The sequence below is a fragment of the Alnus glutinosa genome, chromosome 5 (assembly GCF_958979055.1).
Source record: "Alnus glutinosa chromosome 5, dhAlnGlut1.1, whole genome shotgun sequence".
NCBI lineage: Eukaryota > Viridiplantae > Streptophyta > Magnoliopsida > Fagales > Betulaceae > Alnus > Alnus glutinosa.
The window spans coordinates 32403738-32465838 of NC_084890.1; the positions used below are offsets into that span (position 1 = coordinate 32403738).

Sequence of the window (62101 nt, forward strand, 5' to 3'; positions counted from 1 at the left end):
CTTCAATTTGCAATAATTGGTTAATTAACAAATGGAGTGTAACAATGTTCCAAAAAAAAAAAAATCAAAGTGAAAACCTAGTCATCAACTAGGCAACCAATTTATGTTCACAAAGATATGGAAGATATGTCTTTATATATTTGTGGTCGGGAAAAAAAAAATGTTAAATATACATGATTAAGTGTAAAAAAAAATTATGTCTTTGGAAAGAAGTTAAGATAACATAATTGACCGAAATCCATCAGTTTAAGTAATTAAAAGACTTCAAAATTATTTTCACTACTGCTATAAGGAGCGTTCGATCACATCTCTTGGTGTACAACAAATTTCGATTTTAGTAACGTGCAAATTTTGGTGGGTTACTAATATTAGTAACGTGCTAACAATTCGCACGTTACTAAAAACTTTAGTAATGTGCAAATTTTAGCATGTTACTAAATAGTAATGTGCTAAATTTTGCACGTTACTATTTAGTAACGTGCAAAATTTGCACGTTACTAAATTTGGTACATTACTAAAGTAGTAACCCTAAAATTTTCCACGTTACTATATTAGTAACGTGCAAAATTTAGCACATTACTATTTAGTAACGTGCTAAAATTTGCACATTACTAAATATTGTGTCAATATAATTTTTTTTAAAATAATAAAATTTTAAATAATTAGTAACCTAACTAATTTTGCACGTTACTAAATTTAGTAACACGCAAATTGTTTGCACGTTATTGAATTAGTAACGTTCAAATTCTTGCACATTACAAAAATAGTAACATGCAAAATTCTTGCACGTTACTAAGTTGGTATAAAAAAAATAATTTTAAAATTTAAATTATTAATGACGTGTCAAATTTAACACCTCGCTAAATAATAATGATCTATCATCATCTACCATCTATTGATTTATCATGATCGATCGGATAATTTATCATGATCGATCGGATGATTTACCATGATTGATTGGATAATTTATCGATCCTATTGATCTATCATGATCGATCGGATAATCTATCGATCCTATAGATGTATCATGATCAATTGGATGATCTATCGATCCTATTGATCTATCATGATCAATTTGATGATCTACCATGATTGATTGGATGATCTATTGATCCTATTGATCTATCATGATCGATCGGATGATCTATCGATCCTATTGATCTATCATGATTGATCGGATGATCTATCGCTTCTATTGATCTATCATGATCGATTGGATGATCTATCATGATGGATCAGATGATCTATCGATCATATTGATCTATGATGATCTATCAATCCTATTGATCTATCATGATCAATGGGATGATCTACCATGATTTATTGGATGATCTATCGATCCTATTTATCTATCATGATCAATCGGATGATCTACCATGATTGATTGGATGATCTATCGATCCTATTGATCTATCGTGATCAATTAGATGATTTATCATGGATCGATTGGATGATCTATCATGATTGATCAGATGATTTATCATGATCGATCGGATGATCTATCATGATTGATTGGATAATCTATCGATCCTATTGATCTATCATGATCAATCAGATGATCTATCGATCTTATTGATCTATCATGATCGATCGGATGATCTACCATGATTGATCGATCGGATGATCTATCGATCCTATTGACCTATCATGATCGATCTGATGATCTACCATGATTGATTAGATGATCTATTTATCCTATTGATCTATCATGATCGATCGGATGATCTATCGATCCTATTGATCTATCATGATTGATCGGATGATCTATCAATCCTATTGATCTATCATGATCGATCGAATGATCTATTGATCTTATAGATCTATCATGAATGATCGAATGATCTATTGATCGTGATAGAGTTTGATCAATCATACTTGACACAGTAAAGGTTCGATCGAACGTCCGATCGATCCTAATAAGTACTAGTCCGATCGATCATGATAGGATCATAAGATCGATAGAATATCTGATCGATCAAAGCGTATTGCTCTAATCTGATCTGTAAATCATGAGTAATGTGATACATGCGTGTTTTTATATATATATAGCTTTTTCTTTTCTTTTTTTAAGTAAACTATATTTTATAGTTAGTTATATACTAGCTATAAGATATATGTTATATAGTAAGTATTAATAATTAATTAATATGTTAGTTTAACAAACTATATAAGGCAAAAATGTATTTTTTCAATAAGACAAAAATATCTATAAATTCGAAAAAAAAAAATATATATATAAAGAAAAAAAGAAAAATAAAAAAAAATTCAACCCAAAAAAAAAAGACGTTTTTTGTTTTTTTTTTTAAAAAAAAAATAACCCAAAATTAACTTAAAATAAAAAAAAAACAAAAATTAAAAAAATTAAAAAATGAGAAAGAATTTGATTTAAAAGAACAAACGAAAAAATAATTAATAGTTATGAAAACAATATTTTTTGGAAAAAAGAAAACAAACGAAAATTAAAAAAGAAAACCTGTTTTTTTTTTTTATTAATTTTTTTTTTTAAAAAAAAAAGAAAAGAAAAGAAAAGAAAAGCAATTTTTCTTTTTTAAAAAAATATAAATGAAAATTATGAATAAATACCATTATATATATATATATATATATACACAAAAAAAGTTAATTAAAAAACAAAAAAGCTTGTGACTACTGAGCCTTTTGGGGGGAAGTATGGCGCGCGCGGGACACGAAAATTTTGTGTCCCGCACGCGCCTCACCCGAAAGTTTAATTATTTTTTTTTCTAAAATTTTAGTAACGTGTAAATTTTCCACGTTACTAAATAGTAATGTGGTGATGATTTCCACGTTACTAAAATTAAATTTTAGTAACGTGCAAATTTTCCACGTTACTAAATAATAATGTGGTGATGATTTCCACGTTACTAAAATTATTTTAGTAACTGAAAATCATGTGACTGAAATAAGGTTACTACGCTTTAGTAACGTGCAGAAGGGTTTTGCACGTTACTAAAATCTAAATTTTATCTAGTCATCTGCACGCGGGACACGAAACAATTCCAGCCTTTTTGGGTCTTTTAATTAAAACACCAATTCCAGCCATTTTTTTCTCCCCATGTGTTCCAAGCTTCCTTGCTTTCTCCCACAAGGTACTCTCTCACTTTCTCTCTCTCCCTCTCTCCCTCCCTTGGTTACGTCTTTTGGCTTCCTTCTCTTGTTTTGTCTGGCTTTGTTTTGTTTGCTAATTAAATAAATATTTAATATTTATCTGTTTTTTTCTTTTCTTTGTTTGGTTTATTTTTTTGTTTTTTATTTTTTTCAGTTATGAAGGTTGCATTGTATGAGCAGAATGAGAAACCTTCTTCTGCCCTTGAGTAAGTTCGTTTCTTATATATATATATATTTTTTTGAAGCAAATGTATTTTTTGATCTGATTTCAAATATATGTGCGTCACTTTGTATTTTGGGCATGAACTGGTGATAGAATATTCTTCTTCTATAGTTGTGCGTCACTTTCTTCTTCTGTTTTTTTTTTTTTTTTTTGGTTGCAGGTACATCGGAAGGAGCTGGCCGGCGTCACTTTCTCCTTTTTTTTTTTTTTTTTTTTTTTTTTGTGGTTTTCAGGTATACCGGAAGGAGCCAGCATCACTTTCTTCTTCGTTTTTTTTTTTTTTTTGGTTTTCAGTTACACCGGAAGGAGCTAGCCATCTCTGTTCGGTCTCTTTTTTTTTTTTCTTTTCTTTTTTTTTTTTTTTTTTTCCTTTTTTTTAGGAAGGACCCAGCCATCTGCGTCGTCTTTCTTCTTCTTCTCTTCTTTTTCTTTTTCTTTTTTTTTTTTCTTTTTTTTTTTTAAAATTTTTTATATATACTTTAGTAACGTGTTGACACTAATACAACATGTTACAAGTTAAATTATTTTTTTTTATTTTTTTTTATATTGGAACTTAGTAACGTGCATTATTTTATTTTATTTTTTTAAAATTTTTTTTACATGGATTTAGTAACGTGCAAAAGTGTTGCACGTTACTAAAATATTTTTTTAATTTTTTTTTTATATATCTTTAATAACGTGGAACACTTTTGCATGTTACTAAAATTAGTAACGTACAACAGTTTTGCACGTTACTAGACTTAGTAACGTTCAACGTAAATTATCACGTTACTATGTTTACTAGCGTCTAATTTGCACGTTACTATATATTTACTACCGTACATTTTCTTATGCGTTACTATTTAGTAATGTGATCTCTATTTGGACGTTACTAAAATTATTTTAGTAACTATGGGATTAGGAACGTGAAAATCACGCCACTAATTTCACGTTACTATAGTTTGCTAACGTGTAAAAGGCTTTTGCACGTTAGTAAACCTAGGTTACTAAAATTGAAAATTTTTGTAGTTACGTGTTTGATCTTTGAGGTGAACTTTTTTGTTTCTGATTTTGATCAAAATCCCACATCTGCAGTACTCTCTCATCTTTTATTTATCAGCCTCACTGAATTTTTTTTTTTTTTTTTTTTTTTTTAATTTTTTTTTTTTTTTTTTTTTTCCTTTGGTTGAGATACATCTCTGCCACCTCAAATCCCAAATGGGAACTTGACCTTATTTAGTTGACCCTTTTTCTTTTTCATCGCCAACCTAAGAACGTACATCATTATAGAATAGAAAAATATAAAAATTAACTATAATTAAAGTCAACATTTTAAGGACCTACCATCTCATCCAAACCCCCCTTGCACATCTAAAAACACTCGGAAACATTCACCGCATTTAGATCGGTTCAAGCTACGTTTACCAGTATACCTACCCAACAACATAAGAAATTAAAAAATAAAAAAATAAAAAATAAAAAAAGAAAAAAAAAAAGATAAAGACTTGTATTGGTTCAGCTAAATTTTCAATTAGTCAAAGACAATATTATCAAAGAGTTCTATCCAAAATTTGTATAAGTTCTTCTCTTGGCCATAAATTTTTGTTAGAGCAATAGAACAAAGAGAGAATGGTTATGGCGTTGAGGTTCTAGGTTAGTGGGTTAGTGGATTTTCCCAATCTCAATCCGTTTCGATGTGATTTTTTAAAACCTCTATTGAAACATTTGTTCAGGTTCTGGGTTTTTGGTGTTTTTTCTTTGGCTGAATTTGAGATGGGTTTGTCTCACTTTGGTTTTTTCTTTATTTATTTTTATTTTTTTATTAATTTTTTTTTTTGCAGGTGGCGTTTTTGAGTGTAAGCTCTAATTTTTTTGTTTGTTTGGGTGAAGGAAGAGAGCGATAAAGGAGGAGAGGGAGAGAGAGAAAAAAAATTATGATGTAAACAATGAATAAGCAAATTTCATGCCTCTTCTGTTGGATAAAATAAAATAAAATAAAATAAAATAAAAGAAGAAAAAAAAAAAAAAAAAAGGTTGAAAATATATAGTCAAATTTAACTAATATATAGAAGATTCGCCTACTCTGTTTGAAACCAAACAAAAAAATAAATAAATAAATAGCCCAACTGATTATATTCACAACACCATCAAACCCCACGGCCTACCCCACCAAAATTTCCGCCCAACCGTTCCATTCTGGCTAAAGATGGCAGCCACCCACGCATTGGGGTGACTTTGAAAGCAAGCCCAATTTACTTGTGTTGTGTGTGTTGATTAGTCAAAAGTAATCCAGATGTCCTAGACCGCAGGCTGCCGCTACACTTGTCGTACTGAGAATGAGAGGTATTAAAAAGAAATGGTCAAAAGGAAATAGCTTTCCAAGGAGAACTACTTTATTTGAACAACTAAAGTCTAAAGCATCATAAAAATATGAAGCTTCGAGGTCAAAGCTTCAAATTCCCCTAGCTTCAGCAATGTTTTTGTAAGCATAATTTTTTTTTTTTTTTTTTTTTTTTTTTGTTTTAACGTGACTTTTTTTTTTTTTTTTTTTGGATATTCTTTTCTTTTGCTTTGAAGATTAAATTTTTATGTGAATTTCCTGTTTTTAGTTTGTGGGTGTTCTTGTTTTAATTCGGTTTGGTTCAAAGGAGAAGATCTAGAATATCGGTGTTTGCGTTTATGAGAAGTAGTTGGAAGAAGGAAATATGAGTGACTTATATATAGGGTGTGTTTGGTAAACATTTTGATAGTACTTTTTTTTAAAACAGAATCAAAAGTAATTGGCAAGATATTAAGAAAAAAAGAGTTTTGAATTTTTTTTTATTTTTTATTTTTTAAGTAAAAGTGAAAAAGGTTGTAAAAAGTAATTGATGTAAAAAAAGAAAAAAAAAAGTTGTTATTCTTTTTTTCTCTTTCTAACTTTGTATTTCTCTTATATAGTTTTTGTGTACTTTAGTTGTGCTTTCACTTCTTAATGATATTTCGATTGTTTTTTTTTTTTTAACAAAAATAAAAATTAGTTCTTAGTGGGTGTCATATCATGCTTTGGGCATGACACTTAACCCAATTCTTTTCTAATTGTGACAATATCATTCACTAGGTGAAGATTAGAGAGGAAACCATAATAGAAACCGTTGTGATCCTTGTCATCAACGAGCTAGTTTAGTTGATCGTTCATGAATCAAAACTGCTAAAGGGTGTACACCAGGAAGTTGTGGACAATAGAGATGAACTGGATAGCATCCGGTGTTTCCTCAAAGATGCAGATAAAGGAGACCTCCAAGATGGTTTAATAACGTGAGTGAAACAAGTGCGAGAAGTAGCTTATCATTTGATGCAATACCTCTTTCAAGAATCTTGGCTGTGGACGGTTTTAAAAACTTTCAATTTCACCCTTCGAACTTCTAATTTAATGCAATATCCCCCATTTATTAGGGTTAGGCGTAAAATCAAACGGTAGAATGGGTAAAACGATCTTTTGCCATTTGGAGGTAGCCAAACCACCCCTAAGGGCCTTGGGGTGGTTCGTCCAATCTCATTGGCCCAAAAGGGGTGGCACGAGCCACCCCTGTTTTATTTTTTAGTTTACTTTTTTTTTCTTGATTTTTATTTTTATTTTTATTTTTAAAAAAAATTCTTTGTATTTTTTTTAATGAGGTACATGACACTTGTCATTTTTTGATTGGGTTGTTGTTAGTTTTTTTGATGTCAAATGGACGGAAGTACTATTTGGATATATGCCCATAAGCAAGGTACCATATGTGATCGAAAACAAAACTGAAATGGAAAAAAATGAAGCTGTTAAAACCAAGAGGGCAAAACGGTGTTTAATTTTAATTTTTAATTCAAAATTAAGCGTAAATTTGAAATTTTATAAAAGTTTTAGGTGCATAAAGGTTATTTCACCCATTTTGCCATCTGATTTAATGCCTAACCCAAACGGAGGGGGACATTACATTAAATTAGAAGTTCGATGGGTGAAATTGAGAGTTTTTAAACGGAGTGGGTCGTTTCGAAACGAATAGACTTTCATTGAGTTCAAATTGTATCTTGTCGCAATACACACTTATTAAGTAAAAAGGTCAAAAAAAATTCGAGGCCGCTACAGGAAAAAGGCCCAAAAATCATAATCACGTAATTGGGCGAGTAATATTATGAGGAGGACTCTTGTCCTGTTTGTGTCTTTTTAAATGTCACGTGGCTTTAAAGTTATAATTAAATCGAAATTTAATAATAATAAACTCAAATTTAATGATAATTTTAAAAGGCCCAAAAGTCTAAAAGTCATAGTCATCCCTATAACATTACTTTGCTTACGCAAACATGTCAAGATCCACGCCTAGCCTCCTTTACGCAAACATATCTTTTTGACTCTTTGGTTTATTGTGAGCAACTCGCTTACGCAAACATGTCAAGAGTAATTCCAACGTCCTGACTGCAGCAACAACAGAAACTCAATATATTTGTTATGTCTTTAACTTCTGCTCAGGAAAAAAAAAAAAAAAACTGAAACTGAAACTGAAGCTAATTTCTCCATCGCTTGGGCTACCACTCAAGTCAAAAACAGCAGCCATCACACCACCTGCAAGCTACCTTCCTCTGCCGACACTTTTGTCAAACTCTTCACCCACTAAATGCATCCATACCCAATGTAATTCAAGGTAAAAGCTTCAAATTCCCCTAGTTTCTGCAATCTTCTTTGTGAGCATAGATTTTATTTTATTATTTTATTTAGTTGGACGTGCCTCTTCTTTTTGGGAATTCTTTTCTTTTGCTTTAAAGATTGGATTTTTATGTGGGTTTTCTGTTTTTGGTTTTGTGGGTGTACTTGTTTACTCCTTAGAATTGGGATGCCTGTCAAAAAATACAGACCAAATGTTTATCTTATTCTTTCCACATGCGCATAGAGACACAGATATGTTGTTGAATCCTGCCTTCATCAATGTTAAGAGTAAGGGGTGGGATATCCAATTGTACATGTAGCTAATTAACTTGGCATGGAAATAAAAACAAAAACAAAAACAAAAAAAAAAAAAAAAACAAAAAATGAATAAACCAAGGAACTAGTTTCTTGATATTAGGAAATGATTTCTGCAACATAATTGGCAAAGATAAAGATTGTAACCATATGTTTTGGTTCTTTAAGGTTGCGAGTAGCGACTATCTATTGGACTCTTTTCTCGAACTCCTTTTGTAGCTTTGGGTCAAATCCAAATGAATACTTGTACTCAGAGAAATTTCAAAGTTCCAACCCATTCTCTAAAGCGTCATACGAATATGGAAGAAGAAAAGTGGTTGCCAACACTTTTGTCAAACTCTTCACCCACAAAATGCAGTCATACCCAATGTAATTCAAGGTAAAAGCTTCAAATTCCCCTAGTTTCTGCAATCTTCTTTGTGAGCATAGATTGGATTTTTATGTGGATTTTCTGTTTTTGGTTTTGTGGGTGTTCTTCTTTACTCCTTAGGATGTCTGTCAAAAAACAGAGAACAAATTTTGTGGGCTGTTCGCTGAAACATTGTCATGTAGTTTTTCTGCTGGGTTATCGGCATTTGTAGTTTACTGAAATTAAAACAGCATCGTGCATTTGGGAGTTCCTTTCAATTACAGTACTATATGGTAACAAGATGTCCAAAATAGTTTATAGGGGTTTGATGGACATGTATGAAATGTTGGGAAACATAGAACTTATCTTTAATTGTAAACAAATGAACATTATTCATTTGTCTGTATCTGTAAAGTCTAACCGATTGCAGAAGATAAATGAGATCAAGATACAATAAGAAGATGGAGAAATGTTGTTTCTAAAATAGATTTCTGCTTGATACATTTACGTTTACAAGAAAACCATATATAGACTTGTGAGGAAAGACACATCCCGTGAATCAAGTGTAGATAGGATTCAATACACGTGTGGATCTGTCTTTCCTTAACAGTATTTAGCGTAAGAAATTGAGGTACTTATGATCAAGCATTCAGAGTGGTCATTATTGGCGTGTGTACTTTTGTTAAGGGTGGTGAAGGATAGGGATGAATTCCACAGCTAATGGGAAGTTTGGAAGAATTTGGAGAAAATTCCAGCACTGTCGTGTCTTAGTTTAAGGGATGTCAAGTAAAGTTTACACTACAAGAAATTTGATCATTAGCGGCCACATTATTAGCGGCCAACGCATAGTGGCCGCTAATAGTCGCCGTTATTTGTAAACTATTAGCGGCCACCTAATTGTAGCTGCTAAAAATGGCCGCTAATAACTTGGCGGGGAGTTGCGAGAAATTCTGGGAAACTATTAGCGCCGCTAATAATAAAACTATTACCACTTTTTTGGCCGCTAATAGTTTCCCGGAATTTCCCGCAACTCCCCCCGCCAAGTTATTAGCGGCCACTTTTTTATATGGCCGCTAATAATATTTTTACTTTTTTTTTCGTTTTTTTTTTTTTTTTTTTTTTTTTTTTTTTATGTTTTCAAAATTTTCATTTTTTTTTCGTTTTTATTTTAAATATATATTTTTCATTCTTAATTTTTTTTTTTGTTTTTCTTTAATTTTTTTAATTTGTTTGTAAAAAATATTTTTTTAAAAAAAAAAAATTGGTTTTTAAAAATAATAAAAAGAAAAGTTAATTTTTGTTTTTTTTTTGTTTTGTTTTGTTTTGTTTTTTTTTTTTTTTTTTTTTTTTTTTTTTTTTTTCTGTTTTCAAAATTTCCAGTTTTTATTTTTTAAAAAAAAAATCATTTTCATTAGTAACCACTAATAATTTTTTTTTTTTTTTTTTTTTTTTTTTTTTTTTTTTTTATGTTTTCAAAATTTCCAGTTTTTATTTAAAAAAAAAAAATCATTTTCATTAGTAACCACTAATAATAAAACAATTAGCGGCCAAAAAAGTGGCCGCTAATAATTGATTATTAGCGGCCACTTTTTTATATGGCCGCTAATAATATTTTTACTTTTTTTGTTTTTTTGTTTTTTTTTATGTTTTCAAAATTTTCAGTTTTTATTTTTAAAAAAAAATCATTTTCATTAGCAACCACTAATAATAAAACTATTTGCGGCCAAAAAAGTGGCCGCTAATAATATTTTTACTTTTTTCCTTTTTTGTTTTTTTTTTTTTTTCAAAATTTCCAGTTTTTATTTAAAAAAAAAAAAAATCATTTTCATTAGTAACCACTAATAATAAAACAATTAGCGGCCAAAAAAGTGGCCGCTAATAATTGATTATTAGCGGCCACTTTTTTATATGGCCGCTAATAATATTTTTACTTTTTTTGTTTTTTTTTTTTTTTTTTATGTTTTCAAAATTTTCAGTTTTTATTTTTAAAAAAAAATCATTTTCATTAGCAACCACTAATAATAAAACTATTTGCGGCCAAAAAAGTGGCCGCTAATAATATTTTTACTTTTTTCCTTTTTTGTTTTTTTTTTTTTTTTAAAAATTTCCAGTTTTTATTTAAAAAAAAAAATCATTTTCATTAGTAACCACTAATAATAAAACAATTAGCGGCCAAAAAAGTGGCCGCTAATAATTGATTATTAGCGGCCACTTTTTTATATGGCCGCTAATAATATTTTTACTTTTTTTGTTTTTTTTTTTTTTTTTTATGTTTTCAAAATTTTCAGTTTTTATTTTTAAAAAAAAATCATTTTCATTAGCAACCACTAATAATAAAACTATTTGCGGCCAAAAAAGTGGCCGCTAATAATATTTTTAATTTTTTCCTTTTTTGTTTTTTTTTTTTTTTTCAAAATTTCCAGTTTTTATTTAAAAAAAAAAATCATTTTCATTAGTAACCACTAATAATAAAACTATTAGCGGCCAAAAAAGTGGCCGCTAATAATATTTTTACTTTTTTCTTTTTTTTTCGTTTTTTTTTTTTTTAATGTTTTCAAAATTTCCAGTTTTTTTTTTAAAATATATATATATATATATATATATATATTTCATTTTTATTTTTTTTTTGTTTTTCTTTAATTTTTTTAATTTATTTGTAAAAACTAAGTTTGTTTTTTGAGAATTTGGTTTTTTTTTAAAATAAATAAAAAAAAAGTTAAGTTTTGGTTTTTCATTCAACAAAAAAAAAAAAAAAAAAAAAAAAATCGTTCTTTTTTCTTTTTTTAAAAAAATTTAATAGAAAACAAGTTTTTTATTTTTATTTTTAAAAAAATTGTTTTCATAATTAATGCATTATGGTCAATCAGATGGTTTATCAATCATATTAATCGATCAAACCTTCATTGTGTGAAGTTTGATCAGTCAACCTCTATCATGATCGATCAAATGATCTATCGATCCTATTGGTCTATCAAGATCGATCGAATAATCAATCGATCATATTGATCGATCACGATCGATCGGATGATTTATTGGCCATATTTATTGATCAGGATCGATCGGATGATCTATTGGTCCTATCGATAAATCACGATCGATCGGATGATCGATCGCACGTTAGATCGAACCAATAAATGTGTCAAGTTTGATTGATCGGATGTTCCTGTCACAATAGATCGGACCGATGCACTAGGATGAATTAGATATTTGATCAAACCTTCACTTGTGTCAAGTTTGATCGATCATTTGATCTTATTATGATCGATTAGACATCCAATTGTAGGCGTTTTTGTAATGGGAGGAGGAAGAAAAAAATAAAAATAAATGAAAGAATTAGTGATGTTTTACATTTGACAGATATTATATTGATCCTATGACCCATCCTGTCATGATCGATTGGACTAGTACTTATTAGGATCAATCGCACGTTAGATCGAACATTCACTATGTCAAGTACGATTGATTGAACTCTATCACGATCACGATCAATCGGACTAATTAATGGACTATGATCGATCGGATGGTCTATCGATTATGTTGATCCATCACGATCGATCGGATGATCTATCGATCCTATTGATCTTTGTATTATTAGCGGCCACATATGTGGCCGCTAATAGTTTAGTATTAGCGGCGATTTTAGACTTAGTTAACAATTATTAGCGGCGGGTAAAATTACTTTTAGCGGCGAACTTGGTGGCCGCTATAAAACAATTATTAGCGACGAGCAAAAAAAGTGGCCGCTAATAGTCTTTAGCGTCGGACTATTAGCGGCCACTCTTTAGCGGCCAAAATAACATCATTAGCGGCCAAATTTGTTGGCCGCTAATGATCAAATTTTTTGTAGTGTTGGTTGTAGAAATGAGGTTTAGGCTGTATGAATTAGGGCATAATTGACGTCGTTGTGACATATTGATGTCTTTGTGGTATATTTGATGTATTCATAGCATAACAGTTATTACTCTATCATGTGACATTGGATAGGTTCATAGTCAAAATATTCTTTTGTGGGGAATTTGATTGGATCATAGCGTTCTGGAATTTGATATGTTATTTAGCTTAATCTTGCAATTCCTCTTGCGCTATTATCTATGCTGCTTACAAGGCATTAGGTCATTCTTTTATTTTTCATTTTTTTTAAAAAAATAAAAAATAAAATCAGAATTAGCTAAAGGTCCCTCGAATTGAGATCGATACTCAGTTAGCTTACTGTTGGAGTTTGTTTACAATTAGAGGTTTCAATAAATATGTCGTTGTATTAGTTATTTGTATTGTTGGAAGAAGAGACTTCGAATTTTAGTTTCTTAGTATATTGGACCCAGATTGTGATGCTGGAAGAATATATCTTAGAGACGAATTGTGATTTTTGATTTATTGTATTTAGCAATTATGAAGTACTTTAACAAAAAACAAAAAAAAAAATGTACTTTTTTAAAAAGTTTTGTTGGAATATTTATAGATCTCTAATTGATGTTTTTAAAGTAATTTGGCAATATAAATAATTGGTTCTTGGATAAAAAAGAATTGTAAGAAAATGTTACAATTAGGTTTAATATTAGTTCTTAGTATAAATAGTATTTGTTCTTCAATATTTTTTTACCTTTGAACAACTGTGTTTGCCTTTCCTAATTTGCTTAGTTTTCATGATTTTTTGTTCTCGTTTCTCCTTCTAGTTAAGTGATTCTCCTGTATAATTTATGTGTGTCTGAGTTGTGCTTTCGCTTTTTAATGATATAAAGATTACTTAGAAAACAAAATATATTAGTTCTTAGTAGGTGACATGTTCTCCTTTGGGCTTGGGCCATGACAATTAACCCAAATTCTTTTCTAAATGTGACAGTATCATTAACTAGGTCAAGATCAGACAGGAAACCATGACAGAAACCGTTGTGACCCTTGTCATCAACTAACTAGTTCAGTTGATCGTTCATGAATCAAAATTGCTACAGGGTGTCCACAACCAAGTTGTGGACATTCGAGATGAACTAGAGAGCATCCAGTGTTTTCTCCAAGATACAGATAAAGGAGGAGACCTCCAAGATGGTATCAAAACGTGGGTGAAACAAGTGAGAGAAGTAGCATATCATATAGAAGATGTAATAGATGAATACGTTCTTCACATGGCACAACGTCTTCATCAGCAAAGTTTTCTTGCTTTTCTCCATAAAATTGGTCGTTTATTGAAAAAAATAAAACCACATCATGACATAGCTACCAAGATTCAAGATATCAAAAAATCAGTCCGTGAAATCAAGGAACGAAGAGAAAGATATGGTTTTAGTTCCTCAGATCAAGGATCAAGTAGCAGAGCAACAAATGTTACATGGCATGACCCTCGAGTGGGTTCACTTTTCATTGAGGAAGATGAAGTTGTGGGTATTGAGTCTACGAGGGATGAACTCGTAAGTTGGTTGGTGGGGGGAGTATCTAAACGCTTTGTGATTTCAGTGGTAGGCATGGGTGGAATTGGTAAGACAACTCTTACTAAGAAAGTATATGAGAATGAATCAGTGAAGGGACATTTTGATTGCCGGGTTTGGATCACTGTGTCTCAGTCATACAATATATCGAAGATACTCATGTCCATGACAAAGCAAATCTACCAGGCAAGAGAAACTGCTCCGGGGCAAATAGACATGACAGACGAGATCACACTAATTAGCCAGTTGAGGAAATGTTTACAGCAAAAGAGGTATGTTGTGGTTTTTGATGATGTCTGGAAGACAGAGTTTTGGGAAATTGTGAAACATGCTTTACCATGCAATGACAAAGGTAGTAGGATTATCATCACAACACGCAGTGATCTCATTGGTGTTTCTTGTAAAGAATCTTTATATGATCAAGTGCACAAGCTACAACCTCTATCTCAAGACAAGGCTTGGGAATTGTTTTGCAGAAAGGCATTCCATACCGAGTTTCAGGGGGGTTGTCCGAGAGAGTTGGTGACACTGTCAATGGACATTGTCAGAAAATGTGAAGGCCTCCCACTTGCAATAGTTGCCATAGGTAGTCTTCTGTCAACAAAGGAGAAGGTGCCGTTAGAATGGAAAAAGTTGAACGATAGCCTCAGTTCCGAGCTAGAATGTAATCCCCACCTTACAAGTATCACTAACATTCTCTCTCTCAGTTATCATGATCTTCCGTGCTACCTAAAGTCATGCTACTTGTACTTCGGCATTTTTCCGGAGGACTACACAATCACTGGTTTTAGATTACTTAGTCTATGGGTAGTTGAGGGCTTTATAGAAGGAAAGAAGGGAAAACCATTGGAAGACGTAGCGGACGAATACTTAATGGAGCTCATCCATAGAAACTTGGTTCAAGTTTTATTTGGGGAGCTTGATTATGAGGTAGACAGAAAGTATAGAATCCATGATCTGCTGCATGAAATCATCCTATCGAAGGCTGAAGAGTTGAATTTCTGTCGAGTTTTGAAAGCAGGTAACACAACTTTCCGTGGGAAAAGTCGGTGCCTTTCAATCCACGATGCTACAGAAAATGTTTTTGAGACAAGTGAGTACTCTCGGGTTCGTTCTATTTTTCTCTTCAACACTAACAAAATTCCTAGGTCTTTCATAGTTAAATTGTTCAAAAAGTTCAAGCTTTTGAAAGTGTTGGATTTTGAAGATGCTCATATTGATTATCTTCCTCAAGAAGTCGGTAATTTATTCCACTTCAAGCACTTAAGTTTGAGGAGAACAAAAGTGAAGATACTTCCAAAGTCGGTGGGTAGGCTACTAAACCTACAGACAATAAATATCACTGAAACAGCAGTGCGTGAGCTACCAATTGAGATATTTAGGCTTTATAAGCTAAGACATATTTTGGCTCTTTCTTATGACATCGAAAATAAAAGTAGCTTTTATTTAGTGCGAGGAGTAAAAATGCATGAAGGGGTTGGATGTTTAAACGAGTTGCAGATGCTATCAATTATTGATGCAAATCATCTAGGGGTTGGTCTATTTGAAGAGCTCGAAAAGTTAAGTCAGTTGACGATGTTGGGCATTTCAAATATCACTGTAAAAAGTGGAAGGGCTTTGTGTACCTCCATACAAAATATGGCCCGCCTTAAAATTTTGTTTGTGGGCTCCACCAGTGAAGATGAGATTATAGACTTACAATCAATTTCTTCACCACCTCAATTTCTAGAGCATATCTCTCTATGGGGGCGATTGAAGAAGTTGCCCAACTGGATTCTAAAGCTACAGAATCTGGCCAAACTAATGTTATCTTTCTCATCATTGGAGGAAGATCCATTGTCGTGTCTCCAGGCTTTGCCGAATCTAGTTACCCTTTCCCTCTATCATGCTTATGAAGGGGAGCAACTGCATTTTGAGGAAGGCGGCTTTCTAAAACTCAAGAAACTCATACTCAGGGAGTTGAAAAAGTTGAAGATGGTGGAAATAGGCAGAGGATCATTGCCCGATCTTGAGCAACTAGAGATTGGGCCTTGCCCGCGGATGAAGAAGCTACCCTCTAGAATCCAGCACCTGGAAAACCTAAAGATTCTGGACTTTTATGAAATGCAGGGAGAATTTGTGCTACGTATGCAGCCAAATGGAGGTGAAGATTATTGGAAAGTCGAGAAGGTAAGTACTATCCGTCTCATGTATAGGATTAAAGGAGAACGATATCAAACATACAAGCTCGGTGACTCACAGTTGTTGGAGCGTTTGCAAAGGTGAGACTTGGAGGTTCAAACTGCCATTCAGTTTCAGTGATGGACAAGGTATGTGATCTCAGCCACAAGACATCCATGAAAAGTTTTTGACGTAAGCTATATGTAATGATAAAATTCTTTACTTTGTGGCTGACTAACTATGTTTTTCATTGTTAATAAAACTTTCATTGGCTGGTGAGTTCCAACCTTGGCTACAGTTTCAATTGTGTTTTTTTTTTTTTTTTTGTACTCTTGTCTATTTGATATTTTAATGTTTCATCACTAAAAATAGCTTGATACTAATCTATGTTACAACAGGGATCTAGCAGTTGTATTTTGACTTGGGCCAACACAAATGATCTTTTATAATTAAAAGCGTAATTTTTCGAGTTATTTTGTCCTCATATGTTAAAGTTTTGAGGGCTTTGAAAATAGGGCGTTATAATTCAGAGTTTATTAACTATCACAAACTATGACTTGTTTGCATGCCACAATATAACATTGGAGTATTTTCATACAAGAATAGTATTTATGATATATTTTCCCATAAATTGGAAATATTCAAGGCTTCTAAACTCGCACCTTCCACTATCTTATGAAATTTATACTTGAACGAGATTACCTCATACAACATTACACTATAATATAACTATATGGAGTAAAACATTAAAACTACACTTAAATGTTTTGAAGAGAGGCTTAAATACTTTGGTTAATTAGCATTATCAGTGGACAATGTTTAACCAGGTTGAGGAGCTTGAAATGCGTTCTAATGTATAACAGTTTACCTTCTTTTGTTTTCCAGGTCTTATTGGTGCTTTGATTTGACAACAAATCTTTAGTTCATGCATGGTAGCAGCAATTGATCATTGATATTGTGCAAGATGGTGGCGCGACCATCCCCCCTTTTTTTCTCTTTTTTTTTTTCTATTTTTTTTTTTTAAGTTAGTTTTAAGTTTGTTTGTTTTAGAATTTTTTATTTTATTTTATTAAAGGTATTTCCGTCATTGGAGAGATATTGACAATTTTTTTATAGTTTGGAAGTATTGTCTCAACTTTGAGGAGAATATTGTCAATTAATGCTCCGTTTGTCTGGTGGTGGTGGATTCCTACAACCGTGTAAGAATGAAGAGTTTGAATCCAGAAAACAATTTACGGTTTTGACCTAAAATTAAAGAGGCTTTTACGGTCAAACAAAAAATGATTTCTGTTGACCATTATTTTCGCCCCCACCAAACACCAAAAAATGCCGAAAACATTTTTTGAAAAATATTTTACACTGAAACAAACAGAGCATAAGATAAGATAATTAACCCTAATTGAATTATTTTTCTTAATCTTAATCTTATCACCAAGGGAGACTGTAGGCCCCAACAAGATCATAACACGTTGCTTTAGAAAACATATGGTTTGAGAATGATTTTGTTGTGTAATGGCTAACAAGGTGGGTTTTTCACGATGCACCTACTTTAACAATTAAAAGGGGAAAAATAAGAATAATGCTACTCTTCACACCTATTTATTATACTCATTTGATACGTACATGTTGACGTGACATGTATTAAATGGCTTTTCTTTTATTTTGTTTTTTTTTTTTTAGTATTTAACATGCGAAGCCACTTAAAACACGTTAAATCAACATATTGAATTATGAAATGGATGCGATAAATGTGTGAAAAAAGAAACAGACTTTCTCGTTTTCACAGTGCTTGAAGCCTACTGAGATCGAAGGGCTCTCAGAAAATTTGAAGTGGCCTCGATCTTATGAAATTGTTTAAGCAGGGCAATTTGGCTTCTTATGCCATTGCTTATGAAGACTGATTTTGCCCATCTTCATAATATAATGCTACTTTTCACATTTATTTTACATAAACTAAAGCGATATATGTGTTTTAAGTGATTTCTAAAGTTAGCCACTTCAAAATAAAAATAAAAAGAAAGTCACTTAAAACACGCAACTTCAACCGATACGAAATGGATATAAAAAGTAGCATTACTCATCTTCATAAGCTAGCAAGGAGAAGGAAAACACTAATGAAAATCACAACGCATTCTTGGTAATTGTCGGCCTTGGATGAGATTTTCAAAGCTGTGTGGTGTGATTGCTGGCACTGGATGCGCTGATCATGTACGTGTTTCTCGAGTTGTTCTTGAGACGACAAAGCATTTTATTGTTTGAGAAAATTACGACAGCAGATTGGGCCATTTAGGGATTGTAGATGTCATTCTATACTATTCAATTTGCAATAATTGGTTAATTAACAAATGGTGTGTAACAATGTTCTAAAAAAAAATAGAATGTTAAATATACATGCATGATTAAGTGTAAAAAAAATTTAGTCTTTGGAAAGATGTTAAGATAACATAATTGATGTGGTACTACATAATTTGAATGGTGTATGTAGGTTTTTCCATTATAAATTTACAACATAATTTATTGATCTCAATACGACGTGAAATAAGATAAGATTTATCCTACTAATAAATCCTATTAAGATAAGATAATTAACCCTATTGAAAATATAATTATCCCTAACTGAATTATTTTTCTTAATCTTATCACCATGATCATAACACGTTGCTTTAGAAAACATATGGTTTGAGGATGATTTTGTTGTGTTATGGCTAACAATGTGGGTTTTCCACGATGCACCTACTTGAAAAATTAGAAGGAAAAAATAAGAATAATGCTACTCTTTATACATATTTATTTGATATTGTCGACGTAACATGTTTTAAGTAGTTTTTTTTTTAAGTATTTAACATGGAAAGCCACTTAAAACACAATATATCAACATGTATGAAATGGATGTGATAAATGTGTGAAAAAAAAAAAAAAAATAGACTTTCTCGTTTTCATGGTGCTTGAAGCCTACTGAGATCGAAGGGCTCTCAAAAAATTTGAAGTGGCCTCGATCTTATGAAATTATTTATGTCATTGCTTATGAAGACTGATTTTGCCTATCTTCATAATATAATGTTACTTTTTACATTTGTTTCATACCAACTAAAGTAACGTATTTTAAGTGGTTTCTTAAGTCATTCACTTAAAAATAAAAATAAAGAAAAAACTCACTTAAAACACTCTAACTTCAACCCATATAAAATGAATGTAAAAAATAACATTAGTCATCTTCTTAAGCTAGCAAAGGACAAGGAAAACATTGATGAAAATCACAATTAACGCATTCTTGGTCATTAATTGTCGGCCTCGGATGAGATTTTGAAAGCTGTGCAGTGTGATTGCTGGCAGTGGATGCGCTGATAATGTGTTTCTCGAGTTGTTCTTGAGACGACAAATTAAAGCATTTTGTTGTTTGGGAAAATTACAACAACAAATTGGGCCATTTTTAGGGATCGATAGTAGGCGTCGCGTCATTCTATTCGATCTCTTCAATTTGCAATAATTGGTTAATGAACAAATGGAGTACAGTCACAAAGATAAGGAAGATATGTCTTTATGTATTTTGTGGTCGGAAAAAAGGAATGTTAAATATACATATATGATTAAGTGTAAAAAAAAATGAAGTCTTTGGAAAGATGTTAAGATAACATAATTGACCGAAATCCATCAGTTTAAGTAATTAAAAGACTTCAAAATTATCTTCGCTACTGCTACAAGGGTGATCGATGATCTCATCTCTTGGTGTGTTTGATCTTTGAGGTGACCATTAGCTTTTTTGTTTCTGATTTTGATCAAAATCCCACATCTGCAGTACTCTGATCTTATATTTTAGGGAAAAATACATATAACCCCCTCAAACTACCACATCATTGTCAATGTACCCCCCAAACTACCAATTGTGTCAATCTTCCCCCTTAAACTACCAGAAAATGTCAATGTCCCCCTAATGACAAAAATGCCCTTCATAAAATTATTAAAATAAAATAAAAACTAAAAAAAATTATTAAAAAAATATAAAATAACAAAAAATTATTCCAAAAAAAATTAAAAAAATTAAAACTGTTTTTTTTATTATTTTTAAATAATAATTTTCATTTTTTTTAAAAAAAATTGTTCTTTTTCGTTTTTTTAATTTAATAAAAACTTTTTTTTTTCATTTGTTTTATTTTTTAAAAAATAAATAAATAAATTTCAGTTATTATTATTTTTTTTCGTTTTTTTTTTCTTTAAAAAAAAAATGTTCTTTTTCGTTTTTTAATTTAATAAAAACTGGTTTTTTTTTCATTTGTTTTATTTTTTTTTAAATAAATAAATTTCAGTTATTTTTTGTTTTTTCGTTTTTTTTCTTTAAAAAAATTTGTTATTTTTCGTTTTTTAATTTAATAAAAACTGGCTTTTCTTTTTTGTTTTTTTCATTTGTTTTTTTTTTTTTAAAAAAAAATCAGTTATTTTTTGTTTACTTTTTTTAAAAATTAAAAAATTAGTTCTTTTTTTTAAATATTTTTTTTTTCGTTTTTTATTTAATTTTTTTTTTAATTTTTTTTAAAGTTTTTTAGTTTTATTTTTAATTTTTTTGAATTTATGAGGACATTTTTGTCTTATTCAAAAAAAATTAGGGTCATTTTTGTCTTTTTGTTGATCTTAGGGGGGACATTGACATTTTCTGGTAGTTTAAGGGGGGAGATTGACACAATTGATAGTTTAGGGGGTACATTGACAATTGAGTGGTAGTTTGAGGGGGTTATGTGTACTTTTCCCTATATTTTATTATCAGCCTCACTGAAGGTTTTTTTTTTTTTTTTTTCCTTTGGTTGAGATACATCTCTGCCACCTCAAATCCCGAATGGGAACTTGACCTTATTTAGTTGACCCTTTTTCTTTTTCATAGCCAACCTAAGAACGTTCATCATTATAGAATAGAAAAAATATAAAAAGTAACTATAAAGTCAACATTTTAAGGACCCTACCATCTCATCCAAACCCCCCTTGCACATCTAAAAACACTCGGAAACATTCACTGCATTTAGATTGGTTCAAACTATGTTTACCAGTATACCTACCCAACAACATAAAAAAAATAAAATAAAAAAAGAGCGATAAAGGGAGAAAAGGGGAGAGAAAAAAAAAAAATTATAATGTAAACAATAAATATGCTTATTTCATGCTTCTGTTGGATAAAAAAAAAAAAAAAAGTTGAAAATATATAGTCAAATTTAACTAATATATAGAAGATTCGCCTACTCTGTTTGAAACCAAACAAAAAATAAATAAATAAATATCTCAACGGATTATATTCATAACCCCATGGCCTACTCCACCAAAATTTCCGCCCAGCCGTTCCATTCTGACTGAAGATGGCAGCCACCCACGCATTGGATTGACTTTGAAAGCAGGCCCAATTTACTTGTGTTGTGTGTGCTGATTAGTCAAAAGTAATCCAGATGTCCTGGACCGCAGGCTTCCGCTGCACATGTCGTGCTGAGAGTGAGAGGTATTAAGAAATGGTCAAAAGAGATAACTTTCCAAGGAGAACTACTTTATTTGAACAACTAGAGTCTAAAGCATCATAAAAATATGAAGAAAAAAAAAACTAGTTGAATCACCCACAAAATGCAGCCATACCAAACATATTTCAAGGTCAAAGCTTCAAATTCCCCTAGCTTCAGCAATGTTCTTTGTGAGCATAATTTTGTTTTATTTTTTATTTTTATTTTTTGAACGTGACTTCTTTTTTGGTATTCTTTTATTTTCCTTTAAAGATTAAATTTTTATGTGGGTTTTCTGTTTTTAGTTTGTGGGTGTTCTTGTTTTAATTCAGTTTGGTTCGGAGGGGAAGATTTAGAATGTGGGTGTTTGCGTTTATGAGAAGTAGTTGGAAGAAAGAAATATGAGTGACTTATATATAGGGTGTGTTTAGTAAACATTTTGATAGTGAATTTTAAGTAAAAGTGAAAAAGGTTGTTAAAAAATAATTAATGTCATATAAAAAGTAAAAAAAAAAAAAAAAAAAAAATGTTCATGAAGGGGCACATTGCATCAAATTAGAAGTTCAACTGATAAAATTAAGAGTTTTTAAATGTAGAAGGTCATTTCGAAATGAGTAGAAATTCATGGAAGTTTTGTGATGTTTTCCCAAATTGTATCTTGTCGAAATACATACATACATAGTACAAAGATAAAAAAAAAAATTTCCATGGCCAGAAAAGGAATAGGCCCAAAAATTGGAACCACATAGTTGGGCGTGTAATACTATAAAAATGACTCTTACTCTGCTTATATCTCTTCAAATGTCATGTGACTTTAAAATTATAATTAAATAAAAATTTAATAATAATAAATTTAAATCTAATAATAATTTTAAATTACTCAAAAGACAAAAAGTCATAGTCCTCCCAATAACATTACTTTGCTTGCGCAAACGCGTCAAATCTACGCCTCCTTTATGACTCTTTTGATTTATTGTGAGCGACTCGCGTTATTTAGTGGACTCCTTTTTCCTTGTTTAGCGGTCAGCTGAAAAATGGACAAGACTTTTGGTTGGTAAAAGGAAAAGAAGAGGTTCCCGTTGTGGTACACGCTTAATTGCGTGTACGCTAGTTCAAAGAAGCCCCAAATTACTTGTGTGCTGACTAGTCAACAGTCATCCCAACATCCTGACTGCAGCTAGACTTGTCTTGTCGTACTCGGAGAAATTTTCAACCCATTCTCTAAAGCATCATACCAATATGGAAAAAGAAAAGTGGTTGGTTGAGCATACTGAAACTGAATATATATAATACTCTTATATGTGGTTAATAACTTAATATAGCATCTCCATGTAACTTGTTGTGTATTTAACTTCAACTGAAACTGAAACTGAAGCTAATTTCTCCATCGCTTGGGGTACCACTCAAGTCAAAAACAGCAGCCATCACACCACCCGCAACCTACCTTCCTCTGCCAACACTTTTGTCAAACCCGTCGCCCACAAAATGCAGCCATACCTAATGTAATTCAAGGTAAAAGCTTCAAATTCCCCTAGATTCTGCAATCTTCTTTGTGAGCATAGATTTTATTTTATTAATTTGTTTAGTTGAACGTGCCTCTTCTTTTTGGGTATTCTTTTAATTTCTTTTGCTTTAAAGATTGGATTTTTATGTGGGTTTTCTGTATTGGTTTTGTGGGTGCGTGTTCTTGTTTACTCCTTAGAATTGGGTTGCCTGTCAAAAAACAAAGACTAAATGTTGTGGGCTGTTCGCTCAAACATTGTCATGTAGTTTTTCTACTAGGTTATTGGCATGTGTAGTTTACTGAAATTAAAACACTAAACAATATCGTAAATTTGGGAATTCCTTTCGATTACAGTACTATATGATAACAAGATGTCCAAAATAATTTATAGGGGTTTGATGAGCATGTATGAAATGCTGGGTCTGGTACTATATGATGGTTATAGGCAAGGGACAGAGCCAGGCCTTTTTACCGGAGGGGGCCAAATAAATTTTTTTTTTTCAAGGAGGGGTTAAAGTATATATATAAAGCCAAATTTTAAGTAAATTAAACATAACCCAATTTTATATTTTTATTATTCTCTTCAAATTAAAAATCAATAAGCAAAATTGAAAAAAAAGTTTTTTGATAAAAAATAAAATAAAGAAAATTGCTGTTCAAAGATTCAGAAAATGATAAAAAAAAAAAAAAAAAAAAAAAAAAAAAAAAAAAAACTCAACTTCTAACTGAAATTAAAAAATTTCAATTAAACAAATTGTGTGATTTTCGACATCCCGTAAGACTTTACCTAAATGACATATGACATATATTAATCGCTCGTTCCATTACTTTCATGTTTTTTAATTACTTGGTCTGTAGGAAAAAGTAGGCGCCACAGGCCAACATGTATTAAGAAATGCATCCTTTAGGTTGAATTTGAAGAAAGTCAGACGTTGGTAATTGGTAAGTTGAGAAGAAAGTACAGACTCGGCCACCTATTAAAGGCATCGTTTTAGTGACATATATAATTTAAACGCAACGTTTTGGCAAAATAACTAAAACACTGAAGTCGTCTTCTTCCCTCTTCTAACCTAAAATTCTTAAACAATAACATTGGAACTAACAAAAATACATAGAGACAGACCACCACCCACTCGTAATTATTTTTTTTCAAGAAATTGAGGGGGGGCCATGGCCCCAACCGCCCCCCCCCTCCGTCATTGTTATGGGCTGAGAAACACACAACTTATCTTTAATTGTAAACAAATGAACATTATTGATTTGTCTGTATCTAAGACACTATTAGCAAGTTAGCAGAAGAAATTTATGTACTGATCAAGCATTCAGAGTGGTCATTATTGGCTTTTGTTGTATGTGCACAAATGGGAAGTTTGGAAGAATTTGGAGGAAATTCTAGTGCTGTCGTGTCTTAGTTTGAGGGATGTCAAGTAAAGTTTGGTTGTAGAAACGACTAACGAGGTTTAGGCTTTATGAATTAGGGCATATTTATTTTTTATTTTTTATAGATAATTAGGGCATATTTATTGTTATCTCATTATTGTCACTCATAGTGTTGGTTTTTCTTATTTTACATTTAGTTTATTAGAATAAATAGTGTTTTTTTTTTTCCAGCTTTGACGAATTGTTATAAACAGTACTTTTGGCGCTGATTGAGTTGTTGTTGCAACTTTTGGAAGACAACTTGGTTTGTTAGCGAGCGAGGTAAGTAGCCTAGCTAATGAAATTTGAAAAATATCATTTTTACTTGTTTAAACATGATTCTACAACCTTATGCATGAAAGTAAAATTATTTTCTTGTACTTGTGCGTTGAGAAGATTACATGCACTTTGTAAATGCATTACTTGATATTACTTATGGGGAATTGTTGACTTGTTGATTTGTGGTATTGAATATCATTGTAACTTGATGTAAATATAATTTATCAATGTTCTTAATGAATTTTACATGGAAAATTAAACATGTGAGTATTTTATGAATTTATCCTCGAGCTTTTGATAATTGATGTTGTTGTGGCATAATTGACGTCTTTGTGGCATATTTGATGTCTTTATAGCATAACAATGATTACTCTATCTTGTTACCTTGGATAGGTTCATAGTCAAAATATTCTTTCGTGGGGAATTTGATTGACTCGTAGTGTTTTTGAATTTGATATGTTATTAAGCAAAAACTTGCAACTCCTCTGGCGGTATTATCTATGCTGCTTACAAGACATTAGCTCCTTTTTTTTTCTTTTAGTTTAAATTTCAGAATTAGCGGGAGGTCACTCAAATTGAGATACTCAATTAGCTGATTATTGGAGTCTGGTTAGGATTAGAGGTTTCAATAAGTATGTCGTTGTATTAGTTATTTGTATTGTTGGAAAATGAGACATGGAGTTTGTAGTTTCTTTGTATATTGGACCTAGATTGTGATGCAGGTAGAATATATCTTAGAGACTCATTGGGATTTATGATTTATTGTGTTTAGCAGTTATGGAGTACTTTAACAAGAAAATGTATTTTGTTATTAAGTTTTGTTGGAATATTTATAGACCTCTAATTGATGTTTTTATAAGTAAATTGGTAGTATAAATAATTGGTTTTTGGATAAAATAGAATTGTAAGAAAATGTTACAATTAGGTTTAATATCAGTTCTTACTATAAATAGTATTTGTTCTTCTATACTCTTTACCTTTGAACTATTGCATGTGTTTGTCTTTTCTAATTTCCTTAGTTTTCAGGATTTCTTGTTCTCTTTTCTCTTCTAGCTAAATGCTTCTCTTGTATTTCGCTTTTTAATGATATTGCGATTATTTAGAAAAATAAAATATATGTTCTTAGTAGGCGCCATGTTCTCCTTTAGGCTTGGGCTGTGACAATTAACCCAAATTATTCTCTAATTGTGACAGTATCATTAACTAGGTGAAGATAAGATAGGAAACCATGACAGAAACCGTTGTGACCCTTGTCATCAACGAGCTGGTTCAGTTGATCGTTCATGAATCAAAACTACTAAGGGGAGTCCACCAGGAAGTTGTGGACATTCGAGATGAACTTGAGAGTATCCAGTGTTTTCTCAAAGATACAGATAAAGGAGGAGAGCTCCCAGATGGTGTCAAAACATGGGTGAAACAAGTGAGAGAAGTAGCATATCATATAGAAGATGTAATAGATGAATACGTTCTTCACGTTGCACAACGTCTTCATCAACAAAGTTTTATTGCTTTTCTCCATAAAATTGGTCGTTTATTGAAAAAAATAAAAGCACATCATGACATAGCTACCAAGATTCAAGATATAAAAATATCAGTCCGTGAAATAAAGGAACGAAGTGAAAGATATGGTTTTAGTTCCTCAGATCAAGGAACAAGTAGCAGAGCAACAATTGTTACATGGCATGACCCTCGAGTGGGTTCACTTTTCATTGAGGAAGATGAAGTTGTGGGTATTGAGTCTACGAGGGATGAACTCGTAAGCTGGTTGGTGGGGGGAGTATCTAAACGCTCTGTGATTTCAGTGGTAGGCATGGGCGGAATTGGTAAGACAACTCTTACCAAGAAAGTATATGAGAATGAATCAGTGAAGGGACATTTTGATTGCCGTGTTTGGATCACTGTGTCTCAGTCATACAACATGTCGAAGATCCTCATGTCCATGACAAAGCAAATCTACCAGGCAAAAGAAACTGCTCCGGGGCATATAGACATGACAGACGAGATCACGCTAATTAGCCAGCTGAGGAAATGTTTACTGCAAAAGAGGTATGTTGTGGTTTTTGATGATGTTTGGAAGACAGAGTTTTGGGAAATTGTGAAACATGCTTTACCATACAATGATAGAGGCAGCAGGATTATCATCACAACACGCAGTGATCTTATTGGTGTTTGTTGTAAAGAATCTTTATCCGATCAAGTGCACAAGCTACAACCTCTATCTCAAGCCAAGGCTTGGGAATTGTTTTGCAGAAAGGCATTCCAGACCGAGTTCCAAAGGTGTTGTCCGAGAGAGTTGGTGAGAATGTCGATGGACATTGTCAAAAAATGTGAAGGTCTACCACTTGCAATTGTTGCCATAGGTGGTCTTCTGTCAACAAAGGAGAAGGTGCCGTTAGAATGGCAAAAGTTGCACAATAGCCTTAGTTTTGAGCTAGAATGTAACCCCCACCTTACAAGTATTACTAACATTCTCTCTCTCAGTTATCATGATCTTCCGTGCTACCTAAAGTCATGCTTTTTGTACTTCGGCATTTTTCCGGAGGACTACTCAATCAGTGGTCCAAGATTACATTGGCTATGGGTAGCTGAGGGCTTTATAAAAGACAAGAAGGGAAAACCATTGGAAGACGTAGCGGGAGAATACTTAATGGAGCTCATCCATAGAAACTTGGTTCAAGTTTCATTTGGGGAGCATGATTTTGAGATATTCAGAAAGTATAGAATCCATGATCTGTTGCGTGAAATCATCCTATCGAAGGCTGAAGAGTTGAATTTCTGTCAAGTTCTAGAAGCTGGTGACACAACTTCCCATGGAAAAAGTAGGTGCCTATCAATCCACGATGTTAGAGAAAATATTTTCGAGACAAGTGAGTACTCCCGGGTTCGTTCTGTTTTTCTCTTCAACATTAATGAAATGCCTAGGTCTTTTATAGTTAAATTGTTCAAAAAGTTCAAGCTTTTGAAAGTGTTGGATTTTGAAGATGCTCCTATTGACTATCTTCCTCAAGAAGTGGGTAATTTATTCCACTTGAAGCACTTAAGTTTGAGGAGAACAAAAGTAAAGATACTTCCAGAGTCAGTGGGTAGGCTACAGAACCTACAAACACTAAATGTCGAGGAAACCGCAGTGCGTGAGTTACCGATTGAGATATTTAGGCTTTATAAGTTGAGACATATTTTGGCTCATTCTAACGACCTTGAAATTAAAATTACCTTTTATTCGGTGAAAGGAGTAAAAGTACATGAAGGGGTTGGATGTTTAAACAACCTGCAGGCGCTATCTTTAATTGAGGCAAATCATCATGGGGTTGGTTTATTTGAAGAGCTCGGAAAGTTGAGTCAATTGAGGACGTTGGGCATTTCAAATATGACTGCAGAACGTGGGAGGGCTCTGTGTACCTCCATACAAAATATGGTCCACCTTAAAATTTTGGTTGTAGGCTCCACCAATGAAGATGAGATTATAGACTTACAATCAATTTCTTCACCACCTCAATTTCTAGAGCATATCTCTCTATGGGGGCAATTGAAGAAGTTGCCCAACTGGATTCTAGAGCTTCAGAATCTGGCCACACTAATCTTATCTTTCTCATCATTGAAGGAAGGCTCATTGTCGTGTGTCCAGGCTTTGCCGAATCTAGTTACCCTTTTCCTAAATCATGCTTATGATGGGGAGCAGCTGCATTTTGAGGAAGGCGGTTTTCAAAAACTCAAGAAGCTCACACTCAGAGAGTTGAAAAGATTAAAGATGGTGGAAATAGATAGGGGATCACTGCCCGTTCTTGAGCAACTAGAGATTGGGCCATGCCCGCAGATGAAGGAGGTACCCTCTAGAATTCACTACTTGAAAAGCCTAAAGATTCTCAACTTCTATGAAATGCAGCGAGAATTTGTCATACGCATGCTGCCGAATACAGGCGAAGATTATTGGAAAGTCAAGAAGGTAACTACTATCTATCTCAGTTATAGGATTAAAGGAGAGCGATATCAAATATACAAGCTTGGTGGCTCAGAGTTGTTGGAGCATCTGCAACGGTGAGTCTTGGAGGATCAAACTGCCATGCAGTTCAGTGATAGACAAGGCATGTGCCTCTAAGCCACAAGGCTTCCATGAATTTTTAATATTTTTCTTTTCAGTTTTGTTATATGTAATGCTAAATTCTTCACATTATGTGGCTCACTAAGCAAGACTTGCATTGGCCAGCAAGTTCCAACCTAGGCTACAGTTTGAAATGTTACCACAACCTTTTACACTTTAATTATATTGTGTTTAATTCTTTTTTTTTTGTACTTCTTTTTATTTGATATTTTAATGTTTCATCACTAAAAATAGTTTGATACTAATCTATGTTACAACTAGGATCTAGCACATTCCACTATCATAAAAGAGTAATATTTGTGATAGAATTCCCCATAAATTGGAAATATTCCAGACTTCCAAACTCACACATTCCACTATCCAATTAAATTATATTAGAGCAAAATTACCTTAAAACAACATTGCATTATAGAAAGGTTTATGTAGTTTGGCTAAACTTGCATTTTGAGTGGACAATGTTAAATCAGGCTGAGGAGCTTGAAATATTGAATTCTAATGTACAATAGTTTTCCCTGTCTTTTGCAGTTTTTCTTCTTGGCCCTTTGATTTGACAGCAAATCTTTCAATTCATGGCTTAAGCAACATATAACTGATGGCTTAAGCTAGTGACCTAGTAAAGTGGCGGGAATCAAAGGCCACGACGTTACAAAGTAGCAAGAAAATTAGTATTCTAAGTCACTGACTGTTGTTTGTGTGAATATTAATTGGTGTGTTACTGTGTTATTTCCATCTCGAAAGTAATAATTATTCCTAGCTATTTCTCATTTTGGAAGAATAACTATTTCACATGAATAGTTTTCCCTGCGAATAATAAAGTAACTATTATGCTCCGTTTATTTCGAAGTAAAATATTTTTTTGTTGTAAAATATTTTAACGAAATTATTTTTTAAGAAAAAATAATTTTTTTAAAAATATTTTTCGGCGTTTGACTCATACGAAAAAATCGTTAACGGCGTCACTAGTGACGAGATTTCGTCCCTAGTCGGCAGTATTCCTGCCACTTTCACAAGATTTCGGCAAACTGGCCGGATTCCAGCCGTACTGGCCATATTCCAGTAAGTTTTGCAGGAATCTGGTCGTCGAATTCCAGCGCCGGCCAGATTCCGGCCTATCTTGCCGAAATCCGGTGGTGGTTGCTAGCACCAGAATTTGGCGATCGGATACCAAAATTCGGGGACCTTCGGCGGCATATTCGGGCTGCCAACAAACTCCAATGGCCGATGGTGGCGAATACCTTGAATTCGACATGAAATTAGTGGGTTAAGGTTGAAAGGTTTGACCCGTTTAATTAAATGGGCCGGATTAGAGTTGATCTATATTTTTATGTACGCATACTCCAACACGACCCGAAACTAATATATAAAGACAAATTGTCACTCTTACTATTGACATAGCAACAGACAATTCTCCAAATATTCAACTAAATAAAGCATGTGAAAGTTTGTGCGTTAGTTTACAACTAATCCTCCTTACTTTGCTTAGGCAAACGTGTCAAGATCCACACCTCCTTTACGACTAGAGGAAAGGCATATGACTTTTCTTTGACTCTTTTGGTTTATTGTGAGCAACTCGCGTTATTTAGCTGACTCTTTTTTCCTTGTTTAGCGGTCAACTGAAAAATGGACGAGACTTTTGGTTGGTCCAAGGAAAAGAAAAGGTTGTATGCTTAATTGCGTGTATGCTGGTTCAAAGAAGCCCCAAATTAGTTGTGTGCTGATTAGTCAACAGTAATCGCAACGTCCTAACTGCAGCTAGACTTGTCTTGTCGTACTCACTGAAATTTCCAACCCATTCTCTAAAGCATCATACGAATATGGAGAAAGAAAATGTGGTTGGTTGAGCATATATATATAATACTCTCATATGTGGTTAATAACTTAATATAGCATCACCATATGGTTATCACTTGTTGGAGCGTCTGCACAGGTGAGTCTTGGAGGTTCAAACTGCCATTCAGTTTGAGTGATGGACAAGGTATGCGATCTTAGCCACAAGACTTCCATGAAAATTTTGTAGTTAAGCTATCACTACAAAAAAAAACTCCAATATTAGTAGCGTGTCTACAGTAGTTACTTTTACGACACGCCACTAATTAGTGAGGTCGCAAGTTATAACAGGCCACTATTTTATTTTAGTGGCGTTTATGTTTTGCCACCTCACTAATTAGTGGCGTGTCTTTAAGGCAAGCCATTATTTAGTAGCATGTCCGTCTTCCAGGCCACTAATTGAGTGGCGTGTCAGGATGACACGCCACTAATTTTGTGTCATGAAATTGTAAAAATTTCACAAAAACCCGCGCACGACGATTAATTTTCAGTCCATGTCTATTCACTAAAAAATCAGTGGCGTGTCTAGATTACACGCCACTATTTAGTGGCATTTTTAGATGACAAGCCACTATTTAGTGGCGTGTCTGTGTCCACACGCCACTAATTGTTTCTAGAACAACGCGGGTAGTTCTAAACATTTAGTGCAAACACCCCACAAAATAGTGGCCTGTTTCTATAGAAAGGCCACTAAATAGTGGCGTGTTTGTACAAACACACCACTAATGCAGATTAGAAATATCTGAAGACTTGCCAAACACGCTGGTTATCTCAGGTCTCTCTCTCTCTCTACATCAAAGTTGAACACCAAACGCCGCCCTCTAGGCACCAACGTTTCCTCCGCCCACTCGTCTCTCTCCTGTTTCAGGTATATAAATTTATTTATTTTAATTTGTGTGTGTTTTTTTTCCTGGTTGCTAGCTCCATGCATTTTGGTTGTTAATGCATGTAGTTGATTTTTGTCAGGTTTGGTGATTTAATTTAATTGTGTGATAAATGGTCGGTACTCACTGTGGGTTTGTTTTTATTTTTGTGGGTTTAATTTGCTTGATAAACCATTGTTTGATATTTATTGAGTTCTAGATTAGGCTTGTGTCGTAAGGACAAAACCCAAGAACGTATACGATGTTGGTCATAGTGAAGGGTCTCATGATGCATGTGTCAACTACCACGAGTGCAAGCCGCTCTTATTGACTAGTTGTAACTCTGATAATAGAGGAGATGACTTTGAACACGACCGTCCTGATGTAGATCTGATTCAAACGTACGTGATTCACAATATATTTCAATTTCACAATTGTGATAACTTGATTCTATATTGAGTAGTAATTTGTTAACTAGTATTACATAATTTGTAAGAGCTCTAGCAATAGATTCCTTATATTGGTTCACTTCCCTATGTTTAGGAAAAATTTCATGAAAAACATCAAAAAAACCTTTCACAGCAGATGCCTAAAATATATAAGAGGGCCTAGGGAATGTACAGTGATTCCTTAAATATACTTGGGCACTATACATTCCCTATGTATTATTTTAATATAAAAAAGTACATTTAATTGATATAGGGAAGAGAGAAAAAGTAGGCAAGAGAGAAAAAGAATAAAATAAGACTAAAAAAATAATATTTAATTGATATAGGGAAAGATAATGGAATCTATTGTGAAGTGTTTTTTTTATAAAAAAACAGAAAGTAGTTTTGTTCCCTAAATATAGAGAAAATGGTTAGGAATCTATTGCTAGTGCTCTAAATAATAATAATTAATTTGTGCTAACTCTCATGAATTGTCATATATATATATATATATATATATATATATATATATATATATATATATATATATATATATATATATATATTAAATCTGAGTATTTGTTGTATTTCGCAGTTTACAATGAGTTACAAGGGGAAACACACAGTAGCTCATGGACCACATCAACACGGACAGTCTACAGCACAGGGGTCAGGACCTAGCGACTATCGGCACATTGAGGCAAGGTACCGACCAAATAAACAGAAAGTAGATTTCAAAAGAAGATCGGAAAGAAATTTAACCTCAAGCAAACCAAATATACTAATAGTACTGGATTAATAATTTCAGTTATTCTCTTTTTTAATAATTTGAAAACATCATTAACTCGATTAATAATTGAAGAAGACATTAATGATCAGGTGGGCCAGGCTTTTACTATAGTTTTTGACCCTATGGTTTGAGGAATAAGGGGACTTTTCCATATATTTATTTTTCCTTTTTTCTTTTTTCTTTTGTGACCGACTCGCCTCTCTGCCGCCTCAAAGCCGAAATGGGAACTAGCTGACCCTTTTTTCCCTTGTTTGGCGGTCAACTGAATAGTGGAGTAGTGGACCAGACTTTTGGTCGGTCGAAGGAAAAGAAGAGGCTGGATGCTTGCTCTTGAAGAAGACCAGAAAAATACACTGTGCTATTCTCTTTACCCTCTCTTCCAAATCTCAAAAGAGTTGCAAACATTAATTGCGTGTATCTTGGTTCAACGCAGGCCCAAAAAAAATAACTAAAACTGAAGCTGATTTCTCCATCGTTTGGGCAACCACTCAAGTTAAAAACATCAGCCATCTCACCAACCGCAAGCTACCTTCCTCTGGCACCATTTTTGTCAAACTCTTCACCCACAAAATGCTGCCATACCCAACGTAATTCAAGGTAAAAGCTTCAAATTCCCCTACTTTCTGCAATGTTCTTTCTAAGCATAGATTTCTTTTGTTGTTGTTGAACGTGACTCTTCTTTTTGGGTATTCTTTTCTTTTGCTTTAAAGATTTGATTTTTATGGGGGTTTGTTGTTTTTAGTTTGTGGGTGTTCTTGATTTCATTGGGTTTTCTTGAGAGGAGAATATTTAGATTGTGGGTGTTTGCGTCTATGGGAAGTAGTTGGAAGAAGGAAAAAATGAGTGACATAATATTCGGGAAAGAAGAACGAAAAATAGTTGAATAAAGTGGTCAAAGTGATTCTTAAAATAGGGGGAGGTGATGCTTCTCTGGGCTTTGTAGAACTGAATGGAGTAGGAGTTTCTGATGTTTCTTCGGATTCTGAATAACTAAATGTAGATGTTGGTGTTTCTGACGCTTATTGCAGAATTACTGTAAGATTATTTCTTCTATTTGAACTCTAACTCTTGACGCAGGCTAAGAAGCAGGTGTGGCAATATTATTGTTGCTATTTGGCTTGAGTATCATGAGCTTCCTTGTGCATATGATTTGACAAGTGTTTATTTCCTGTGCAACACAATGCATGTGTAAATGACAATATATGGTTGTCTTCACCTTAAAATTGGGATGCCTGTCAAAAAGCAGAGACCAATTGTGGTGGGCTGTCTGCTGAGACCTAGTCATGTAGCTTTTCTGGTGTGTTACTGAAATTAAAGCAGCATCGTGCATTTGGGAGTTCAATTCCTTTCAAAGTTTATAGGGGTTTGTTGAGCATGTATGAAATGTTGGGTCTGGAACTGATATATATGATGGTTATGGGCTGAGAGACAGAACTTATCTTTAATTGTAAACAAATGAACATTATTGATTTGTCTGTATCTGTAAAGTCTAACAGATTGCAAAAGATAAATGAGATCAAGACAGATAATGGTTACTTGATAAAATAGAATTGTAAGGAAATGTTACAATTAGGTCTAATATTAGTTCTTAGTATAAATAGTATTTGTTCTTCAATACTTTTTACCTTCGAACAACTGTGTTTTTCTTTCCTAATTCGCTTAGTTTTCAGGATTTCTTGTTCTCGTTTCTCCTTCTAATTAAGTGCTTCTCTTGTATAATTCCTATGTACCTGAGCTGGGCATTCGCTTTTTAATGATATTATGATTACTTAGAAAAAAGAATATAATTTCTTACTAAGCGGCATGTCCTCCTTTGGGTTTGGGCCATGAGAACTAACCCAAATTCTTTTGTAATTGTGACAGTATCATTAACTAGGTGAAGTTCAGACAAGAAACCATGACAGAAACCGTTGTGACCCTTGTCATCAACGAGCTGGTTCAGCTGATCGTTCATGAATCAAAATTGCTACGGGGTGTCCACCAGCAAGTTGTGGACATTCAAGATGAACTGGAGAGCATCCAGTGTTTTCTCAGAGATACAGATAAAGGAGGAGACCTCCATGATTGTGTCAAAACGTGGGTGAAACAAGAGAAGTAGCATGTCATATAGAAAATGTAATAGATGAATACGTTCTTCGCATGGCATAACGTCTTAATCAGCAAAGTTTTCTTGCTTTTCTCCATAAAATTGGTCGTTTGTTGAAAAAAATAAAGCCACATCATGACATAGCTACCAAGATTCAAGATATCAAAATATCAGTTTGTGAAATCAAGGAATGAAGAGAAAGATATGGTTTTAGTTCCTCAGATCAAGGATCAAGTAGCAGAGCAATAAATGTTACATGGCATGACCCTCGAGTGGGTTCACTTTTCATTGAGGAAGATGAAGTTGTGGGTATTGAGTCTACGAGGGATGAACTCGTAAGTTGGTTGGTGGGGGAAGTATCTAAACACTCTGTGATTTCAGTGGTAGGCATGGGCGGAATTGGTAAGACAACTCTTACTAAGAAAGTATATGAGAATGCATCAGTGAAAGGACATTTTGATTGCCGGGTTTGGATCACTGTGTCTCAGTCATACAACATGTCGAAGATACTCATGTCCATGACAAAGCAAATCTATCCGGCAAGAGAAACTGCTCCGGGGCAAATAGACATGACAGATGAGATCACACTAATTAGCCAACTGAGGAAATGTTTACAGCAAAAGAGGTATGTTGTGGTTTTTGATGATGTCTGAAAGACAGAGTTTTGGGAAATTGTGAAACATGCTTTGCCATGCAATGACAGAGGTAGTAGGATTATCATCACAACACGCAGTGATCTCATTGGTGTTTCTTGTAAAGAATCTTTATATGATCAAGTGTACAAGCTACAACCTCTATCTCAAGACAAGGCTTCGGAATTGTTTTGTAGAAAGGCATTCCATACCGAGTTTCAGGATGGTTGTCCGAAAGAGTTGGTGAGACTGTCAATGGACATCGTTAGAAAATGTGAAGGCTTGCCACTTGCAATAGTTGCCATAGGCGGTCTTCTGTCAACAAAGGAGAAGGTGCCGTTAGAATGGCAAAAGTTGAACGATAGCCTCAGTTCTGAGCTAGAATGTAATCCCCACCTTACAAGTATCAGTAAGATTCTCTCTCTCAATTATCATGATCTTCCGTGCTACCTAAAGTCATGCTACTTGTACTTCGGCATTTTTCCGGAGGACTACTCAATTAGTGGCTTAAGATTACTTTGGCTATGGGTAGCTGAGGGCTTTATAGAAGGAAAGAAGGAAAAACCATTGGAAGACATAGCGGAAGAATACTTAATGGAGCTCATCCATAGAAACTTGGTTCAAGTTTCATTTGGGGATATGGATTATGAGATACATAGAAAGTATAGGATTCATGATCTGCTGCATGAAATCATCCTATCGAAGGCTGAAGAGTTGAATTTCTGTCGAGTTTTGGAAGCAGGTGACACAACTTTCCATGGGAAAAGTCGATGCCTTTCAATCCACAATGCTAGAGAAAATTTTTTTGAGACAAGTGAGTACTCTCAGGTTCGTTCTATTTTCTCTTCAACACTAACAAAATTCCCAGGTCTTTCATAGTGAAATTGTTCAAAAAGTTCAAGCTTTTGAAAGTGTTGGATTTTGAAGATGCTCCTATAGATTATCTTCCTCAAGAAGTGGGCAATTTATTCCACTTGAAGAACTTACGTTTGAGGAGAACAAAAGTGAAGATACTTCCAAAGTCAATGGGTAGACTACAAAACCTACAGACACTAAATGTCTTGGAAATCGCAGTGCATGAGCTACCAATTGAGATATTAAGGCTTTCTAAGCTGAGATACATTTTGGCTCATTCTCATGACTTCGAAGTTGAATGTAGCTTTCATTCTATGCGAGGAGTAAAAATACATGAAGGGGTTGGATGTTTAAAAGACTTGCAAACACTATTAACTATTGATGATCATCATGGGGGTGGTCTATTTGAAGAGCTTGGAAAGTTGAGTCAATTGAGGATATTGGGCATTTCAAGGATGATTGCAGAACGTGGGAGAGCTCTGTGTACCTCCATAAAAAATATGGTCCACCTTAAAAATTTGCATGTAGGCTCCATCAGTGAAAATGAGATTATAGACTTACAATCAATTTCATCACCACCTCCATTTCTAAAGCATATTTATCTAAGGGGGCGATTGAAAAAGTTGCCTAACTGGATTCTAGAGCTTCAGAATCTGGTCACACTAATCTTATTTTTCTCATCATTGAAGGAAGATCCATTGTCGTGTGTCCAGGCTTTGCCAAATCTAGTTACCCTTTCTCTCAATCATGCTTATGATGGGAGCAGCTGCATTTTGAGGAAGGCGGTTTTCGAAAACTCAAGAAGCTCACACTAAGAGAATTGAAAAGATTAAAGATGATGGAAATAGATAGGGGATCATTGCCCGTTCTTGAACAACTTGAGATCGGGCCATGCCCGCAAATGAAGGAAGTACCCTCTGGAATCCACCACCTGAAAAGTCTAAAGATTCTCGACTTCTATGAAATGCAGGGAGAATTTGTCCTATGTATGCAGCCATATACTGGCGAAGATTATTGAAAAGTCAAGAAGGTAACTACTATCCGTCTCAAGTATAGGATTAAAGGAGAACGATATCAAATATACAAGCTTGGTGACTCAGACTTGTTGGAGCATCTGCAACAGTGAGTCTTGGAGGATCAAACTGCCATGCAGTTCAGTGATAGACAAGGCATGTGCCTCTAAGCCACAAGACTTCCATGAATTTTTAATATTTTTCTTTTTAGTTTTGTTATATGTAATGCTAAAATTCTTCACATTATGTGGCTGACTAAGCAAGACTTGTATTGGCCGGTGAGTTCCAACCTAGGCTACAGTTTGAAATGTTACCACAACCTTTTACACTTTATATTGTGTTTAATTTCTTGTTTTTTTGTACTTCTTTTTATTTGATATTTTAATGTTTCACCGCTAAAAATAGTTTGATACTAATCTATGTTACAACTAGGATCTAGCACATTCCACTATCATAAAAGAGTAATATTTGTTATAGATTTCCCCATAAATTGGAAATATTCCAGACTTCCAAACTCGCACATTAATCCACTATCCAATTTTATTTTGATTTTTTTAAGTATTTAACATGTGAAGCCACTTAAAACACGCTACATCAATATATTGAATTATGAAATGGATGTGATAAATGTGTGAAAAAAAAAAAAACAGACTTTCTCATTTACACAAACTAAAGTGGAGTGTTTTAAGTGATTCCTTAAGTCAGCCACTTAAAATAAAAATAAAAATAAAAATAAAGCCACTTAAAACGCGGAATTTCAACTGATACAAAATGGATATAAAAAGTAGCATTACTCATCTTCATAAGCTAGCAAAGGAGAAGGAAAACACAGATGAAAATCACAATGCATTCTTGGTCATTGTCGGCCTTGGATGAGATTTTGAAAGCTGTGTGGTGTGATTGCTGGCAGTGGATGCTAATCATGTACGTGTTTCTTGAGTTGTTCTTGAGACGACAAAGCATTTTATTGTTTGGGAAAATTACGACAGCTGATCGGGCCATTTAGGGATAGTAGACGTCATTCCATTCTCTTCAATTTGCAATAATTGGTTAATTAACAAATGCAGTGTAACAATGTTCTAAAAAAAAAAAAAAAAATCAAAGCGAAAACCTGGTCATCAACTGGGCAACCAATTTATGGTCACAAAGATAAGGAAGATATGTCTTTATATATTTTGTGGTCGAAAAAAAAAAAAAAGAATGTTAAATATACATGATTAAGTGTAAAAAAAAAAATGAAGTCTTTGGAAAGATGTTAAGATAACATAATTGACCAAAATCCATCATTTTAACTGTTTAAGTAATAAGACTTTAAAATTATCACATCTCTTGGTGTGTTTGATCTTTGAGATGAGCTTTTTTGTTTCTGATTTTGATCAAAATCCCACATCTACAGTACTCTCTCATCTTTTATTTATCAGCCTCACTTTTAATTGTGCGGAAGCTTAGTGATATGTTACAATTTTTGTGTCTCACATAAATTAAGTATAATCTTAACTATTTGTATAGAAACCCTTGAACACCCTTCCCTTGCAACCTAGTTTTCAGTTATGAGTTCTACCCAAAATTTATATAAGTTCTTATCTTGGCAATAAATTTCTGTTAGAGCAATAGAACAAAGAAAGAGTAGTTCAAGCGTTGAGGTTCTAGGTTAGTGGATTTCCCCAACCGCAATCTGTATCGATGTGATTTTTTAAAATCTCTATTGAACCATTTGTTCAGGTTTTGGGTTTTTAGTGTTTTTTCCTTGGCCGAATCTGAGATGGGTTTATTTGACTTTGGCTTTCTTTTCTTTCTTTTTTTGCAGGACTTTTCGGAGTGGCGCTTGGCGGTGGTGTTTTTGAGTGGCGATAAAGGGGGAGAGGGAGAGAGAGAAAAATAATAAAATAAAAAATAAAAAATAAAAAAAACTAAAAACTAAAATTTATAACGAATAAGCTAATTTGCTTGTTTTGTTGGATAAAAAAAAAGTTGAAAATAGTCAAATTTAACTATTATATAGAAGATTCACCTACTCCCAAGAGATTATATTCACAACACCAAACCCCACCAAAATTTCCGCCCAAGCATTCCATTTTGACTGAAGATGGCAGCCAACCACGCATTGGAGTGACTTTGAAAGCAGGCCCAATTTACTTGTGTTGTGTGTGGTGATTAGTCAAGAGTAATCCGGATGTCCTGGACTGCAGGCTGCAGCTAGACTTGTCCTACTGAGAGTGAGAGGTATTAAGAAATGGTCAAAAGCAAATAACTTTCCAAGGAGAACTATTTTATTTGAACAACTATTTTATATATAGGGTGTGTTTGGTAAACATTTTGAAAGTTTTTTTTTTTTTTTCAAAAAAAAAAACAGTAATCAGAAGTGATTGACAAGATATTAAGAGAAAAAAAAAAGTTTTTAAGTAAAAGTGAAAAAAGGTTGCTAAAAAGTAATTAATGTGATATAAAAAGTAAAAAAAAAAAAAGGTTGTTAGGATTTTCTTTTTCTTTTTTTCTTTTTCTAACTTTGTATATCTCTTATATAGTTCTTATGTACCTCGGTTGTGCTTTTGCTTCTTCATTAATGATATTTTGATTATTTATTTTTTATTTTTTTAAAAAAATCAGTTCTTAGTGGGTGTCATGTCATGCTTTGGGCATGACACTAAACCCAATTCTTTTCTATTTGTGACAATATCATTCACTAGGTGAAGATTAGAGAGGAAACCATGACAAAAACCGTTGTGATCCTTGTCATCAAAGAGTGGGTTTAATTGATCGTTCATGAATCAAAACTGCTAAGGGGTGTCCACTTGGAAGTTGTGGACATTAGAGATGAACTGGAGAGCATCCAGTGTTTCCTCAAAGATGCAGATAAAGGAGACCTCCAAGATGTTTTCAAAACGTGAGTAAAACAAGTGAGAGAAGTAGTCTATCATTTGATGCAATACCTCCTTCAAGAATCTTGGTTGTGGAGGATTTTAAAAACTTTCAATTTCACTCATTGAATTTCTAATTTGATGCAATATCCCCCATTTGTTAGGGTTAGGCGTAAAATCAGACGGTAGAAGGGTAAAACGATCTTTTGCCATTTGGGGGTGGCCAATCCACGCCTAAGGGCCTTGGGTTGGTTCGTTCAGTCCCATTGGCCTATTTTTTTCTTTGTATTTTTTTAATGAGGTACATTTGTCATGTTTTGATTGAGTTGTTAGTTTTTTTTATGTCAAATGGACGGAGGTACTATTTGGGTATATGCTCATAAGCGAGGTAACATATGTAATCGAAAGTAAAACCGAAGTGGGAAAAAATAAAGTTGTTAAAACTGAGAGGGCAAAACGGTATTTAATCATAATTTTTAAATCAAAATTACGCGTAAATTTAAAATTTTATGAAAGTTTTAGGTGCATAAAGGTTATTTCACCCATTTTGCTGTCTCATTTAATGCCTAACCCAAACGGAGGGGGACATTGCATTAAATTAGAAGTTCGAGGGGTAAAATTGACAGTTTTTAAACGTAGCGGATTGTTTCGAAACGAGTAGAAGTTTATTGAGGTTTTGTGAAGTTTTCCCAAATTGTATCTTGTCACAATACATACATACATAGTAAAATGGTCAAAAAAAATTCGAGGCCAGAAAAGGAGAAGGCCCAAATTGTATCTTGTCCTGTTTGTGTCTTTCTAAATGTCACGTGACTTTAAAATTATAATTGGATTGAAATTCAATAATAATAATTTCAAATTTAATGATAATTTTAGAAGGCCCAAAACTCAAAAAAGTCATAGTCCTCCCTGTAGCATTATACAAACGCGGCAAGATCCAGGACTCCTTTGCGAGCAGAGGAAAAGCATATGTCTTTTTGACTCTTTTGGTTTATTGTGAGCAACTTGCGTTATTTAGCCGACTCTTTTTCCCTTGTTTGGCGATCAACTGAAAAATAGACTAGACTTTTGGTTGTCCAAGAAAATTCGTTTTGTAGAATATTCCATTAATTGCGTGTATTCTAGTTCAAAGAAGTCCCAAATTTACTTGTGTCCCAAATTTACACGTAATCCCAACGTCCTGACTGCAGCTAGACTTGTACTCACAGAAATTTCCAACCCACTCTAAAGGATAATACGAATATGGAAAAAGAGAAGTGGTTGGTTGAGCATAACTGAAACTCAAATATATAGTACTCTTATATATCTGTGGTTAATATAGCATCAACATAATTGTTATGTCTTTAACTTCTGCTCAGGAAAAAAAAAAAAACTGAAACTGAAACTGAAACTGAAGCTAATTTCTCCGTCGTTTGGGCTACCACTCAAGTCAAAAACAGCAGCCATCACACCACCTGCAAGCTACCTTCCTCTGCCAACATTTCTGTCAAACTCTTCACCCACAAAATGCAGCCATACCCAATGTAATTCAAGGTAAAAGCTTCAAATTCCCCTAGTTTCTGCAATCTTCTTTGTGAGCATTGATTTTATTTTATTATTTTATTTAGTTGAACGTGCCTCTTCTTTTTGGGTATTCTTTTCTTTTGCTTTAAAGATTGGATTTTTATGTGGGTTTTCTGTTTTTGGTTTTGTGGGTGTACTTGTTTACTCCTTAGAATTGGGATGCCTGTCAAAAAATACAGACCAAATGTTTATCTTATTCTTTCCACATGCGCATAGAGACACAGACATGTTGTTGAATCCTGCCTTCATCAATGTTAAGAGTAAGGGGTGGGATATCCAATTGTACATGTAGCTAATTAACTTGGCATGGAAATTAAAACAAAAACAAAAAATGAATAAAGCAAGGAACTAGTTTCTTGATATTAGGAAATGATTTCTGCAACATAATTGGCAAAGATAAAGATTGTAACCTATTTGTTTTGGTTCTTTAAGGTTGCGAGTAGCGACTATCTATTGAACTCTTATCTCGAACTCCTTTTGTAGCTTTGGGTCAAATCCAAATGAATACTTGTACTCAGAGAAATTTCAAAGTTCCAACCCATTCTCTAAAGCGTCATACGAATATGGAAGAAGAAAAGTGGTTGCCAACACTTTTGTCAAACTCGTCACCCACAAAATGCAGCCATATCCAATGTAATTCAAGGTAAAAGCTTCAAATTCCCCTAGTTTCTGCAATCTTCTTTGTGAGCATAGATATTATTTTATTGTTTTATTTAGTTGAACGTGCCTCTTCTTTTTGGTATTCTTTTCTTTTGCTTTAAAGATTGGATTTTTATGTGGATTTTCTGTTTTTGGTTTTGTGGGTGTTCTTCTTTACTCCTTAGGATGTCTGTCAAAAAACAGAGAACAAATTTTGTGGGCTGTTCGCTGAAACATTGTCATGTAGTTTTTCTGCTGGGTTATCGGCATTTGTAGTTTACTGAAATTAAAACAGCATCGTGCATTTGGGAGTTCCTTTCAATTACAGTACTATATGGTAACAAGATATCCAAAATAGTTTATAGGGGTTTGATGGACATGTATGAAATGTTGGGAAACATAGAACTTATCTTTAATTGTAAACAAATGAACATTATTGATTTGTCTGTATCTGTAAAGTCTAACCGATTGCTGAAGATAAATGAGATCAAGACAGAATAAGAAGATGGAGAAATGTTGTTTCTAAAATAGATTTCTGCTTGATACATTTACGTTTACAAGAAAACCATAAATAGACTTGTGAGGAAAGACACATCCCGTGAATCAAGTGTAGATAAGATTCAGTACACGTGCGGATCTGTCTTTCCTTAACAGTATTTAGCATAAAAAATTGAGGTACTCATGATCTAGCATTCAGAGTGGTCATTATTGGCGTGTGTACTTTTGTTAAGGGTGGTGAAGGATAGGGATGAATTCCACAGCTAATGGGAAGTTTGGAAGAATTTGGAGAAAATTCCAGCGTTGTCGTGTCTTAGTTTAAGGGATGTCAAGTAAAGTTTGGTTGTAGAAATGAGGTTTAGGCTTTATGAATTAGGGCATAATTGACGTCTTTGTGGCATATTGATGTCTTTGTGGTATATTTGATGTATTCATGGCATAAGAGTGATTACTCTATCATGTGACATTGGATAGGTTCGTAGTCAAAATATTCTTTCGTAGTGGACCAGAGTTTTGGTCGGTCGAAGGAAAAGAAGAGGTTGGATGCTTATTTGCTCTTGAAGAAGACCAGAAAAATACACTGCTATTCTCTTTACCCTCTCTTCCAAATCTCAAAAGAGTTGCAAACATTAATTGCATGTATCTTGGTTCAACGCAGGCCCAAAAAAAACAACTGAAACTGAAGCTGATTTCTCCATCGTTTGGGCAACCACTCAAGTTAAAAACAGCAGCCATCTCACCAACCGCAAGCTACCTTCCTCTGGCAACATTTTTTGTCAAACTCTTCACCCACAAAATGCTGCCATACCCAACGTAATTCAAGGTAAAAGCTTCAAATTCCCCTAGTTTCTGCAATGTTCTTTTTGAGCATAGATTTCTTTTGTTGTTGTTGAACGTGATTCTTCTTTTTGGGTATTCTTTTCTTTTTCTTTAAAGATTTGATTTTTATGAGGGTTTGTTGTTTTTAGTTTGTGGGTGTTCTTGATTTCATTGGGTTTGCTTGAATGGAGAATATTTAGATTGTGGGTGTTTGCATCTATGGGAAGTAGTTGGAAGAAGGAAAAAATGAGTGACATAATATTCAAGAAAGAAGAACGAAAAATAGTTGAATAAAGTGGTCAACAAAGTGATTCTTACAATAGGGGGAGGTGATTCTTCTCTAGGCTTTGTAGAACTGAATGGAGTAGGAGTTTCTGGTGTTTCTTTGGATTCTGAAGAACTAAATGTAGATGTTGGAGTTTCTGACGGTTATTGCAGAATCTACTGTAAGATTATTTCTTCTATTTGAATGCTAACTCTTGACGCAGGCTAAGAAGGAGGTTTGGCAATATTATTGTTGCTATTTGGCTTGAGTATCATGAGCTTGCTTGTGCATATGATTTGACAAGTGTTTATTTCCTGTGCAACACAATGCATGTGTACATGACAATATATGGTTGTCTTCACCTTAGAATTGGGATGCCTGTCAAAAAGCAGAGACCAAATGTGGTGGGCTGTCCGCTGAAACATAGTCATGTAGTTTTTCTGGTGGGTTAACGGCATTTGTAGTTTACTGAAATTAAAGCAGCATCATGCATTTGGGAGTTCCTTTCAAATACAAAACTATAAAAGTTTATAGGGGTTTGATGGGCATGTATGAAATCTAGGATCTGGTATTGATATCAAGCATATTTAAGACACTATTAGCAGCCTAGCAGGTTAGCACAAGAAATTGAGGTACTGATATCAAGCATTTGGTGAAGGATAGGGAAGAATTGGACAGCTATGTACGGGCACTAATGGGGTGTTTGGAAGAATTTGGAGGAAATTACAGAGCTGTCCTGTCTTAGTTTAAGGGCTGCCAAGTAAAGTTTAGTTGTAGAAATGAGGTTTAGGCTTAATGAATCAGGGCATATTTATTGTTGTGCTAATATTTTCACTCATAGTATTGGTTTTTCTTATTTGAGATTTAGTTTAGACTAAATAGTTGTTTTTCAAGCTTTGAAGAATTGTTATAAATTGTTTTGGCGTTGAGTGAGTTGTTGTTGCAAATTTTGGGGAACTACTTGGTTTGTTAGTGAGCGAGCTAGGTATGTAGCTTAGCTAATGGAATTTGAAAAATATCACTTGTTTAATTGTGATTCTAGATCATGTGCATGAAAGTAAAATTGTTTTTATATTTCTGGATATTTTCTTTTACTTGTGCGTTGAGAAAATTACATGCACTTGGTAAATGCATTACTTGATATTACATATGGGGAATTAATTGTTGGAGTTTGGTTAGAAGTAGAGGTTTCAATAAATATGTCATTGTATTAGTTATTTGTATTGTTGGAAGATGAGACTTGGATTATGTAGTTTTTTAATTTTTAAGTATATTGGACCATATTATGTTGCCGGGAGAATTTATCTTAGAGACCAATTGAGATTTTTAATTTGTTGTGTTTTTGTAGTTATGGAGTACTTTAACAGAAAATGTATTTTTTTTTTTTATTAAGTTTTGTTGGATTATTTATAGATCTCTAATTGATGTTTTATAAGTAATTTGGTAGTATAGATAGTTGGTTCTTGGGATGAAATAGAATTGTAAAAAAAATGTTTCAATTAGCTTTAATATCAATTCTTAGTAAAATAGTCTTTGTTCTTCAATACTGTTTACCTTTTAAAAGCTGCATTTGTCTTTCCTAATTTGCTGAGTTTTGAGGTTTTTTTTTTTTTTTTCTTCTAACTTGATATTTTTCTTATATAGTTCTAGTGTACCTCAGTTGTCCTTTCGCTTTTTAATGATATTTTGATTTTTTTTTTTTTTTTTTTTTAATTCTTAGTGGGCGTGCCTTGGGCATGACACTTAACCCAAATTCTTTTCTAATTGTGACAATATCATTCACTAGGTGAAGATCAAAGAGAAAACCATGACAGAAATCGTTGTGACCCTTGTCATCAATGAGCTGGTTCAATTAATCGTTCATGAATCAAAACTGCTAAGGGGTGTCCACCAAGAAGTTGTAGACATTAGAGATGAACTGGAGAGCATCCAGTGTTTCCTCAAAGATGTAGATAAAGGAGACCTCCAAGATGGTTTCAAAACGTGGGTGAAACAAGTGAGAGAAGTAGCCTATCATATAGAAGATGTAATAGATGAATATGTACTTCACATGGCACAACGTCGTCATCAACAAAGTTTTATTGCTTTCCTCCATAAAACTTGTCGCTTATTGAAAAAACTAAAACCACATCATGACATAGCTACCAAGATTCAAGATATCAAAATATCAGTCTGTGAAATCAAGGAACGAAGTGAAAGATATGGTTTTAGTTCCTTAGAGCAAGGATCAAGTAGCAATGCAACAAATGTTACATGGCATGACCCTCGAGTGGGTTCACTTTTCATTGAGGAAGATGAAGTTGTGGGTATTGAGTCTACAAGGGATGAACTCATAAGCTGGTTGGTGGGGGGAGCATCCATACGCTCTGTGATTTCAGTGGTAGGCATGGGCGGAATGGGTAAGACAACTCTTACCAAAACAGTATATGAGAATGAATCAGTGAAGGGACATTTTGACTGCCGTGTTTGGATAACTGTGTCTCAGTCATACAACATGCAGAAGATACTCATGTCCATGACAAAGCAAATTTACCAAGCAAAAGAAACGGCTCTAGGGCAAATAGACATGATGGACGAGATAACACTAATTACCCAACTGAGAAAATATTTACAGCAAAAGAGGTATGTTGTGGTTTTTGATGATGTCTGGAAGACAGAGTTTTGGGAATTTGTGAAACATGCTTTACCATGCAATGACAGAAGCTGTAGGATTATCATCACAACACGTAATGATCTCGTTAGTGTTTCTTGTAAAGAATCTTTATTCGATAAGGTCCACAAGCTACAACCTCTGTCTCAAGATGAGGCTTGGGTATTGTTTTGTAGAAAGGCATTCCAGACCAAGTTTCGGGGGTGTTGTCCCAGAGAGTTGGTGAGACAGTCGATGGACATTGTCAAAAAATGTGAAGGACTACCACTTGCAATTGTTGCCATAGGTGGTCTTCTGTCAACAAAGGAGAAGGTGCCATTAGAATGGCAAAAGTTGCTTGATGGCCTTAGCTATGAGCTAGCATGTAATCCCCACCTTTCAAACGTTGTAAAAATTCTCTCTCTCAGTTATCATGATCTGCCTTACTACCTCAAGTCTTGCTTCTTGTACTTTGGTCTTTTTCCGGAGGACTATTCAATTGCTGATTTAAGACTATTTCGATTATGGATAGCTGAGGGCTTTATAAAAAGAAAGAAGGGCAAACCATTGGAAGAAGTAGCAGAAGAATATTTAGTGGAGCTTGTCCATAGAAACTTGGTTCAAGTTTCATTTGGGGAGCTTGATTATGAGTTGAGTAGAAAGTACCGAATCCATGATCTACTGCATGAAATCATAATATCAAAGGCTGGAGAGTTGAATTTCTGTCAAGTCCTGGAAGCAGGTGACACAACTTTCCATGGAAAAAGTCGGGGCCTATCAATCCACGATGCTAGAGAAATTCTTTTTGAGACAAGTGAGTACACTCGAGTTCGTTCTATTTTTCTCTTCAACATTAATGAGATGCCCAGGTCTTTCATAGTTAAATTGTTCAAAAAGTTCAAGCTTTTGAAAGTGTTGGATTTCGAAGATGCTCCTATTGATTATCTTCCTCAAGAAGTGGGTAATTTATTCCACTTGAAGCACTTAAGTTTGAGGAGAACAAAAGTGAAGATACTTCCAAAGTCGGTGGGTAGGCTATTGAACCTACAGACACTAAATGTCATGGAAACTGCAGTGCGAGAGTTACCAATTGAGATATTTAAGCTTCATAAGCTAAGGCATATTTTGGCTCATTCTCATGACTTCGAAATTAAAAGCAACTTTTATTCAGTGCGAGGAGTAAAAATACATGAAGGCATTGGATGTTTAAATGACTTGCAGATGCTATCATTTATTGAGGCAAATCATCATGGGGTTGGTCTATTTGAACAGCTCGGAAAGTTAAGTCAATTGAGGATGTTGGCCATTTCAAATGTCACTGCAAAAAGTGGAAGGGCTTTGTGTACCTCCATACAAAATATGGTCCACCTTAAAATTTTGGTTGTAGGCTCCACCAGTGAAGATGAGATTATAGACTTACAATCAATTTCTTCACCACCTCAATTTCTAGAGCATATCTCTCTATGGGGGCGATTGAAGCAGTTGCCCAACTGGATTCTAGAGCTTCAGAATTTGGCCACACTAATCTTATCTTTCTCATCATTGAAGGAAGATCCATTGTCGTCTGTCCAGGCTTTGCCGAATCTAGTTACCATTTCCCTCAATCATGCGTTTCAGGGGGAGCAACTGCATTTTGAGGAAGGAGGTTTTCGAAAACTCAAGAGGCTCACACTCAGAGAGATGAAAAAATTAAAGATGGTGAAAATAGACAGAGGATCATTGCTCGATCTTGAGCAACTAGAGATTGGGCCATGCCCGCAGATGAAGGAGCTACCCTCTGGAATCCAGCATCTGGAAAGCCTAAAGATTCTCGACTTCTATGAAATGCAGGGAGAATTTGTGCTACGTATGCAACCAAATGGAGGCGAAGATTATTGGAAAGTCAAGAAGGTAAGTACTATTCGTCTTTGGTATAGGATTAAAGGAGAACGATATCAAACATACAAGCTGGGTGACTCACACTTGTTGGAGCATCTGCAAGGAGTTCCAACCTAGCAGCTGTAATTAGGCTTGGGCCAGCACATGATCTTTGATAATTAAAAGCTTCATTCTTCCAAGAATTTTGGCCGAGTAGAGGATTAGGACTTCGCGATCCTCTTTCACATTTTCTATTCATTATAGGGGATGATGTTAGAGCATATTTGGATTACCCTGAAGTTAGGGATTTGATGAGAATTGTATTGCATTTAATAAAGACTAGATTACTTTGAATTTAGTGATTTGATGATGTTGAATCACTATAAATTAAAGGATTTGATTAATTAGGATTATTTAATAGCCTTTTGTATTGTAAACTTATCAAGGAATAAAAGCATAATGTAGTCATTTGGGCTTTATTTTGTAAATGTAGGTCACCAACCGAACCATGTAAATTTCATTGTGTTCCATTTTATATTTTCTGCTATTGTTTTTATTTTTCTATATGATTATCTTTTCTTTCAGAATTCTTATCCGGACTTATTCTCAGGGAAGAATCCATAAATAACCTTCATGGAATAAGAATAATTGGCAAGGGACAACTATATAACATATATCTCTGTTTTGTAAATGTAATGTCCTAGAAAATATTTAATGGGTTTATTAGGATAACATAAAAATAAGTTCATTTGGTGTGGTAAATGTTTCTAACAAGGTGAAGATCAGACAAGAAATCATGACAAAAACCGTTGTGACCCTTGTCATCAACAAGCTGGTTCAGTTGATCGTTCATGAATCAAAATTGCTACGGGGTGTCCACCAACAAGTTGTGGACATTCGAGATGAACTGGAGAGCATCCGGTGTTTTCTCAAAGATATAGATAAAGGAAGAGACCTCCAAGATGGTGTCAAAACGTGGGTGAAACAAGTGAGAGAAGTAGCATATCATATAGAAGATGTAATAGATGAATACGTTCTTCGCGTGGCACAACGTCTTCATCAGCAAAGTTTTATTTCTTTTCTCCATAAAATTGACCGTTTATTGAAAAAAAATAAAACCACATCATGACATAGCTACCAAAATTCAAGATATCAAAATATCAGTCTGTGAACTCAAGGAACGATGTGAAAGATATGGTTTTAGTTCCTCAGATCAAGGACCAATTAGTAGAGCAACAAATATTACATGGCATGACCCTCGAGTGGGTTCACTTTTCATTGAAGAAGATAAAGTTGTGGGTATTGAGTCTACAAGGGATGAACTCATAAGTTGGTTGGGGGGGGGGGGGGGGGAGTATCTAAACGCTCTGTGATTTCAGTGGGAGGCATGGGCGGAATTGGTAAGACAACTCTTACCAAAAAAGTATATGAGAATGAATTAGTGAACGGACATTTTGATTGCTGTGTTTGGATCACCGTGTCTCAGCCATACAATGTGTCCAAGATACTCATGTCCATGACAAAGCAAATCTACCAGGCAAAAGAAACTACTCTAAGGCAAATAAACATGGCAAACGAGATCACACTAATTAGCCAGCTGAGGAAATGTTTACAGCAAAAGAGGTATGTTGTGGTTTTTGATGAAGTCTGGAAGATAGAGTTTTGGGAAATTATGAAACATGCTTTACCATGCAATGACAGAGGTAGCAACATTATCATCACAACACGTAGTGATCTCATTGGTGTTTCTTGTAAAGAATCTTTATTTGATCAAGTGCACAAGCTACAACCTCTATCTCAAGACAAGGGTTGGGAATTGTTTTGCAGAAAGGCATTCCAGATCGAGTTCCAGAGGTGTTGTCCGAGAGAGTTGGTGATAATGTCGATGGACATTGTCAAAAAATGTGAAGGCCTACCACTTGCAATTGTTGCCATAGGTGGTCTTTTGTCAACAAAGGAGAAGGTGTCGTTAGAATGGCAAAAGTTGCACGATAGCCTCAGTTCTTAGCTACAATGTAATCCTCACCTTACAAGTATCACTAACATTCTATCTCTCAGTTGTCATGATCTTCCGTGTTACCTAAAGTCATGCTACTTGTACTTTGGCATTTTTCCAGAGGACTACTCAATAAGTGGTTCAAGATTACTTTGGCTATGTGTAGCTGAGGGCTTTATAAAAGGAAAGAAGGGAAAAACATTGGACGACGTAACAAAAGAATACTTAATGGAGCTCGTCCATAGAAACTTGGTTCAAGTTTCATTTGGGGAGCATGATTATGAGATATACAGAATGTATAGAATCCATAATCTGCTGCATAAAATCATCCTATCGAAGGCTGCAGAGTTGAATTTTTATCAAGTTCTAGAAGCTGGTGACACAACTTCCCTTGGAAAAAGTCGGTGCCTATCAATCCGCGATGTTCGAGAAAATGTTTCGAGACAAGTGAGTACTCTCGGGTTCGTTCTATTTTTCTCTTCAACACTAATGAAATGCCTAGGTCTTTCATAGTTAAATTGTTCAAAAAGTTCAAGCTTTTGAAAGTGTTGGATTTCGAAGATGCTCCGATTGATTATCTTCCTCAAGAAGTGAGTAATTTATTCCACTTGAAGCACTTAAGTTTGAAGAGAACAAAAGTGAAGATACTTCCAAAATCGGTGGGTAGGCTACAGAACCTACATACACTAAATGTCGTGGGAACTGCAGTGCATGAGTTACCAATTGAGATATTTAGGCTTTACAAGTTGAGACTGATTTTGGCTCATTCTCATGACTTCGAAATTAAAAATACCTTTTATTCAATGAGAGGTGCAAAAGTGCATGAAGGGGTTGGATGTTTAAACGACTTGCAAGCGCTATCATTTATTGTGGCAAATCATTCTGGGGTTGGTTTATTTGAAGAGCTCGGAAAGTTGAGTTAATTGAGGATGTTGGGCATTTCAAATATGGCAGCAGAACGTGGGAGGGCTTTGTGTACCTCCATACAAAATATGGTCCACCTTAAAACTTTGATTGTAGTCTCAATAAGTGAAGATGAGATTATAGACTTACAATCAATTTCATCACCACCTCCATTTCTAAAGGATAGCTATCTAATTGGGCGATTGGAGAAGTTTTCCAATTGGTTTCCAGAGCTTCAGAATTTGGTCTTACTAGTCTTATTTTCCTCATCATTTGAGGAAGATCCACTGCCGAGTGTCCAGGCTTTGCCTAATCTAATTACCCTTTCCCTCAATCATGCCTATGATGGGGAGCAATTGAATTTTAAGGAAGATGGTTTTCAGAAACTCAAGCGGCTCACACTCGAAGAGATGAAAAAACTAAAGATGGTAGAAATAGAAAGAGGATCACTTCCTGGTCTTGAGCAACTAGAGATTGGGCCATGTCCAGAGATGATGGAGGTACCCACTGGAATCTAGCACTTGAAAAGCTTAAAGATTCTCGACTTCTATGAAATGCTGGGAGACTTTGTGCTATGTATGCAGCCAAATAGAGGCGGAGATTATTGGAAAGTCAAGAAAGTAACTACTATTTATTTCAGTTATAGTATTAAAGGAAAACGATATAAAAAATACAGGCTTGGTGACTCAGACTTGTTGGAGCTTTTGCAACGGTGAGTCTTGGAGTATCAAATTGCCATGGAGTTTCAGTGATGGACAAGGTATGTGCCTCTAAGCCACATAACTTCCATGAAAAATTTGTAGTTCGGTTATATGTAATGATAAAATTATTCACATTGTCGTTAACTAACCAAATTTTGATGGTTAACAAGACTTGAATTGGCTGGTGAGTCCCAATGTAGCAGTTGTAATTGGGCTTGTGCCAGCATGTCACGGGTCTAATTATAGAGTAATATTTTTGATACATTTCCCCATAAATTGGAAATATTCAAGACTTCCGAACTCACCCATCCATTATTCAATTAAATTTTATTTATTAGAAACGGGACTAAAACATTAAAACTACACTCAAATGTTTTGAAGATCGAAAGGCTTAAATACTTTGGCTAATTAGCATTCTGAGTGGGTCATGTTTAACCAAGTTGAGCAGCTTGAAATGAATTCTAATGTGCAAAATTTTTCCTTCTTTCTCCAGCTAGAATCGTAAATTTTTTATGCAATTTTGTGCCAAAATCCAGAAGCATCAGTGATTAAATGCTAATAAGAAGTACCAAATAGAGTTCGCAATTCACGTGTCAAAGAACAATCATGGCTTCGATTGGAACGGTCACCAAAACCCAAAATCAGGATACCAACAATTCAAAATCTATAAAAAAAATCAACCAACATTGTTAATGTTCTTAATGACTTAGACCAACGTTGTTATTCAGCCTTGCTTGTTTACTTGTTCTTGGAAAATAAATGGGTCATGTGGGTTGGATTCTGAGCTAGTGACTTAGAAAAGGGGCAGGAATCAGAGGCAATAGAGTGACAAAGTAGTAAGAAAATGACTATTATAAGGCAATACTGTTCAATGACAAGAGTGATTGTTTTATCAATGGACGGCTTTTGTGAATGTTAATTCGTGTGTTATTCCCATCACCAAACCAATAGTTATTCCTTTCTTTTCTTTAGAGGAATATCTATTTCTCATTGTGAAGAATAACTATATATTCTGCATGATTAATTATTCCTGTGAATAATGAAGTAACCAACCATGCCTCTAATGAGTAGAAAGAAATAAATTCTCAACCTGCACAGCTAGCTCAAACACTAGTGTATAGTATACGGTTTGTGCAAAAGCTAAATAAGCTAAATGAGAAAAGAGGGTTAGAATTTCATGTACGATGGAATATTACCTTAAATAAGTTTAGAACTGTCTCCACATGTTAATGTGTGTTGTCACGCTAAGGACTCCCTCGATATATCTACCTTAGAAGGGTTCCTCGTCGTTAAAATATATATATATTATTGGTAAGTTACACACGCACTCGATGAGACTTGAACTCACGACCTCATTCTCCATCTTGCAATACAAGGAAGTAGTACCAGAGCTAAAGCTCATTGGTAACTCCCTCGATATTATTGACTACAGGAAGTTACTTCGACACGAACTCAACACGAAATTAGCAAGTTAGAGTTAAAAGTTGACCTATATAGTCTTATACTCATACTTCGATACAATCCGAACCCGACATACTATATTTAAGTTGTCAAGTTTTGATAGGACCCGTGAACTTGACATGAACCTAATACAAAATTAGTAAATTAGGGTTTATTAGTCTAATCCGTTTAATTAAATGAGTCAGATTAGAATTAATCTATACAGTATTCTATCCATATTTTAACACAATCAGAATTTAACACATAACACGAATGGCAAACCCTAACATGAACAAAGCAACACCGACAGAAACTCTCCAAATCTTCAAGAAAATTGGAACCACATATACTTGGGCACACAATTCAAGATCATCATATCCTGTACGACACTAGCATGTGGAAAGAGCATGTCGTTATATGTTGACTTTTTTACTTTATTATTATTATTTTTTAAAAAAAAAATCAAATTCTCCATCAAACTTTCATTTCATTGCCAATGTAAATCTGAACTACTATAAATTGTCAATGTCTCCTCCAGTCAAAAAACCAAAATTATCCTTACAAATTGAAAAAATACAAAAAATACAAATATATATATATATATATATATATATATAAAAAAACTAGAAATATATATATATTTCACTGGGTGGCACCATTCTCTCTTGGTTGATGAGACTCCATCACGGTGATCGATATTATCTACTTTATGTTAAGCCTAATGTCCACCCCGTGAAATCAATCAAAGCCAGCACAAATCAATTCTGTCAAAGAAACCCATCGAGACAAATATTCTTTACAAGGCAAATATTGGGCAAACCAGGAAACCAATATTTGCCTTGCCCTTCTTGCCTTAATCACTCAACTACTGTCCAATTCTATCCAAGATACTCATCAAGTATACATGGCATCAAAGACAAGTCAATAAGGCAAGCATTGCCTTATGCAGCAACCAAACACTGGACGTGCTCATCAAGATTTGACAATGAGAAGCAGCAGTCATGGCGTGCTCATCAAGCACTGATATTTAACAGCAGAAGCCGGGATTGCAGACCATCTAAGGAAAGACTAGAGAAGCCGGTTTTCCTTAAGTGACACTTGATTGTATTTGAATTTAAAACTTTCTGTTAGTCTACACATGTGAATCAGTATATATGTATGTGAACAGCATTGTAATAAAAATCAAGCAATCAATTCCTCTGCATATCAACTCTTTTATGGTATCAAAGCTTTCATTAGGCACACGCCAACAAACGATCCAAACACCTTCTCTATTTTTCAATGGCTGCTTCATCTTCAACCCCTGCTGCCATGCCAACTCTCAATGCAAAAATCCCTACCGCCATGCCAACTCTCAATGCAGCCTCTACTCTACCTCCACCAAACCTCACCTTCCATGAGAAATTAGAAGGTCCCAATTATCTTAGTTGGCTCACCCAGTTTCTCCCCATTCTACGTAGCCAAGAAGCTATGGGGATTGTTGATGGAACGGATACATGCCTTCCACAATTTCTTGCCGATGTCAGTGGCAAACAAATTCCTAATCCGGAATTTACAATCCGGCAGAGAAATGATCAAACCATCCTTAGCTGGATCAATATCACATTGTCAAGGAAGGTGTTGTCTACCATTTATAGCTTGGACACTAGGCTTAACACTTTACTCATCCTCTCTTTGTTGCTGTAATTTCAAAAGTTGTCACCTTCAAGCACCAAGCCATTTTTTTATCTAAGCAAATAAGGAAATGGTTATAGGAATTAAAACATTGAAAAAGTGGTGGACTCCACAACAACAAATCGAAAATGAAAATTACAAAGCATAACACGTACAAACAACTAGTAAGAAATGCGGCAAAAAAATGACCTAATCCTCTCTAAAAGGATTGCATAAAGTGGTTTCTGAAGTAAAAAGGACACATAAATGGGTAACCCTTCCCGGACCCCACTAAGGAACTACAATAACCACCAAAAGGAGGTTGTTGAGGGGGAGACAATGTAAAAATCTGAGTGGGATCCGTTTACGAGGAACGATCTCTGAATGCAAAAGTCTCCTCAACACGTTCAAATAATATAAGAATAGGGAGACAAAATCCCACAAAAAGCAACACTAAAAGAAGAAAACAAAGATACAACAGAAAAATAACAATAATGTAAAAAATCCATAAAAGCACAGCAATTGCAACGGTAGAAGGCAGTAGCGGAGAGGCACGTGAAGCCCATACGCAGCCTTAAGGGTGTAGATTGAACCACGGGTGATTGACAATTTTTTGATAGTTTGGGGGTATTTGTCTCAACTTTGAGGACAATATTGTACATTAAATGATAGTTTGAATGGTGTACGTAGACTTTTCGATTATAAATTTACAGCATAATTTATGGATCTCAATACGAGGTGAAATAAGATAACATTTATCCTACTAATAAATCTTATTAAGATAAGATAATTAACCCTATTGAAAATATAATTTTCCCTAACTGAATTATTTTTCTTAATCTTAATCTTATCACCAAGATCATAACACGTTGCTTTAGAAAACATATGGTTTTGAGGACGATTTTGTTGTGTAATGGCTAACAATGTGGGTTTTCCACGATGCACCTACTTTAAAAATTAAAAAGGAAAAAATAAGAATAATGCTACTCTTTACACTTATTTATTATATTCATTTGATACTATTGACGTGACATGTTTTAAGTGATTTTTCTTTTATTTATTTTTAAATATTTAACATGGAAAGCCACTTAAAACACGTTATATCAACATGTATGAAGTGAATGTGATAAATGTGTGGAAAAAAAAAAAAAAAGACTTTCTCGTTTTCACGGTGCTTGAAGCCTACTGAGATTGAAGGGCTCTCAAAAAATTTGAAGTGGCCTCTTATGAAATTGTTTAAGCAGGGTAATTAATTTGCTGGCTTCTTATGCCATTGCTTGTGAAGATTGATTTTGCCTATCTTCATAATATAATGCTACGCTTCACATTCATTACACACCAACTAAAGTGATGTGTTTTAAGTAGTTTCTTAAGTTAGTCACTTAAAAATAAAAATAAAGGAAAAACCCACTTAAAACACTCAACTTCAACCAATATAAAATAGATGTGAAAAGTAGCATTACTCATCTTCTTAAGCTAGCAAAGGACAAGGAAAACATTGATGAAAATCACAGTTTTAACGCATTCGATCTTGGTCATTGTCGGCCTTGGATGAGATTTTGAAAGCTGTGTAGTGTGATTGCTGGCAGTGGATGCGCTGATCATGTGTTTCTCGAGTTGTTCTTGAGACGACAAATTAAAGCATTTTATTGTTTGGGAAAATTACAACAACAGATTAGGCCATTTAGGGATAGTAGGCGTCGACAATATTCTATTCTTTTCAGCCTATACCTCTCAAATTAAAATGCCTATTTCGAAGCTATTTCATTCTACCTCCACTTTTTTTTTTTCTTTTTTTAATGAAAATTATTTATTTTCTTTTAAGGACGGGTGGTTGAACCAAAGTCTAAAATTGACTGACTGATCACAATAAATCTAAAAAAGAAATGAAGGAGATGCATGTTCCCATTCCGTCCACTTTGGGTTTGAACTTTTTAGTCTTCTAGTCTTCTTCTACACGAAAATTGACGTTGTACGTGAGGTGATAAAAGCAATAAGGACTAACAATAAATCCAAAAAATGTAATTAATGGTCCGTCTACATGACTTTTGGAGTCTTTGGAGAGGGAAATTGGCAGTTAAATTCCACATGGGCCCCAGATGTTATTTGAAAGTGATAATCAATCAAGTGTACATGCATAAAGATGAGTAGCTACAAGTGTACGTTGAAGACGTTGCAAGATGTAATATAATCAAGTGTACAAAAAGAAATAAAGAAGATCGATGTTCCGTCCACTTTGGGTTTGGAATTTTATGTCGATGCAAAGACTACAGACCATAAGAAATAAAAGAAGTCAAGAATTAATATTGTTATCCGTGCACATTGGGTTTACAATTTTGTGTCAATTTAAAGAACCACATGACTTGGAGTCTTTGGAGATGCAAATTGCCAGTTAAATTCTACATGTTTACATATCTAATTAGTGATGACTAGCTAGCTACAAGTCTTGAACCCGTTGGAAGATTTAAATTAATATGGTGATTTTAATTTGTCTATTTTTTTTTTATTTTTTTTTTAGAATTCTTCCAGTAAGATGATTATTGATAAATTCAAGTATGAGTTTGGAAGTTTATCTCAATACAAAGACCCCACGCTTGGAGTCGTCTATACCCAAATTGCACGTCGTAAGAATCACAAGAGAGAGGAAAATGACAGCAATTAATTAATTGGTTATCACTTGCCAAGAAATTGGTGCAAAGAATCCACACATCCGAGTCTTCTGCGTGCAAATTGGAATTGCGTGTTAAGACGTGCGTTCCATTTGGATGACTTGAAACATTTGGAAGGATATTTTGGCAATTATTTCTACTCAAATTTGTAAAATATTAAGTTAATTAACTGATAATTAACTTCAAATGCTACTATAATACTATCACATTATCATAATTAATTAATTTATGCGGAGGAATTGTAGATCATAATTCATGAGAGATCTAAGATTGCCTATATTCTACTCCCACATTTTTTTCTCTCTTTTCCTTTCCACTGTTATCATTAGTATCATAGCCCCTAAATACATTATCCCTTGCAACTTGTCTTTGCCTCTCAATTTACAAACCAATGTACCAATAACATGACATCCCACTGCGGCCTCGAAATCCCGTAATTACTTTTAGCCTTCTCTATGTATTATTGCTAGCTAATTGATCTGTAAATTAAATAAGATCGTTTTACAAGTAGAAAATATGTAAGTTCACAACTTAGTAAGGAAATCGCCAACGAAACATAGCCCCGCCATATAGTCATGAGCCCATTTTGTATTAGTAAAAGAAGGTTAAACATATAAATAAGCACAATAAACATTGTGAGAAATCATTGGCGAGGATAGAACTAAGGTTAAAACACCTTATGATTGACAAGTTATGCTTATCGACCGGAAATATTACTGTAACCTTTGTTAATTAAAAACGATGTGTTTGGCAAAAAGATTATGCATGGTATTGTACTTAGAAAATCATGCATCAGTTAAAGATATATAGAAAATCATACACCGATTAAATTAGATAGAAAATCATGTTGATGAGGTGCACATTATAATACTAATACATATATTAACAATCATAACTATTCTCCTTTTTTTTTCTTTTTATTATTATTATTATTATTATTATTATTATTTTATCGTAACAGTCATAATTATTCTCTATATGGCTTATTCGTGCCCTTAAAGCTTAAACATTTCACGGTAGAGTTTGCGCGTCCCATAAGTCATATGAAACAACCCTTGTATTGTTATTGTGTACAATAATGATGAATAATATAAAATTGAAAAGAAAGAGAGTAAGAGAAAATCAAGATACAGAGTTACATGGTTCGGTAATGTACTTACGTCCACTGATATTTTAATATTACTCTTTATGCCTGAGAGAATATGAATCATTTGTTCCAACACCTTGTAATACCCCTTTCTAACCTAGGACTAAGACCACTATAATAAGGGTTAAGAGATAAATAAGATACAACAATTAAGGTGTAGATTAGGAAAATGGTAGTGAGTTTGTCTAGAATCGCTTTAATGGTGGGGAGATGCCGTTCGAATGATATGCCATGTGGGGTTAAGGAAAAACCCTACTACTACTTGGACAATGTATATAAAGTAACCATTCAAACGATTATGTGGAAAGCCACATGGGGCACAGAGGAAACCCTACCATTTGGACGATACAAAATAACCGTTCGAACAGCATGGCGTGAAGCCGCATATGATAAGTTGAAAAACCATAGCGTTCAAACGACAGGAGTACCGTTCTAATTATGAGAGGCTGCATACAATTTAGATAAGTCCAAAAGTTACATAAGTAGGAAGGGACTCAATACAATGGTTGCTCGTGTAGGGCTATGATACCATACCATCAAAACGATTTTCAAAATGCACGAATTGTTTTATTTCTCCGCACTTTTCACAATACAAGGTATATATATATATATATATATATACACCAAAGATCAGTATGATCGATGGAGCTCCGGGTCATTATATATACATAACACTAAAACCACTCTTTATCTACAGTTTTCCACTCAAGGGTTGTCGACAAATTCCCTACTAAAATGTCCACAGTAAATTAGTCTATGATCTAAAATGAAGTTATCTCTATGTAAATCAATATTTATTTATCCCAAATTCCCTGCTAAACCGTCACTCATTTTTCTTAATTCGCGTACAAATTAATAATAATTTTTTAAAAAATGTACACTCGTAATTTTGTTTTCAAAAAATATAGATATATGTGATGTTACGTACCCATTACATGGTTGAGTTTCAGCTTTCAAGATAAAATTGTATCTGAACAAGTCAATAATTCTAAGAGTCGTGATTAATTATACTTTGTTACGATCGAGATTGTGATAATGAAAGCAGTGAAGACTTTGCATGCACATATCCACTTTTTCTTTGCTGACCAAGAATAAATCCAAGAAATCTCTTCATTCATTCACAATAAATTCAAAAGAAGATGTAATTGCCGTCCACTTTGGGATTGAAACTTGAAAGTTTATCCCAATGCAAAGCGTCTACGCTTGGAATCGTCTATACGCAAATTCCACGTAAGGGCCCTACGATGACAATTTTTTTTTTTATTTTTTTGTTTATATAAGTAATTAAGTTTTAGGTTTAAATATTTTTTTGGTCCTTGAATTTTGACAATTTTATTTTTTAGTTTTTGAGTTTCAGTTCGCATTACTGATGATACCTCAATTTTGAGAAAAGACTAAAATTAAAAAAATAAATAAAAGAAGAAGAAGAAGAAGAGGGGTAGCTCATCCATCCTCTTGACCGGTCTAGGGTGGCCAAACCACCCCTATGAGGGGTGAAACCACCCCATGGCAGGAAAAAAAAAAATTAAGGGTTTTAGCCCTTGGAGATGACTGAACCACCCCCGTGGCCCATGGGAGATGGTTCGACCACCCCATGGCAAAAAAAATAAAATATAAAACAAAACAAAAAATAAAATATAAAAAAAAAAAAATCAAGGGTTTTGGCACTTGAGGATGGCCTAACCATCCACCTTTTTTTATTTTTAATGAAAATTATTTATTTTCTTTTAAGAATGGGTGGTTGAACCAGAGTCTCTCCACCAAAAGAGAAGAGAAATTACATCTCAAACAAAACATCTGTTGTAATTCATCATAATTTGTATCATGTTCTCCATCGGAGTACAAATTAAGAGCATTTAAATAGACTCTGAAAATAAATTTTAACCCCAATTTAACTGACTTTTGGGACAAGCCCATTATTAAAAGCTGACTCTTAAAACATAAATTAATTATTATTAACCATCACAAAATAATACTGGCTCTTAAAAATGAGATAAAACTAAAACTAATATTCTTTCTTCATTTTGCGTCACAATGAGGGCTATTAATTAAGTTGGAAGAAACAATATATAAAATGACTAAATTACTTTGTAAGTGTCCCACTCAATATGGCTTGACTAACTGATCACATTAAATCTAAAAACGAAATGAAGGAGATGTTTCCATTCCGTCCACTTTGGGTTTGAACTTTCTAGCCTTCTAGTTTTCTTCTTCTACACGAAAATTGAAGCATACTGATGTTGTACGTGAGGTGATAAACGCATTAAGGACCGACAAACAATAAATCCAATAAATATGATGGTCCGTCCACCTTAGGCTTTAAAGTTTGTGTGAATGCAAAGCACACTTTTGGAGTGAAGCTTGGAGATGGAAATTGGCAGTTAAATACCACATGGGCCCCTGATGTTATTTGAAAGTGATAATCAATTAAGCAAGTGTAGATAAAGATGAACACGTTGAACACATTGCAAGATGTAATATAATCAAGTGTACAAAAAGAAATAAAGAAGATAGATGCTCCGTCCACTTTGGGTTTGGAATTTTATGGCAATGCAAAGACTACATACAGACCACAAAAAATAAAAGAAGTGAAGAATATTGTTATCATGGTCGATCCGTGCACATTGGGTTTACAAGTTTGTGGCAATTTAAAGAACCACATGACTTGGAGTCTTTGGAGATGCAAATTGCCAGTTAAATTCCACATGTTTACATATCTAATTAGTGATGACTAGCTAGCTACAAGTCTTTCGAACCCGTTGGAAGATTTAAATTAATATAGTGATTTTAGTTTGTCTATTTTTTTTTTTTTTTTAGAATTCTTCCAGTAAGATGATTCGTTGATAAATTCAAGTATGAGTTTGGAAGTTTATCTCAATACAAAGACTCCACGCTTGGAGTCGTCTATACCCAAATTGCACGTCGTAAGAATCACAAGAGAGAGGAAAATGACAGCAATTAAT

General features: G+C 34.0%; 4 protein-coding genes and 1 pseudogene across 6 annotated transcripts; all 5 read left to right on the forward strand.

Annotated features, from left to right (window-relative positions):
* Nucleotides 1–8558: 8558 nt before the first annotated feature.
* On the forward strand, nucleotides 8559–17210 carry LOC133867832 (disease resistance protein RPM1-like). The gene is made up of 3 exons (XM_062304596.1): nucleotides 8559–8685; nucleotides 13496–16384; nucleotides 17121–17210. Exon 2 carries the CDS (start codon nucleotides 13776–13778, stop codon nucleotides 16338–16340), a length of 2565 nt encoding a protein of 854 aa, XP_062160580.1. The 5' UTR covers nucleotides 8559–8685; nucleotides 13496–13775; the 3' UTR covers nucleotides 16341–16384; nucleotides 17121–17210.
* A 7609-nt stretch (nucleotides 17211–24819) lies between these two features.
* Nucleotides 24820–29134, forward strand: LOC133869490 (disease resistance protein RPM1-like). The gene is made up of 2 exons (XM_062306513.1): nucleotides 24820–24911; nucleotides 26103–29134. The coding sequence occupies exon 2, from the start codon at nucleotides 26137–26139 to the stop codon at nucleotides 28945–28947; it is 2811 nt and encodes a 936-aa protein (XP_062162497.1). The 5' UTR covers nucleotides 24820–24911; nucleotides 26103–26136; the 3' UTR covers nucleotides 28948–29134.
* A 4099-nt stretch (nucleotides 29135–33233) lies between these two features.
* LOC133867973 (disease resistance protein RPM1-like) lies at nucleotides 33234–37834 on the forward strand (annotated as a pseudogene).
* Nucleotides 37835–41701: 3867 nt separating this feature from the next.
* On the forward strand, nucleotides 41702–49037 carry LOC133867951 (disease resistance protein RPM1-like). 3 transcript variants are annotated; one of them, XM_062304732.1, is made up of 3 exons: nucleotides 41702–41892; nucleotides 43718–43882; nucleotides 45930–49037. In XM_062304732.1, exon 3 carries the CDS (start codon nucleotides 45951–45953, stop codon nucleotides 48765–48767), a length of 2817 nt encoding a protein of 938 aa, XP_062160716.1. In that variant the 5' UTR covers nucleotides 41702–41892; nucleotides 43718–43882; nucleotides 45930–45950; the 3' UTR covers nucleotides 48768–49037. The 3 variants fall into 3 exon arrangements, 2 of the variants coding, with proteins under 2 accessions (XP_062160716.1, XP_062160718.1); XR_009900246.1 differs by lacking the exons at nucleotides 43718–43882; nucleotides 45930–49037 and adding an exon at nucleotides 42406–42559; XM_062304734.1 differs by lacking the exon at nucleotides 41702–41892 and having other exon boundaries at nucleotides 43619–43882.
* Nucleotides 49038–50016: 979 nt separating this feature from the next.
* On the forward strand, nucleotides 50017–51548 carry LOC133869280 (disease resistance protein RPM1-like). The gene is made up of 3 exons (XM_062306234.1): nucleotides 50017–50629; nucleotides 50747–51072; nucleotides 51156–51548. Exons 1-3 carry the CDS (start codon nucleotides 50017–50019, stop codon nucleotides 51546–51548), a joined length of 1332 nt encoding a protein of 443 aa, XP_062162218.1.
* Nucleotides 51549–62101: the final 10553 nt, after the last annotated feature.

Bases quoted from the DNA above. Each gene is read 5' to 3' on its own strand.
- LOC133867832 (XM_062304596.1), top strand. From the start codon at position 13,776: ATGGCACAACGTCTTCATCAGCAAAGTTTTCTTGCTTTTCTCCATAAA.
- LOC133869490 (XM_062306513.1), top strand. From the start codon at position 26,137: ATGACAGAAACCGTTGTGACCCTTGTCATCAACGAGCTGGTTCAGTTG.
- LOC133867951 (XM_062304732.1), top strand. From the start codon at position 45,951: ATGACAGAAATCGTTGTGACCCTTGTCATCAATGAGCTGGTTCAATTA.
- LOC133869280 (XM_062306234.1), top strand. From the start codon at position 50,017: ATGGGCGGAATTGGTAAGACAACTCTTACCAAAAAAGTATATGAGAAT. The intron at 50,630-50,746 runs GTTCTTAGCTAC...GCATTTTTCCAG, and splicing joins AAAGTTGCACGATAGCCTCA to AGGACTACTCAATAAGTGGT. The intron at 51,073-51,155 runs GTGAGTACTCTC...TTGTTCAAAAAG, and splicing joins GAGAAAATGTTTCGAGACAA to TTCAAGCTTTTGAAAGTGTT.